This window comes from Lonchura striata, chromosome 6, assembly GCF_050655825.1.
Source record: "Lonchura striata isolate lonStrDom1 chromosome 6, ASM5065582v1, whole genome shotgun sequence".
NCBI lineage: Eukaryota > Metazoa > Chordata > Aves > Passeriformes > Estrildidae > Lonchura > Lonchura striata.
Window position 1 is genome coordinate 36,735,789 of NC_140708.1, and position 51,870 is coordinate 36,787,658.

A 51,870-nucleotide genomic window follows, 5' to 3' on the forward strand; every position below is an offset into this window, starting at 1 on the left:
AAGGAATAATTCCCGTTTATGAACTCTTCTTTCAGGTGAAACTTCATCATGCAGCTAGAGTAAGTAGAATTCCCATAGCAAAAATGGCATTTCTGCCTGTTTGTGAAATTCCCTTCATTTAAAGCAGTAATTTGATGTGGAGAAGAAAGGCAAACAATTACAGCAATCCCTCTCTGTGGTACAAGTACATTCATGCTTTGTCTGACTTCTGCCTGCAAAGACAATATTTACATATGCACACAAATCACATATTAAACTAGTATTTGCTAGGACTGCAAATACTAAAGCTGGACTATTTTGTTTATGTTTTAAAGACCTGATGATCGGGACATGCCAAGGCATTGATAAAATCGATGTCTGCCAGGTGATTTGCAGGGCCCATCTTCAGGAACTTGCTTTCTGAACATCTGCAGGCATGAAGCAATAAGGAAATTTATTTCATTGGCACTTTCCTAATGAAGCCCTGCATCACCCAGCAAGGAATGAAGAGGAGAGCCATGCTGGTACCCAGTGTATTTTCTTCCTGAGGAGCAGGTGAGCTCTGGGAGTGTAGAGAGCAGCACAAAGACTCTGCCTGCCTTCAGCAGCAAGCTGCACGCTGAGATGCCAATGAAGAAGATTATCATGGTACACATGCTGCCATTTAATTATGCCCTTTCCTGTAAAGAGCCTGGCTTTAATTAAATGGCTAAACAAAGTGAGAACTTTTCTCCAAGCCATTTTGAAGTGCTCACTTCCTCCTCTGTGTGCTGCGGTTTATTAGATTTGAATGAGTAATGGGGTGGTTTCATTTGTTTAGTAAAATTAAAGTGGTCGGTAACAATTTCCTGTCTGAGCAAACTGTGGGCTGATTAATAATATTTGGGGTGGTGGTGAATAGGGGTTTTTTTGCAGCACACAGGTTGTGCTGCCTAGATGCTGCTGCTGCTGCTGCTGCTGCTGCTGCTGCTGCTTGGGGGTTTCCAGAGCTGCTGCTGCTTCAGCAGGCTCAGCCTCAGCTCTCACTCAGACAAAAGCTGTGCTTCCAGGGCTGGAAAGTGCCCTCAGAACTGAGCACCAAGGCAGTGTGGAGGAGATTTTGAAGCAGAATTGATCTTCCTTCTCACCCAGACATTTAATAATTTGCGTTTGCAGGGCCAAGCCTGGGTGGGTGGGGTGTGAGCGCTGGAACCACAAGTGAGAGGTACAGCTTTGGAGAGGGCTTCTCATTTGGGATGCCAGAGAAGGGTTTGCCTGCTCCTCTCCAGCCTGTTTTCCACTGCTGCTGCAGGGATGGCCACCCCTACACGGGATCTCTTTCACAGCAACACATCCTGCTTGAACCTGCATCAAGCAATTTCACAGAACTCCATGATTCTGGGTCAAAATTCCAGAGCATGCCATTCATTTGAACCAACAGCAAAAACGGGAGGGAAATCAAATGTGTGGTGCAAACCTTGACCTGAGACTCAGTATTTTCACTTCTCCTGAAAATCTCAGAGAACTTTATCTCTGTTTGTACTTTAAAAAGGCTGCACATAACCAGGGGCTACAGTCTCCCAGCCTGAATTGCAATTACCAGTTGACACAAGGAATATCTGGCCATTGGTTTTCCCACACACATCACAGGTTTTTGCTTTAATTTTATTAGTTGTCTCTTCAGGGAGAATCAGACACACAGATGGGTGCTGACCAGCTCACCCAAAATCCAGTGACACAGTCCTCCTGCAGTAGGCATTTGGGAAAGGATGAGCTCAACCACAGTTATTCCTGCTATGTCTGGATGCTGATGTGGTATTTCTGGTAAGTAAATGCTTACTGCTCATAAAACATCTTGGACTCTGATATGACATATCAGGAAAAAAAAAAATTAGGCATAGTCCATGAATTTTAAAATGTGGTGACAGACACAGAGACAGCAAACCAGGCTTGTTGCAACACCTATTGAGTCTGTGACAAAAATGCTGTCTCCAATTATTGCTCTGCAGCTGATGAGAAAAATAATGCCTTTGCCATCAGTAGGCAAATACAAGGGCCTGTCAGCACATAAGACTTCAAAACCCTACATCAACATCCAGCAGCTTGTTTAAAGAGCTGATTCAACAGGCTGCTGACATGGGGTTGCTAGACTTCTTCAGCCTCTACCCATTGATCTTCATGTTCACACATGAGTATTAACTCAGTTTGCACTTTCTGGAAGCTGCAGAGTGTTTCAAGGGTCGCAGGCAGCTAGAGAGTTCATTAGCAGAGATTCTGTAAATAAAATCTTCGTACGTCAGTGCCAGTCCCTCCTATAAGTGATGCCCGAGCATGTACAGCCTCCACAAGAATTGTTCCAGCCAAGGTTTAGTTCTGAGCTGCTGGAGTTCCCTTGGCTTTTCTTGGTTGGTGTTGAAAGGAGAGGCTTAGCACCTCAAGGGAAATGTTGGTGGCACGTGGACTCAATCCATCACAGAAAATGCTCATTGTTATCTCAGCATCCTAGCTCACTGTCGCAGGGTTTTCAGCCTAGAGAACAAAGAGTAAAATCACTTCTGTGAAGGGAAAAGCACATGTTAAGTTGATCTATCTAAAAAAAAAAAACCAAAACCTTTAAAAAGAAGCATAGTTCTTTCCTTAATCACACTTCCTAATGCAGATAACACCGAGCCTTTGCACAGAAAGGAAGTCAGAGAAATGACGCCGTTCCACATGAACAAGCAGGTTGCGTGGGCATAGCCAAAATCAGAAATTACACTAATAAATAATGTCTCTTCTCTGACAACCCAAAGTGCTCTGCAAATGTTATTTCAGTGAAGCAACACGGAGGGGCAAATATCTCGCAGTTTTAGGGCTCAAGGTTCAGAAAAACAATGCAATTGTGTCTCGCTGGAGGTGAGACACAAGGCCAAGGAAGAGCAAGAACGACACGCCTGTGTTGTGACTTGTAGACCTGTGGTTTAACCACCAGACAAGAAAGGGCTTATAAAAATTAACAGTATTAGAAAAGATTATGCTCCCCAGCAAAATACCAAGTTCCTGTGAAGACCTGTGAATCGCCTGCACAGCTTTTGCAAGAAATTATTTAAGAGGCTATGTCTGTGGTTCTGTGTGTCGGGACTTTTGAATAGTTACACAGGAGTGTCTTTTCACCTCGTCTGCAAAGCTTAGATTTCAGGTAGAGATAAAAACTGTCTGCTTCACAGCAGGAAAACAAAGTGCTTAGAGCTACCCCTTCCTCATTTAAAAGGAAAATTTTTTTTGCTAAAAGTTCACAGCCATGAAATTGCAGATGTTTCTGCTTAGCCAGAAGTCATCTGAGAATCTTGAATTACTAAAGATCAGATTGACTCCTCCAATATGGATCCTGGTTCAGGTCTGGGTGTAGGTGGTGAAACATGGCTAGCACTCCGTCCCAGTCACGCCACATATGCTCTTCTTCTTCCTTGAGTCAGTTCTGGCTTTTCCTCCCTCAATGAAGTGATTTTAGCACCTGGTGGAGGTCGTGAAATGGGACCAGGACTTATGCATTTAGCCCATTAATCATGTTTGTCACAGAATGAAAATGAGCAACTGCAGCCTCTCCTCCTGTCATGCTCATTGGAAGGGTAAATTCAATCAGCAGCTCATTTCCCTTACCTGCAAGTTCTTGCTGAAAATTGGCAATTTCCACTGTATAATGGTCTGGGCTTAAATGGCAAAACCTGGCTCTAGACTATAGGAAGAGAAAGTTTGGGGGTGTTCACCTTTCAAATTTCCTGCAGATCTACATATGTTTTCTAATTTCTGTTTGATTGAATAATGTTTCCCGAGTGGGTTCTAATTTTACATGAACCATGAATGAGCTTATTTTAGATCAGTTGTGCAAATGGTTTTTTTTTTTAAATCCTTCTGGGTTTACACACTATTCTGTGCCCCTTCTGACCCTTTCTGACCCTATGTTCCTTTGTCCTGCCCCACTTCTGCACTTTAAATTTCAGTGCAGAACTCTTGGCAGCCTCTGGACCCTGTGGGCCTGACTTCTTCTGCAGCCACCCATGCAGCTCCAGAGGGGACAAAACACTGCCTGATTCAAGGCAAGGGATCTTGTTTAATGCCATCACATCCACAATTTGAGTGTAAACAGCTCTTTCCAGGATGACTCTATTTCAACATTTCTGTGTTTTCTGAAACATTGTGCAACAAGGTGATACACAGAGAGGCAGGCTCAGGCCAGAACTGATGCAGCAGAGCTGTCCTGTACTTGGGTTATGATTAATTCTGCCTTTCATCACATGAAACGTTGGCTATCAATCTCCTTCCCCTCTTCTTCTACTTCAATAGCAGCAGAGACACTACCTCAGATATATTATGGTGCCATAAAAGAGGCTGATTATTTATTTAGAAGAAATGAAATATGGTTTAATGGAGCATGTGTTGGGCTCCAGGCCAGTGAATGGGTTCTGGTCTTCTGGGCTTCAGTGCAGATGCTCAGGGTTTTCAAAGCAAACCAGGGTCAACTCATGAGCCCTTTAAAAGCTCATCTTGGCTCCTCCCCAGCTGCTCTGCTGGTTGAATTGCAGCCCTTTGCCTGACTCTCCCACCACTTGAGACAGGAGAAAAATGGTCTCCAGCTCTTGATGAGCTCCTCAGCCCTGCTGGGCTCTAAACACGAGGCTCTCAAACCTCCCCTGCAGCCAGGAGAAGCCTTGCCCATGGGAGCCCGAGCTGCCGTCCAAGAAAGTGTTTCCCACACACTTGTGAGCACCCCAGGGGCACTGATGGATACGTCAGAGTCATGTTTGATTGACCTTGCCCAAAATCTGGGCAGTGCAGCACCACCCCCGTGCTGCCCATGGCCCAGGTTCCCGGCACAGGTTTTGCTCAGCGCCGGGCACGGCTCCCACCCACATGGATTGGGATGTCTCAAGGGAACGATGCCTAAAACTCCAGGTTCTCATGTCTCTCCAAGCTCTCACTGCACTCTCCAGCAATTCCTCCAGCACGGGGATGGTGCCCTGGTCAGAGATGAAAAGGAGCATGTATCAAAATGAAACCACGCTGCTGGGGAATAAAGTCACGTAGCTATGGGAAAAACATGTGTCTGCGAAGACTTCCCTTGACTTCAGCACACACATTCTGCTCGTTATAAACTGTCTTTTTATATAACTTGACCCAACAACATCTGCAAAATTCTTGCCTTTTTGAAAGAGCTATGAATAGGTCACTGTTTGTTTCTGATTAAGCCTGATTCATTTATCATTCTGGTCAGCCTTTCATTCCTGTAAATACGTTTATTCTCTAGTTTCTCAGTATGTAAAATACATGTTTCATATAATTCTGAGGTCAGGAGCCAGTCTGCCAATGACCATGTGCACACTTTTACAGCATAAAGTTTATTTTTTTTGCTTGCTAAAAAAAAGTCAGTATGCTTGCACTAAATCATAATTTTGAAAGGAAATTTATGGTAATCATTTCTGTAAAAGCTTTAGGTAATGGTTGGTTGAGTGTTTAAATGTAAACTGTTCCTAGGGATAATTCAATGAAAGCTCTGTTCAATTAGTTGCACAATTATAGCAGTGATATACTACAGGAAGCACAAAACATTTAGGGATAGCCATTAGTAGATAAACTGCACAGGTAATAAGCTCCCAAGTTCACAAACATTGATTTTCACGTCTTCTTACACAGAAGTCAATTTTAAAGCAGAGTTCAGGCTAAAGTACATTTTGTCAGAATTCAGAGCCTGCTGGCTAATTAAAACCAAATCTGAAAAAACCCAAGAAACCCAAGGATTGTGTCTGCCCATGTGATAAAAATCAGGGGGGGTAGGGAAGGAGGGACGTGTGTGGGGACACTGGTGGGGAGGACACGTGGTCCTTGGCTGCCTTCCTGCCCACTGGGCAGCTGACCCCCAGCCCTGGCTTGCCCCAGGGGACGGCCAGGAGGACGTGGGAAGGAGCTGGGAGCCCCACAGGGGGTGGGAATAAGGGCCAGACACAGCTCTGTAAGGCTGATTACTTGGCTGTGCAGAGAACAGCTTGGCTTCCCACAAGATTTCCACTCGAGGCATTGACTTTGTGGTTTCTGCGTATTTCCCAAGCTATTTTGGTTTCCTGCACCAGGTTAGCCCAAGGGATGTCCCAGGAAATGAGATGCAGGTTGACCCTGCATGAGGATGAGACAGGAGCTGCTCCAAGGGCTCAGGGGACTCGTTCATCCCCAGCTCCAGGGGGTTTCAGCTTGTGCCCATTGCACAGCTCTCTGCTCAAGCCGCTGTGAAACCAAGTGACCACATCACTTCTCCAACCACTGCTGGACTCATTTGGGCTTGACAATGGAGTTGAAAAATGAGTTGCCTTTTCTGTGCACAGCTGTGCTCTGATCTCGGTATGATTTCATCTGTATTTCTAGAAATCTAGACGTTTCCAGAAATATCTGACTGAGTAATCTCTTCGTGGCTCTTCAGCAACCCCAGCGGCTCCTACCACTCAGCTTGTTTGTTAAAATTAGCAAAACATTACATAAAGGCTAAGACAGCCCTCAGCGTGGTGTTGTGTTAAGTGAGTTCAGCTAAAGAGTGTTTTAACCAACACAAACTAAACTGACCTTCCAAGAACAGGCCGTGGGCAAGGCTGGGAAGCTGCAAGAAACATGAGGTAGCTGCTGGGAGAATGCAGACAGATGTCGGAAACATTTCTCCATCTGCAAACAAACAAACAGCCCGACACCCAAATCGGGCCAGTCTGGTGGAAAATATCAAAGTCATGACCTTCATCAGATGAAAGAAAACAGATTACACAGCAGCAGCAGCAGCAGCAGCAGCAGCAGCTCTCACCATTTTCCGTATCTCTGGCTGCGTCGCGCTGGCTCCGCGGCTTCTCCAGGGCAGATGAACCCAAGTGACCACTTTAGGTTCCACTGAAGTTTTTCATTTCACAATCACCATCTGAAAGAGGCCAACCTAGTCTCTGTTTTTGTTTTCTTCCTGGTAATCTCTGTTTTTATGTCTACTCCATAATTTCCTTTCTTGTTTTGTTTTGTTTTGTTTTGTTTTGTTTTTCCTTCTCCTTTCTCCTCCTTTCCTCTCCAACTTTAACATTTTCATCCCATTTTCCTCTGTTCAACTCTTTAACTCCCTTAGAGCTCTACATTTGTACTCCTTAAAACTAAGTCCTTATTCCACCACTGTTATTTACAGTACATTTGTTGAAGCAGCTGAGTTCAATATGCCAATTCTCATTCACTGTATCATATTCCCCAGCTACAAACATGGCCTATTGCAAACATTAAAAAACCCTCTCATATGTATTTTAAGTCTTTCAGCCCTTCACATGGCTGAATTAACTTATTAGACAAATGATAACAAGACCAGATGCAATTTCCCAGCCTTACCTTTAGTTCTGCTGAGGAACAGCCCCACCAGGATAAAGCCCCATTTATTTCAGCCAGGTGTAGACTGTGAGTGTCTTATTGTTTTGGCCAGACCTTTGAATAAATAATCATCTAGGATAGCATACTTCCAATTTTGATTTCAGATACCTCACTCCCTTCCATGAGATGGTGTACAGAGCTGAGCTGCAGGAGAGGGACGTTTTCAAATTTAGCAAACAGGAATAATTTTTGCACATCTATGTTTGGTGTGTCTGGATGAATTCTGGTGTTTTCACAAAGCTGGTGTGTTTGTGAACAAGAGTGCAGCCGGGGCACCTCTGTTTGCCTACTTTACATACCCAAAATCATGTTGTAGCTCTTGGAATCCTATCATAGCTCCTCCACAGACTCTCACTATGGCTCCAGACCATCCTGGACCACTGCTGCTCAGACAGTGGGGGAGATTCTCCAGTGGGAAAGTCTCACTGTCATCAACTGGGGATTTCAATCCCCTTTCTCCAGCTGCCCCCTGGGATAACACCACCTCAAATTCACCCCCTACCACCCTGTGCTGTCCACAGGCTAAAAAAAAACCCTGAATCCCAACCTCAGCAAGTCCTGCTGACCCCGTTTACCCGCAGCGACGCAAACACGGAGCAGAGCGGAGGTGGAACACCGAGCTCTGCGTTAAGCAAGAGCCTTGTGGGACCCTGCAAAGGAAGATTTGTGTGTGTGCTGCTCGTCCTGGCGTGCCTGTGCACGTTGTGCTGCATTCCCCAGAGCAGCTGGGCTCCAGGGAGCCCTGTGGGAAGCTGCCTGCTCCGTTCCTTCCTTTGATAAAGCGGTGGTTGAGTCCACCTAGGAGAGCGCAGCTTTTGCCCTCTTTGTTTTGGCAAGGCGGCTCTGCAAAAGTCAATTGAGTTCCCTGCTTTGTAAGCTGGGATGATTTTAACATCTCCTCCTGCTTTTTGAAGTTAGTTGGGACAATTAAAGTTGTGGAGAGGCTATAAGTAGCAAAAGGCAAATTTTGGGCTGCAGGCAGTCTGCATGTGCCCAGTGAATGAAGTGAAGCTAAAGGAGGACAAGCTGCTGGGGTTATAACAGCTAAGGAGAGGCAAACACAGATTCTTCTTTTGTAGGGAAAGTAAAGAGGTGCAATTCTGCCTCCTTGGACTTGAACTCACTCAGGTAAGGTGGAGCAGGGGGACAGAAAGTCTGACACCCTGCTGCATCTGTATGGGTGGTGTAGGAGATTTATGCACACTGATCATCACCCCAGCCTGAGGCCAGCCTGGCCAGGGTCACCCCAACACAGACACCCCTGTACAGACCCCCTGTGCAGACATCTCACCCAGAGAAAACCTCCAGGGATGCAGCTGCACTTACCCTCAAGTTCAAACCTTGCTGCAAAGGCAAAAGCCTTGGGGAAATTTAGAGGATATTTTTTTTTTGTTTGCTTAGCTTGTGGGAGTTTAATGTTTAATCATTGCAGAGGAGTGAGTGGGTTACTCATAGAATTGTTAGCCATGATTTCTGCCTTTTTTTCTTTTTGTCCTTTGTTCTTCCTTATTGTGGCTCTCACATTTTGTTGACTGAATTGGCTTCCTATCACGGCCCATTGGTCCTTGATTTGTCAAACTGCAATTTTATAGCACTCACAGGAGCCTCTTCATTTAAAGAACCCCAATTAAGGACACAGGAGTCAGGAGCTGCTTGGATGGCTCCATAACCCCACAGGAGGAGGATGCTTCCCCAGCAGACAGGCACTGGTCCAGGGGGTACCACCACTCTTGCAGATCCAGGAGCCACCTCCTGCTCCCATCCCTCAACCAGGAGAAGCAGTGCTGAAATTCTAGAAATTACAGTTCCTGATTTCTCAAAGGAAAAAGGTGCAAAAGGAAAAAAAAAACTATTGCTTAACTCCAAACTCCAAAAAAAGGGAATGCTTTGCTGTTAAGATTTTGGGATTATTTTTATCCAAAATCTGTATCCTAAAAATAAAACCAAATATATCCTTAAAACTGTAAAACAATGTATGGACCCAGAGATAAACTTGTACCTACATGAGGGAATCCTGCAGGGCTCTTCTCTAAAGGGAAAGTTTGTGCCCAGCACAGCTTGGGGCTTTCCCCAGCAAAGGTTCTCCTCTGTTCTCTCCCAGCCACAAAAAAACAGCTGCTCTGTTTTGTCCTTGTTTTGGCCACTCTTTTTTCCCTTAGAAATGTCAGATCTGGCTGTGGTTTGCCACTGCAAACCACCCTGATATGCTTTTAATGGAGAGGGACAAATTTATTTGATTATTGTGATTACTCTTGCTGATTAATAATTAATTAAAACAGGACCATGAGATACTTCTATTGAGTTTGTATTGCTTTTAACAAAACTGAAGGATGCTTTTAACAAAACTGTAACTCAATTAATCCCCGTAAAAAGGAAGCTATGCCTCTTAATTGCCATAAAATATTTATTTCATTTTTTAACACTGAATCAGCTCTATGTCTGTCCTTTCTAAACTTAATTAATCCTTGTGTTAGTGGTCCATAAGACATTATTTAACATCTGAAGAGGTATTTTTCCTAGAAGTTAAGTTGCTCCCAGTCAGGCACATGCCACTTCTAAAGGTTTCTAAGGTGTGATGAACCTACAGAATGATCTAAAGCAAAAGTCAGTTCTGTAGGATTTTTTTCCCAAGACAAAGCAGGATTGACAGAAGCAGTAATCTTTTCATCATTAATATCAGAATTGCACTAAAAAAGAAAAATGATGCATTTCATAGCTTAGCTATCTACAGAATAATAACAAAAAATCCTGAAATGCCACACACACCTTCCAGAAATGTTGTCCTTCCAGGTATCAGGAGAAACAGAAATCCAACCCCCTTACCATGGAATTGTATAGCTATAATATATATCTCTACCTTGGAAACACAGAGCCACCAGGCTGACACAGATAAATGTTATGGCTGGATGAGCACAGGAGCTGGATGGCAAAGGCAGCATTTGGCAGGAGAACAGCTGCCAACATCTGTCCCCCCTGGGATGACAGATGGCCGGAGCAGACGCCAGTGCCAGAGCAGAGGTGCAGCTGACCTGGCAGTGCTGCTGTTTGCACAACCCCTCCAGCTACTGCCACAACCTGTGGAGCTGGTTTTAGCAGGAGTGGAAAACTCTGTGGAGAGCAAGGAAACGCTGAAAAGCCAGACAAGCTGGAGCAATATCTGGAGCAGCGCTGCTGGGCGCATTGACAGTGAAATAATTGTCAGCAGCAGCTCAATTTCAGCCGTGTTCAGCCCTCAGTGTACTCCTTGATGGCAGCAGGGTTTGGAAAAAGGGGTCCAGAGGAAAGTTGTTGTCTCTTAAAGCATCCTTGGGGACAAAAAGGAGAGGCCAGGATTGCCTTCATGCCCTGGCTGTGCCCCAGGCACAGAGGCTGCTATCTCCATGGAAAATCCTGTTCCCCATCTCAGCTGGTTCTGGCTCCAGGTTTGTCCCCATCAGTGACAAATCCAGGCTGAATTCTGGATAGGAACTGCTGGCAGAAGGGGATTTTGTAGATCATGTCATAACTGCATCTATTACCATAAGAACATGCTAAGAGAGCCTTATTCTTACACTGACTTTAAAAAGTATAAATACAATATAAATACAAGAGAGAATGTAATAAAGACAAAAGTTTTAAAATTGGTATGACCCAATTTGGGTAGTTTTTGATGACAAAATATTCACAACTGATTTACAAGCTGTAACCCACTGTGTTATGTGCACCATGTGCAAAGGCTGTGGCTTCCCACCCTAAAAATCAGAACAGCTGGAAGTTACAAACACTGAAATTTGGTCGAGTGTAGAATCAGATTCTGAGCAGTTTTAATTCCAAATGGTCAGTTTTAATCTTTCCTCCAACATATAGAAAAAGGAACCTTTAGTGAAGGCAGCAGAATTTTTGGGATGGAACAAAGGGAAGTATAAAAGCAAATCATGCTGGGAGTTCCTGGGAGCTCTTCAGAAACCATGAGATAGGAAAAATGGGGACTGCCCAAAAAGGGTGACAGGCATTTCACCCAAGAAACAGGAATTATTAGGGCTGAAATGAGCGCAGTTTTTTTGATCAGAAACCAATCTAAGAGATTATAAAATAATTTCTCTGAAGGAGATATAGAACAGCACTCAAGGAACAGCCTGGGAAGGGGACACCAACAAGATAAAAAGCCATCTGGGAATGTCTCCAGAGCCTCATAGTTTCACATATTTCCTAAATCTAAACATTCAAAGGTTTTTTCATTCCTTCTAGATACTCTGAAATGATAACAAATATTTATATTTTCCTTTTTAAATGTAGGCATAGAGTTGGGGTTTGGTTTTGGTTTTTTGGGGGGGGGGTTTTTGGTTTTTTTGCTATCTTCTTCAAGCTGTGTAATGTGATATGGTGGACTTTATAGAGATATCCTTATCTTCTAAATAAATCTTTATTAATAGCTTACTTTATTTTATAAGCTTAAAAGCTACAATGCTTGCTGTTAAACAGAGCGTCCATACACTCCAGCTCTTGAACATTTTTTTAATGTCTGTGTGTGACACAATCACATGCCAGTGGATGAGCCAAGGTGTTTTCTCTGGAGCTCATGCCAATTTTGGGCTTGAACACCACCTCTGTGCCAACTCAGAGTTCCAGGTGTTACCTGAACTGGCACAGCAGCTGCCAGGGCAAGAGTGGGCTGGGAAAAATGTTAACCCCATGTGAAATGATCAGCTGAGGTTGTGTTGGTGCTGTCCCGTGTGCCACAGGGCTGTGGCAGTTTTTGCCTTGCACTGAGTCCCTGTAATTCCTCCTGTGGTGTAAAACAGCACATTTCAGACACTGCTCTTGGATCCCCACCTGCAGAGTTCTCCTGTGAAAAACCCTGGTCTAGGCTGCCTGTGTGAGCATCCCCATGGGGGACATCCATGGGGGGGACCAGAGAGGGGTTGAGGGCTGGTGGCACCAGCAGTGGGACTGGCACCACCTGGGACACTGCTGTGACCAGATGGAGAAACCCACCAAGGGATTCCCCAGCCTGGGCAATGCCAGCTGAGGCACGAGGGTGTGCCAAGGGCAGGGCATTGCCACTCACTTTGGGATCTTGCTATAAGTGAATAAAACTTCCCTTCCTTTCACTCTGTCGTGGTTTAACCCCAGCCACCAACCAAGCCCCACTCAGCCCCACCAGAGAGACAGGGGAGGGAATCCAAAGGGTAAAAGTTTAATTTATTTAATCTGTTTGATTTAGTGCGTGACTTCGGGCTCCATCTGTTCTGGTGGTCACTGAGGACAGGAGAGGCTGGAGGGAGTTCCTGTGCCCCAAAGTCAGCTCAGGTCAGGTCGCTGCTGCCCTGCAACTGCTTCTTGTAGGGCTTCTCTTCCCCTGGTTCAGCTTGTTCTTGCTATGGTAATTCCTGTGAAATACAACTCAAATCATGGCTTATAACAATTTAAAAGGCACATCCTCCCTTTGAGGATTGGGACTTGCAGCAAAGTATGATGTTATAGCTCCTGGTAAAAGCACAAATGAGAGCAGCTTCCACCCCCAGCTTTACTCTGCACTGTACTGGCTAATATAAATGTAAATTACCTCTGTAAAACAGTGCATAGTGAAATATTTAACAAGTAAAACACACTAAATAGTGAGCCTCTGCCTCCCATCCTGCCCCATGGCAGCAGCAAGGCACTGTCCTGACCTGACTGCAGCAGCAGGGTGAGCTGGAAGCCCCCCGGGCACTTTGCATACATTTCAGTGCAGAATACGCCCTTTTCTGAAGAAGATTAAGCTCTCATCTTTTAAGCTTTGAAATGAAATGAAAGCATTTCAATCTTTTTATTGCAGGGACACTGTATTTTAAAGACAATTCACTTTATTTTTTAATATGGAATGGTTTTAGGTTAGAATAGACAAAAGGGGGGAAAAGGACTTTTTTGGTTTTTTGCTAATAAATTTTATGTCTAGAAAGATGGAAGCAAAATAAAAATTCATGGTTTGGTAGAAAATGAGGAATCACCATATGTATTTTAGAATAATGCAATGCACATAGGAATGAGGAAAACAACTGCACCATAAAAATAGTAAACTCCTAACAAACTCAAAGTGTTTAAATATGGCTTTCAGGGAAACAGAGTATTTAAAAGGCTGGGAAATTACTTCATCACTGTAGCACTGTGTATCAGTGCTTATCCACAGCAGCTATATAAGGATGCTTTTCTACTTTAACATAAAATTAATAACAAGACCCAGCAACTGGCAGCTGAAGCTGAACCTCCACGTGAGATTAAATTTCCAAGCTCTGTCAAAATCATTTCATCAGAAGAGATGAAGTTTTAACTTTAAAATTCGTATTGCAAATATGCTGTAAAGCAGCTTTTAAATGAAACTATCTGCTCATACGTGCAGGGATTTTAAAGCTGCTGCTCCTTTCCTTCACGAGGAGGGTTTGTCTGTGTTGTCTCAAGGTGCCCATCAGATGCAGAGCTCTGCTGAAAGGCACTGACTGGAGGGAAACCTTCAGCAGTGCTTCAGCTGCTCACCTGCAGGGTGCACAGGGTGTTTGTCCCTCATTGTCAGAATCTGTGTTATTGATGATCCTGAGATTGTAGAAAGTCTCTGTCTTTCTGCTCTCCTGCCAAAGCAGAAGCCATAATTGGTCTGTGCTGGTTTCCAGGTTGTTTATTCTGTTTATCTCTCACATGTTCTGCTGCCCTGCCCAGCTCTGTCCTGCAGGGCAGCGTGTGGGGCTCTGCCCTCAGTGGGATGTGACAAACATTAAATACCAGAAACTCCCTGGGCTGGATTGACAATAGCGTGCCAATATCTGTCACCTACGTTGGACAGTGTGTCCCCAGCCTGAACCAACAGAAAAATGCCAACACCACAGTGAGACATGGAGGGCAGGAAGAAGGAGAAAAAGGACAAGGCACACCCAATTTCCTCCATCTTGTCCCCTTTGGACCCCTCATCCAGAATCCTAAAATTTTACTTTTGCACCCGTGCCACACTTAATTATTACTTATATCAATCACTCAGAGCTTGTAATCCATCCTGTAGGATAGAAAACTCTTTTCCATGGCCAGAGATCACAGCCAGTGTCTCTGGGGGCTCTGTCCAGGGGGGTTCCTGACCCCTGCCAGGGTCCCAGGGCAGCCAGGGCAGCCAGAGGGAAGCTCTGGATTCCCACACCTCATTACCTGTTAGGCTCACTCAGGAATCAGTGTCACCTTCTCCAGCAGCTGCCTTCAACAAGGGGTTACTCCTGAGGTGGACAGGACAACATCATTTCTCAGAGATTGCCTTGCTCACGTGTTTCAGAACTGGAAACCCTGAAACAGCAAGGGTTGTTCTTCCCCAGGTCACACTGGCTGCAGCCTTGGAGAATTTTTGGTCTCTCTCTCTCTGTTATGGCAAATAATTTAATTAGGTAATAAATACTACCTAATTAGCCCCATGCCACTGCAGTAAACTCAGACATTCATCCTCTGGGATGGAGTTTAGTGACTGAAAAGCTTTCCTTGGATGCTAACACTGAAGGTGTCAGCAGAGTAACGACCTTGCCTGGTCACAGCATCTATGAAAAGCAGTCCCATTGAGGTCAGCAACACCCCTCTTAAAATAGTGCACAGGAGGCATACTGCATGTGGATGGAATTTGCAATATTGAACCCATAAAAACAGAATATAGTGACAGCATTTTGCTCTGCACTCAGTAATTTACTGGCCAGGCTTTTTTCCTGTTTTCCACGGCAACATAACTGTTAGTTTTCACAAAACCGTTTTGTCCCAGGCCGAATTAATTTCTTTAGAGCCATGAAGCGAGGTTTTGTTCATAGCTCTTTATTTCTGCATATCTATAAACTTGCTGAACTTCCTCTGCTGGGTAAAATTATCCATCATGAAAATATAATTAGAAAGTTGTATTTCGGAATTTTTGGATGTTTCTGCTTCTTTGCCAAGACATGCAAGTTGTGTGTTTATATTTACAAGATATGCATGTGATTTGCATATTTCTGTTTGTGTGTTTGCGTTTATATGGATAGATACATGCTGCTCCTCTGGTACTACTGTCCCTCTGGGAGTTTCTACACCTTGTGAAATAAACACTTGTTCTTAATGGTGCATATTGCTGCAGGTCACTCACCAAATGCTATTTATTATAATCTGCATTCTGAGTAACTGAAATGCCAGCAGGAATTGATGTGCAAACCCTCCTACCTATTTCAGTGACAAGAATCACAAGCAGGCTCTGAGTAAAGGACTGGCACAGCAGAGTTCTGCCAACATTTTTTTGCCAGCCATGAAGACTTTTGTGGGGATACCTGCCAGTGTTTGAAAACTATGAATAGAGACAACTGGAGAGGAAATAAGTGTCTGTCTCATACTTCTGCTGGAATATACTGGGCTCTGAACCAATTTCTGCTCTGAAGTCAAGTGGAATTGCATGGAGAAGAAGCCAGTGCAGATCTTGTGCTTGAATATTTTTAGACAGGGGGTAAAATATAGATTCTGTCCTTTGCAATCTCTGTGTGCCTGCTTTGCAGTGCAGAATGGGAAAGTCCCTGGGCCACCCAGTCACTTCACACCCAAAGTTTACCTGTTTGGCATCACAATCACTTTCAGCTGTTGCATTTGCACATCCCACAGAGAGGAATACTGAAAATATGGAATTGTTTGGAAGCCAGGGAGCTCAGCTGAGCTTTCAGTAGCCTCTGTACCACTAGAGTTCATAACACTAGAACTATGAGAAGCTTTCTACTCAAAGCAAATTTTGCTTTAAGTTGGGGCATTAATGATAACTGCATTTATGTCTTGGACATCAAAGATTCACAAAACTGCATAATTTGGCTCTCCAGATGTGAATTTCATGAAAATACTTGTGTGAACAGCACAGCCGACAGAATGCAGCTATTTTAAAGTATTTGTGTCTCAGTTTAAGTAAAAATAGTTCTTTATATACCTGATTGTCTCCTCCTGTATACCAAATTGGGAGAATTAGGCCATCCTCAAAGCAAAGCTGCAGTAATGTTCCATGATAGAAACTATGGTAAAGCATAATATGAGGTTTGCTACCAAACTCCAATAAAATAAACTCCTTCTTTTAAATGTAACCATCTTTTTAGCCTTTCCTGAGTCCTACTGTCAGAATATATGGTTATTCAAACCTTGTGTGGGAGGCTGGAGAAAATATTTGCAAGTTAAGGCATATCAGACTGCAGGCTGCTGTAGCTTTCATCTGTTGTGAAATGGCTTTTGACTACATGGATTTTTGAATGCAGAAGGGGTGTACAATTTTGTAAAAGGCTCTTCCATGTGCATTGTGATGGCAGGATGCATCCTGCAGTCCCATCAAGGATGAGAAAAGTCACTTTGGAACTCTAGTGGGGGAGAGACGTGGTGCCACCCACTGCTAATTGTCTTGTATGATCTCCAGTAAAACACTTTTAAGTGAAAAACGGCCCAAAAAATGTAGGAATAATTGTGAATGAAGTCCAAACTGAAACGCTTCTGGCTGGTGCAGCTGCAGAGTGTGTGACCTCTCCGGGGTTTGATAGGGAAAAGTTGCCATGGGAATGGTGAGGCATTGTTTGCGGCTGACTTCAGCTTTTATTGTTGTGCTCTGATTACAGCTTTTGTCTCACTGTGAAGTAGGGTTGTTACATGCCAGCTTGAAACAAAGATGCATTTACAGGCAGCGGCAGAGTTCAAATGATTTCCATAATTAGAGATATCACTGCTTTAAGCGAGGAGAAAAAAATGTCTGTGTTGCTATTTCAGAAAACACAAAGTTTTTTAGTATAAATTTAATATTTGCTTAGAAAATAAGTAACTTCCTGGTAAAACTGGTTAAACATCACTTTGGGGAGTTGTCATTTGCCGCTAGGACCGATGGCAAAAGGCTGTGAGGCAGCACCTGAGCCTCCAGGTGAAGATAGTTCAGCTGTGGGATACACAGACCTGGAGCTTTTTGCCACGTTAGCAAAGTATACACAGACATATATCAACATTTACTGCATCCTTAAAGCTTGTTAGCTCCTTGGGTAAGGGAAGCCAACTGTGCTATGTGTTCTAGGGGTGCTGCTGACTCCCATTCAATTTGCATCAGCCAGGACGCCCCGGTCCTGTTCCAGGGCGTTGCTCTCCAGTGACATTCCAGAATCTGTCCAGACATCCAGGGCTGATCTATCCCAGGTGCAGAATCTGGCAATTGGCCTGCTCAATGTCATGTGGGCGGTGAATGGCGGTTCACAGAATCACAGATCACAAATCAGTTTGGGTTGGAAGGGACTCAAAGCCCACGAGTTTCCACCCTCTGCCATGGCAGGGACACCTTCCACCATCCCAGGCTGCTCCAAGCCCCGTCCACCCTGGCCTTGGATGCTTCCAAGGATGGGGCAGCACAGCTTGTCTGGGCCAGGGCCTCCTCGCCCTCGTAGGGAAGAATTTCTGCACAATTTGCAACATTTCCCTCCCCGCTGCGGCCTCTCCATCAAATACGCGATTAAAACCCCACGGCCTGGACTACAATTCCCACCATGCCCCGCGCCTCGCCCCTGCCGCCACGCCGCACTACATGTCCCAGCAGGCCGCGGGGCGGCGCGGGCTGGGCGCGGCGGCGCATGCGCAGTGCGGGCGGCGGCGGCGCGGACGGAGGCGGCGGGAGCTGCCCGTTCCCGGTGCGGGAGCGGGGCCGGGAGCGCGCCCGGGAGCGCCCGGCTCTCCTCACGGGGCTCCCGCACTGCCGCCACTCCAGTAAGTGCCGCGGCCCGGGCGGGGCTGGGCCCGCCCCGGGTGATGCCCTTCCTTCCGCGCCTGCCCGGTGTGTGGCCGCGCAGGGCACCGTCCCGCTCCGTCTCCCTCCTTTTTTTCCTTTCCGCTTTCCCTGGAAGGCGCTCGGCGGCGCGGGGGCTCTGCCCGCGGGGCCGGCGCGGTGCGGGTGGCGCGGGCAGGGCGCTGTCACGGCCCCGGAGGTAAGAGCAGAGGTGATCTCACCGCTCGTCACGGCGGGCGCTGGGCGAGCACCGGGCAGGAGCCGCGATGGTACCGGGCAGGAGCGATGGTACCGGGCAGGAGCCGCGGCGGTACCGGGGAGGAGCGGCGGTACCGGGCAGGAGCGATGGTACCGGGCTGGAGCCGCGGTGGTACTGGGCAGGAGCGGCGGTACCGGGCTGGAGCCGCGGCGGTACCAGGCAGGAGCGGCGGTACCGGGCAGGAGCGATGGTACCGGGCAGGAGCGATGGTACCGGGCTGGAGCCGCGGCGGTACCGGGCAGGAGCGGCGGTACCGGGCAGGAGCGATGGTACCGGGCAGGAGCGATGGTACCGGGCTGGAGCCGCGGCGGTACCAGGCAGGAGCGGCGGTACCGGGCAGGAGCGATGGTACCGGGCAGGAGCGATGGTACCGGGCTGGAGCCGCGGCGGTACCAGGCAGGAGCGGCGGTACCGGGCAGGAGCCGCGGTGGTACCGGGGAGGAGCGATGGTACCGGGCAGGAGCGGCGGTACCGGGCTGGAGCCGCGGTGGTACTGGGCAGGAGCGGCGGTACCGGGCAGGAGCGATGGTACCGGGCTGGAGCCGCGGCGGTACCAGGCAGGAGCGGCGGTACCGGGCAGGAGCCGCGGTGGTACCGGGGAGGAGCGATGGTACCGGGCAGGAGCGGCGGTACCGGGCAGGAGGGATGGTACCGGGCAGGAGTGATGGTATCGGGCAGAGCCCGCAGCGATGGTACCGGGCAGGAGCCGCGGCGGTACCGGGCAGGAGCCGTAGTACCGGGCAGGATCGGTGGTACCGGGCACAGCCCGCAGCGATGGTACCGGGCAGGAGCGATGGTACCGGGCAGGATCGGTGGTACCGGGCACAGCCCGCTGCTGCGATGGTAGCGGGCACGATCAGTGGTACCGGGCAGAGCCCGCAGCGATGGTACCGGGCAGGATCAGTAGTACCGGGCACAGCCCGCAGTGATGATACCGGGCAGGATCGGTGGTACCGGGCACAGCCCGCAGCGATGGTACCGGGCAGGATCGGTGGTACCGGGCAGGATCGGTGGTACCGTGCAGGATCGGTGGTACCGGGCTGGATCGGTGGTACCGTGCAGGATCGGTGGTACCGGGCAGGATCGGTGTACCGGGCAGAGCCCGCAGCGATGGTACCGGGAAGGATCGGTGGTAGCGGGCTGGATCGGTGGTAGCGGGCTGGATCGGTGGTACCGTGCAGGATCGGTGGTACCGGGCTGGATCGGTGTACCGGGCAGAGCCCGCTGCTGCGGGGGTGCCTCAGCGCTCCCCGGGCCGCCTCCTGGGCTCGCTGCCTTTGGGGTCCCCGTCCCAAGGCAGCGAGCAGCGCCGGGCTGGTTTTCAGCTTTGGAGAGGGATGTGCACCCTCCGAGCCCTGCTCTGGGTTAGCTGTAACCGGGGCTGGTTATTTACTGAGCTAAAGTGTCTTTAAATGGGTAACTTGGCTATAAATGAATGTTAAACTGTAACCACTGTTGTTTTATGCGCGGTTTTTATCACCTGTAAAATTCCACATAGGCATTTGACATGCTGATGGACTTAACATGGACTTAAATTCTGTAGGTGTTGTGTGGACTTAAATTCTGTATGTGTTGTGCAGCTCCCTTGGGAGGAACTAATGCTTGACCTTCATAAAAAGCATTGTGTTGTTGCATCAAATGTTTGCAAAGTAACATCAAGAGGATAGCAGTTTTCTCTTTGGTGGGCTGCTGCTTTGAGGCCTTCTGTAAGAAAAATGACTTATTTTCACTAAGCAATGTATTGTGTTTATAATCAAGCAGAAGGAACAGTCTTCGAGTTATTTGTTACACTGAGCAACTGAATTGCACATCAGCAGAGTGCTGTTACCTGAGTAAAGCTGAGAGGTAGAATCTTTTAAATTTTTTTTTTTATATTCTTAAGACCTCCATCTCTCCATGCTTCACCTTCTTCCCAGAGTACTTCTAAAGAGACTACTAGGCACAAAGCAAGCTGAACAGCATCAGCTTCTTTGATGCCTTCTGACAAACTCCTTGCTTTCCTGACAGCGGTTGTAATGTCTGTAAAGATAAATTTTCTCTTCTTACCCAGTCCCATACATGACCCTGCAGGACAGAGCTGTGTTTGCTCCTACCATTTTGGGGCCTACTATGTGTGAGGAGTGGCTTCTCACCATTGAAACCAAATCAACAGGATTTTTTGGGTTTTGTGTTTTGGTTTGGGGTTTTTTTTGTGTTTGAGCTGCATTCATTTTGATGCAGCACAGACACAATCCTAACTGAGCTGGAAGTGTGTGTGGTAACTGAATTAGGGTTAGGGTTACTCTGAGTTATGTTAGGTTACATGAGTTACTCTGCCTTATGGAACAGTGAACTTGCATTTTAGGTCCATTCAGTCTTGTTTCCTCCTACATGTTATTTTTAGTTGAGAGAGTCACAGCAGTTACAATGCATGAAGCTGTCAGGTTTGTGAAGCACACAAGTGTAGAAGTGCAGTTTTCCCCTTTGTCACATGGGGAAGTGTTAAAAGTGGGCTGAAATTTCTTTGTGGTAGGGAGAGATGCTGGGTCTGGCTGATATTTGGAGGAGAGTCTTTTAATTCAGGGATAGATAAGCACTGATGCAGAAAGTGATAATTCAAGAAATAATATGTGGGCATCACTGAGTGCTACACTGCTGGAGTCAGCTTTGCATAAAACACAAACCTTTGTGTGACTCACTGAGTTCTCTCTGCACTTATCAAACGTTGTGATTTGATTTTTGTGAGTGTACAAGATTTAATTCCAAGTTCATGAATCCTAAAGGCATCTATTTTCTTGAGCTATTTCTCTGCTTTAAAACTGCATTTGGCCTCATGTTCCATTGCATAGCTCTGCATTTTAAGGGTGAAATTAAAGCAGAAGATGCACAATGGGTCACTGGCAGGTGTAGTGTAAGTGCTGAGATCTTTCAGGGGAGCAGATGCTTTCATACAAATTAGAGAAGAAGCAAAGAAGAATCATTTTATAAAGAAAATAGCATCTTCATGCTTTCTCTCCTCCTCCTTCTTTCTTCCTGTATTTATTTTTCCTCAGGAGTAGTAGCTGAGTGACAGAAGACAGACACACACATGAGGAATACAGAAGGCATATGCATGAGGAAGAAACCTGAATGCAGGAAAAGCCATTTTTTTCCAGGTAGCTGGGGCTTGTTCCAGAAGGCAGCAGAGTTATCTCAGCTCAAATAAAGGCTGACGGCATGTCAGAGAGTTGGTGTAGAAGAGAGGAAGTGCACAAGTCAGTTTTTATTGACTGTAACAGATTAGAAAGAACTTGAGGACATTACTGAAATGAGAACAGGTCTCTGCTTGTAACACAGTCTCCAGTGCAGTGTTGGATGTAGCCCAAACTGCCAGGCCTGCAAAATTCATAATCTATTTTAGTAGATTTAGAATTCCATCGATGTCTTTATTACTGACTGTTCCTGGTTATTTAAGCTGACAGTTATCATAGTAAATGCAGTTCCTCCAAAGTGCAGCAAACCAGCAGTGTTGGGGAGTACATATTCCAATGAGAATTTTCCTTGCATGCTCTGCTGTGCTTTTGGATGTATCCAGCTCTGCATCAGTGTTTAGACAAACAAGAGCTTGTGATATGAGAGCATGTATCTGTCTTGCAAGATGGGTTTTGGCAGGTTTGGTTTTTTTTTCACTGATAATTATGAACAATAGGAACAGTCTTAGAAAATACTTACTGGGGTTTGCAGCCAAGTGAACCTTTGTACAGTTGTATAATTGAATTAAAATACAGGATAGTAAGTTATTTTAGTGCCAAAATGGGAATTTAGGTAACTGGCTTTAGCATAAAACATTTTTACAGCATGGAACAAGTGCTTAAGAATTCATGAGGAAATTATATAAAGAAACACAAAAGTCAGTACACATATTCTTTTGGTTTTGAAACTAAATGCAATGGGACTAAATGCAAATGGCTAGAAGCATTGCTGTCAATGATATATAAAATTATATAAGAAACCTAAATATAATCCTAGTGAGTTTATTTGATGTATGAAAATAATTAACTGCTTTAAAAAAGTCACCTGCTGAAGAGTGACAAGAGTGGTTCAGGTTTTGAAGTTATACTTCAATGCAGAGAATCACTGAAATGAATGGGAATGGGGGGATATGGCTGAGCTGCTTCAAATTATTTTTCTGCTCTTACACTGATCTTTCAAATTAGGACTTTGAAAATATATAGGTCTAAGGTCATCTTGATGCATGCTGTACCCCAACTGTGAGAAGTATTTAGGTATGTGTTGGTATAGGGCTCAGTTCTATAAATAACGCTTTCCTCTCAGTGCTAGGTAAAGCAGCAGGGTTTTGTTGCTGTTGAGGAAGGAAGCTGGTTCATTGTCTCAGCACTAAGCAGCATTTTCTCCCTCCAGGGACTTGCAGAAGCATCTAGAATGTGTAGGTGTTTCTTTAATCTTGGAGAAGGAACTTATTAAGCTTTCTGGTGCAGAACTGTATGAGCCACTTACTCTTAACAGATGTTATCTGCACAAGTAGGGAGTTGCACGTCTGGTAGACATTTGTGGCATTCAACAGTTTAAACAGTTTTCAGGTTTGAACATATGCCTTTGCCTTAAAATCTGAATAGTTTCAGGTATTTTATGTAGAAGAAAGGTGGTTCAATAGTGAGGTTGCTGCTCTGGGACTTGGGAAACAGGTTCAGCTCACTGTGTTGCCAAAAAGCTTCCTGTGTGGCCTGGGACAAGCTGCTGTGTGTCCCTCCCTTCTCATGCAGAGAGTGCTGAGCAGCAGCTCTGCATCACAGCAGTGGTCAGGCTATGGCAGGCTGGATGTGGCCAGGGGAGGTGCTGCTGGGAGGGAGAGGCTGAAGACACTGCCCAAGTTAAAAAACTAGGGGAAACCTCCAGGCAGGAGGAAGAAAACCAGAAAAATACAGTGGAAAAAAGGTTTTGACTGGAAATCTCTGGTGTCACTTAGAGAAAGCAAGTCCTTAAAACTTTAAGGAGCATTGCGTGGCCTTGTTTGTTTAACAGAATTTTAAAACAATGCTTAAAATAGCCACACAAACATGTAAATCTTTTATGTTATGGCTCTGCCACACAGGTAGCAAAGCTCTCTCTGTTCCTTTGTTGGCTGTTTTCTTGTTTGGAAGATGCTTTTAATTTTAGCTAACTGTTGCATCCAGATGTTTTGGATATCAATGTAGCTCATTTGTTCTGCTGGTATGGTAAGCAGAATCTCTTAAATTTGACCTGATTTACTAACTTTTCATATGAAAGTGGTTGAGCTTTTCTACATCTCCACTCCCCCAAAGAAAAAAAGAATTTGCAGCCACTTCTAATGAGCAGTGTCTTTAGTAGTGTCATAGAATTAAAAATATTTTGGATTTAAAAATATTTCTGTTGAAAATAGGGCACTGTCATTGCTATAAATTGAAAATATAGACTAGACAGCAATTACCAAGCTCTGCAAACATGTTTTCATTGTTGAGAGTCAACACTCCCAGGAACAGTCTCTGTATACTGACAGATAGGTGATAAATTAATTCATTTAATATGTAATTTTTTTATGTGTATGCTTTCCCTGGGTGCTTTGGTACCCACCACATTTACATCCCATGTCCAAGAAAATGTGTTGGAACTTGTTTCAGACTATTGACTTAATTAAGCGTTCTCCTGTTAAGCACTAAAACAGTTACATGCCAGGTTTGTTGTAAGAGTCTTAAAACTGCACTTCAAAAGATGTTGTTCAATATGTTGGTTAACTCTTTAGGGAGGCTGAAAATGACAAAGGGGAACTTAGGCTGGGCTAATAATTCAACTGGCAAGTTATTCTTATATCTGGTAGACCATGCCTGATTGTACAGCAGTGCTGGAAGGTTGGGTAACTTGAAGGATGTAAAAAGTGTGTCTGCTGATTCAGGACTTTGGGGTTTGATTTTTTTATCATTAACCTTTTTCTTGTGTTTCTTCCTTAAATCAAGTTCACTGTAGATGCTGTAATTTATTTCTGCTGTCTTCCTACTTCGTGCTGGTGCCCTGATTTTTGGGTGGAGGGGCATGATTCTTTCAGGAAGTCCATTTGCTGCCTTTTTGTGGGAGGCAGCAGTACAGGTACAGCTGATGGTACATCCAGGATTTCCAGGCTTGCTGGATGTACACAGGACTTGGGATTCTTCTGGAGTGTTTCTGCCTCACTGTCTGACCTTATTGTAGGTCAGACAGCAATCCCACAAAATGCCAGGAGCCTGCCTGGTACTTTTGGGATTATTCTGTGGGTGGAGGGGTGTTATTGTCCCTACACACCATAAGTGAGGTTTTGAGAAGCACCTTTGTCAGTGCAGAGCAGCAGCTGGGCAGTAACTGGTATTTGTGTCAACCCACAAATGAGGAGGAAGGTGAGGCAGAGAGCCACAACCAGGCATGGGCTGTACCTGCTGTGAGGACAATTCCCTGTGCTCATGGCTTGGGTCCAAGGCTGCTGGAAATGAATTCTGTGAGAATTTACAGTGAGTGATGTGCTTTGAGTGAAGTGGCACTGTGCCACAAAACCTGGCACTGCAGAGCAGATAAACTTTGTGGGGTTTATCTGTGTGTCGGGTGAAACTTCTTTTAAATATGCCAGAGTGGGGTTTGATTTTCTTAATTTAAGGTGTATAAAAATGGAGAGGGGGAGGGTAATATCCCAAAAACTTTGCCATTTGATGGGAGCTTAATTTTCCCCTCCTACCTTGGCAAACAGGAGCTGTGTATCTGTAAATGCACATTGGGTGGCTTACATGAGACAGGCAAAGCCCTGCTCTGCCTAAGGAGCTTTCACTACACTTGTACTGACTGAAGAGCTCTGAGATTAATCCTAATCTCTGGAAATCCTGTGTAGTTCTGATATAACTGACAAGTAAAATGTATTCTGGAGGAAGTATCAAATCTATGCAGTAGAGGGAATTTTGACCCACATAGTGGATTATACAATGAAATGTACATGGTCTATACTGTAAATATTAAAATAAATGAGGTGAATATTGAAAAGCAATGATTTTTTCCTTTCCAAAGTTTTAATGTAGGTGAACCGTTGCATTTTTCTTTATTTTGCATTGAATTTGCTTAATTAGATCTACAAAATCAAAATTGGTAATCAGTTACTCACTTTGTGTGCTTTGATTTCATTAAATCCTTTTATATCTGTAAAAGAGTTCAAATCAAATATTCACCTGATAATGTTCTTTTCATTATTTGATATTGAAATTAGCTGAAAAATCAGTTATTTACAGCCCTTTTTTTAACAGCATAAGATTATTTTGTGAAAACTGAAGATATTGCTGATTTCCTAAGCAGCTGGCCTTTCCATTTCTTACGTATTTCCCAGGAAGAAGGTCTTTGTTTATTTGTACTGCTGAGTTTATACCAGGATTCCGAATGAAAATCAGCAAGACTGGCTCAAAAATGGCAAACTTCATTATTCAAACAGCCTCACCTTCTTTTTGTATTTAAAGTCAAATAAGCTTCACCAGAATTTGTAGTTTGAGTCAGGTGGGAATTTGAAATAGCTGGGAGTGTGTGGAGTTAAAGTGCTTGGAGTGGTTGGCCTGGATGAAACAGTTATTAGTTGATTATTGAAATTAAACAGGTGACTGACTAGTAATAATAAGTAATCCTAGTAAGTAATGTGGTTATTTCCTGCTAAATTTTTAATTTGTTTTGTTTGTCATGAATGGACACTTTCTATAGACTAAGCATGTAAACATCTTTAAGAACAAGGACCTCATTTGTCATAGCTGGAGTTTTGTAGGTGGCACTTAAAATTTTGGAAAGGCCGATTAAAAAAATTTAAAAAAATTTAAATATGAATCAACTCTGAACTTGCATTTTTAAGGATTTTAACTAGTATATAACAAATTATTTAGCATTTTAAAACTTTTTTTGAGGCTTGTGTGAGATATAAGTCAAAGTGAATTGGAGTAACTCTATTTTGTTTTCTTTTACTGTATTTATCTTTGGTTATGTCTCATTTTGAGTAACTATATTATTCAGAGGCTTAAAATAAAGTGATGAAAATTTCATCTGACTGTTGTAAAGACTTGGTGTTATTGAACATATTCATCTCATTTTGAGTAACTATGCAGAGGCTTAAAATAAAGTGATGAAAATTACATCTGACTGCTGTAAAGACTTGGTGTTATTGAACATATTCTGTCACTGTCTTTCAGCTTTCTTATTTTACTTCATTGCCTTGTAAGCTGGTTATCACTCATAAGTTATTAATGGATTAATTTCAAGAGTGTTTTTTTATAATGGCCTTGTTGCACAGGATGCTTCCCTTTATTTGTGTTAGCTCAGTGCATTTAGAGGGACAATTAAAATAATTATTTTAAGCTGGGCAAAAACCATTAATAGGTGAGGTTGTTTTTTTTGTTGTTTTGACTGAAAAGATTAGTGGTAGAGAGGACTTTTGCATCCTGTGCAGTGCATTTCCTCATTCCATCATATCCCAAAGCCTTTGGCTGCTATTGCAAATACCGTAAAATGGAAGAAAATAGTTCGGTTCAGAACAGGAAAAATCACTTAGAGAAATTTCTGCAGAAATTTTTGAGGAAGTACCAGTCTGCTCCATCGTGGAACTTGTAGATCAGTACTTGAAGTAGGCCAGGGGATGATGGGTTCAGATAACTCATTTTCCATAGAACTCCAGATTTCCCTTGGAACATACTGATTTTTTTTTTTTTCCCGGAGATGAAAGTAACATTACAGGATAGTATTGAATAAAATTAATCATTTGTCTTGCTGAGGTGCACTGGAAGAGATGGGAGTGGTTGGCTTGGCCTGATTTAACCAGAGTGTTCCTGGAAAACAGCAGATCAGCATTTCGAGCACAGAATCACAGCTGGGTAAGACTGGAGCTCAAGATAAAGCTGCTGATTTTGTTAGATGATTCAGCACTGCAACCATGACTTTTCTATTTTGTGGTCTGTTTGGAAGTTGGATTAAGTGCTGGGGGAGGGATGTATCTTTTGACATTCCTCCTAATTTGGTCAGGGATAGGAGAGGTCAATGCCTCTTATGCTATAGGTTTTTTAATTTGGAAAATCGATTTCTGCTTAGGATTTTTTTTCCAGTTGAATACTGGAATACTGGCCTTTTTGCAGCTGGTTTTTCTTTGTATTTGACTACTTTTGAATGGGAATCTGAATTTAGGGGGCAGTGTATCCTGGAGACTTCCATATCTCATTTTTAGATGTAGTTAAAAAGTTGATTATGGTGTCATAGGCTGCTGGCAAATCAGTCATGTCTTCCCTGTTAACAGAAGTGTCCAATGTCTGCTGTACCCTCCAGCACAAAAATGAGGCAGTGGAGGATCTCTAGGAAATTGAAAAGCTGGGCTTGTAATTTTAAATCTCTAAATTCTGAATTATCTTTTGTTGTCAAAAGAATTGCAGCCAAGTCACCTCTCCAGCTCCTGGATTAGTTGTTTGTGGGGGGTTTTTTTTGTTATGTTTTGGTAGTTTGGAAGTTGTATGAAAGGTGAGCAGGGATTTACAGTATTGTCTTATACTGTAAGTTATCTCTCTGGTGGGCTGCATCTGCTGGGAGATTTTCAAGGAAATAAAAAGAGGTTTGAACTACTGTCTCTGGAAGATTTATGTGACTTGTTTTCAGAGGCTGCTCTGAGCTGCTTGTCTTAGGGGTGGAATTTGCCCTTCCCTGCTCCCTTTCCTTGTCCTGGATGTGCACAAGAAGCTTTCACTGCAGTGTTCTTCAGGGGATAAGCAGGACAGGCTGAACTCATCCCTTGCCCTCGGGAGGCAGTAAATGGTCAGTAAAAGAGATGAGCAGCTGATTTACAGCAGGAACCTGAGAGTGATTGCCTAAGCAAAAGGCAGGAGCCCTCACTAATTAAGCTGTCCCTGGAACTGCAGGAAAGACTGGAGATCGCTGGGGATGCTGCTCTGCCTTCCCTTTGTGCTGCTGTAAACAGCAGAGCTTAAAAAGGGAGCTGGGGAGGAGGGGTGGGCATGACTCATGGCATCATTTTATATTTATCAAGTGGAGGTGTATGAATGTTGTTCTTCATTTCATAGGGATGAGTAAGTAGGTAATGGATGTTTCTGAATCTTCTTAGCTGATAGAAAAAGAACCCCATAGTCATCTCCTAGGGTGAGTTAAATCCAAAGTTCCAGATGTTAAAGAGCAGGATGTAGAAGTGTTCCTCTAAATTAAAGAAATAAAAGTAACAAAATACACCTGAAGCTTGGGGAAAAGATATGTAAAATAAAGAGATATTAAGTGCCTTTCTTGTGTTTCTTAATTAAACTCTCCTGTCATAGTGCAAAGCCTATTGCATGGTCTTTATGAAGACAAAATTCCACTTGCTTTAGTCAGCCAGTGATCCATGGTTTGAACCTACCTGTGGAAATCAAATCAAGGAGAGATTGGGCCACAGAAATGTTATCTGGCACCTCACTTCAGTCTTGTCTAGACTTTGTACTTGAAGATACGAAGGCTGCAACCAGTCTGTAATGGAGGTGAACTCAAGAACAGGTGCTGGTGGGAAGCTAAAAATAGGAATTAATGTGGGAGAGTTTGAGCTGTATGTTATAAATGGTGCAGAGGAGATGCTCGTGTGCCTCTGCAGGTCCTGCTTGTGCAGTCATGCATTTACAGTGAGACTGGGGAAGGTGATCTGGGATTTTTATTTATATTTATAGAGGTGCCCAGGAGGCCAGGCAGCCCTCAGTGTGGGATATAAATGTTGGGGAATGTCACTGTGTGCTGTACCTCAGAGGAAAAGAGCGGGGAGAGGGGAAATCTGAGAGAAGCTGGGCTGGTGAGGTATGGACCTCCTAAATTAGTACTCTGCTGCTGGAAAGAGGCATGTAAGGCTTCAAAAATAAGTGACACCTCCTCTTTGCATTATAACACAGCCCTCCAGGAAAGAATTTTAAGGAGCTGGGATTTCTTACAGAGTGTTACTATACACCACAAAATGGATTTTCAAGAACATCTTTGTTTCTGAAGGATTGTGGCAAGAACCAGGAGGAAATGGGCCACAGAGATGTTTTTCCTGGAGTAGCACAATGTCATTGACGCACATCTCCACTGCAGGGAGGGGAAGGCAAATAAAATGAAGTTGTATGTGATCTGTAACAGGTTTGATACCTTCAGCCTTCCTAAAAACTCATAATCTTTTTATAATGCTTCATTCTAGAAGAGTTAATTGTTCTGTGCTGCAGAAAATAACTAAGGGTGAATGTAATAATGCTGTAAAATGTACAGACTTGGAGATTTTTGTTTCGTAATTGCTTCAAATAATTTAATGAAAAATCTCATCTATGCAAGACGTGACCTGTGTTCTGAGGATGTTTTTAAGTTGAAGTGCTGATGAATTCTTTGGCTAGTGGTCTTCCAGCCGGATTTCCTATGCTGAGAAATTGGAGTTCTGCAATTCCTTGTATGAATCATGGCAATTCCATCAATGCTTTTTGGCTCTGTTTAGAGTTGTCGGGAAGGGGATCACGGTGCTGGCTTTGTCATGTGTGCAGTCCCTTTAGGAACTGGAAGAAAGGCACAAATTGATTTTTTTTTTTTTAATGTGCATTGCAAATTGTGGTTTATTAATGAAGGTTGAATAGAATTGCTATTAATTTACAGGGGAATCTTGCCAGGATGTAGTGGGTGGAAGCAGACTTTTAAAAATGGAAAACAGTTATATGATACTGTGTTAGCTTTCAATTTATTATAAAGAGTTTTTTATTGTCTCTTATTTTTTAAGACCATCAGCCTTGTAGAGGTCTGTAATCCCATCAGAGTTTATTAACTAATTTGAAGAAAACAGCAATTATACAATTTACATTTTTACATTAGTGTTACTTTATGCTGCATATTCTTTAGAGCATAGAGTAGGTGCAAATAGTATCATTTTTATAGGCTTGAAATTAGCTTGCAGTACTTTGAAAAAGAAAATCTTTATTAATTTATGTTTGGGGTTTTTTTATTTCTGTGAGAATTGGTTTACTGACAGATAAGAAAAAGCTTCTGAGTTTTGTCTTTTGCCCTGGAAAAAAAAAAATTCAAGTATTGGAGTAGTTTAGCTTTAGCTAATTGTATGTTCATAATGGAGCATTATGAGCATCCTCCTTTCATTTTCCTTGAAAGGTTTTCTGAAACATAGATTCTCTTATGGGGGGAAAATGCTTTGAAAATTCAGTTGGTTTTATTCAAGGATTCTTAATCAATCCAGATCTTGTTTCAAAAACAAGTTTTCCTTGTTTCGTTTTCTTCACATCTGCGGAGAACACAGCTTTAAGTCTGCTCAGACAGGAAACCAGCCACCAATATTTGCTTTTTTTTAGGCACAGGGCTTTTCTGGGCTTCATAAACTGTTCATGTGAAGCCTGCAGGGTGTTCTGGCTGGATGATTTTGTTGAGGGACTGCCTGGCACAAATTAAGGCAATACTGATAAATGGTAATTTTTATATTCATTTAAATGCAAACAAGGTGTGATGCCAAGTTCTGCCAGATTAGTGGTGTAATTTAGAGAACAGCTACCCTTGAGCTTACCCTCAGATGTGTTTATAGGGTGATGTTGCTTCAGTGTGAAGTGATCCCAAGAGCCTCAATTGAATTACTGATGAATGTTTGTTAAAATAATGATATTGTCCTGAGTGCTCAAGTGTTTATTTTTGTGGTCCTTAGAAATATAACTTTCTTACAGAACTTGACTTAGATCTGTGATATTTAAATTGTGAGGAACACACCAAGAAAATTGAATTACCTTAGTAAATTTTCTTACTTTACTGAAGAATAAACCTTTGCATATTTCAACCATTGTTGCTTGTTTAGTGATTTTAAAAGCTGTTTCTCAAAGTGATCGAGTCAAAGATTTGCTTGTGTTCTAATGAGTCATAAAATGACAGCTGTAAATGCAATTATACATATATATGTTTGTATGTTACAGGTTTGATTTCCAACCCCCCCCAAAAAAAAAAAAAAAAAAAAGTGGATATCTGAGTCCCTAAAATAAATACTAATTCTCTCCCCAAAGTAACACTTGAAAAACAGTCTCATGTTTTGGTGTGGTATATCAGTATATAATTACAAATAATTATCAGATGTCTGTCTCATTGTATGTGTATTCAAATGTATTTAAATTGAGTAACCTTAAAAAAGTATTAAAGGTAAAGAAATACTAAAATGAAACTCCATACTACACAGTTAAAGCTGGAAAAGTTGGAAAATTATGAAAAATGTGAAGTGCTTCAACCTTCTATGTCTTACATTAGTATTTTTAGATCTGTGCTATTTCTGAATTTTGTAACAAAATGTGAAGACTGAATAATTTCTTTCCTGCCCTGGGAAAGATTGGCATAAAGCTGATTTTTATCATTTTTATATGAGTATGGAAATTTATCTTTGGTCTTACAAGGCTGGCTCTTAAAGTAAAACGACTGTCCCATAAAATAAAAGGAAGCAAAACTCGTGATGCAAAAGGCAGATCCATATAAGGTGAATGGTAAAATGGTAATAGGTGGGCACAATGCAGCTTTTAATTTAATTTTTTAAAGCAAAACAAACTAAAAAAGCAAAAAAAAAGACCCCAACTTCCCCGCCCCAAACAAAAGCCAAAATAAAAGCCTGGTGCACTCAGTCCTCAGTACCATGAGAAGAGGGTGTGTACATACAGCTTCATTTTTCCTATTTAATGTATAAGAATGAAAAGATGTCTTCTTAGGCACAGCAAGACATGAAGTGCTTTTAGTAGGAGAGAAGAAAAATGAGAACAATGTTTCTAAAAGCTTTTTTATTGCATTTGCATAAGCTAGATATGAAAAATTGCATTAGGCAGTGGAGCTCCTGACAAAGATTCTTTCTTGGCCATGAGAGGCAATGTCAAAGGAGGAAGTGTAACCCCACTGCTGTCTCAATTTTCTGCATGTTGTGAAGGAGAAACCTTTATTTTTCAGTGATCTTGTCAAAATCTTGATGCTCATCTGCTGCTTACCGCTTGTAACTTTACACTTAGGCTGTTGGATCTGTTAAATACATGCTGCAAAGTATGAAAGTCCTGTCTAAAAATTCAGTGGTGGAGGTGTGGGGAGCAGCTACGCTTCACTTACCCTTCCGTAGAAACTTCTTGAAGCTACTGATTGAAACTGCTCAAAATGTCATGTACAGAACAGTCTTAAAATTAGCAACAAGGGACTTTGCTTACCTCCTGTGCTTTTTTTTGTTGTGCAGTGTGATGTCCAGGGTCAGAAATGCCTTATGTGGATCGCCAGAATCGCATCTGTGGTTTCTTGGACATTGAGGAAAATGAGAATAGTGGGAAATTCCTGCGGAGGTACTTCATCCTGGACACGCAGGAGGACAGCCTGGTGTGGTACATGGATAACCCACAGGTGAGCTCTTCCTGGCAGGAGTTTCCTGGTTTGTCTCAATTTTGGATTTTCTAACGAATTAACAAAAAAAAAATGGGGTTTAGTATTATGGACTTGGAAGCTGGGGGAAAAAATCATTGTGTAAACGAAATAATTGTAAATCAGTTTAATATAACCAGATGAGCCAAATCATACACCCCAGTGTTTAATTCACCTTTAACCTTACGTGGCAATGTGTGTTTTTCCTTGTGTTACACATTGCTTTCCCTCAACAGAATCAGTCATTGAAAAGCAATTTGTAGTGAACCCTGCAATTGCAGTGCATGAATGGTGATGAGAGAGGACAGCTTGTATCCATTGGGATGGGGAGCAGCCTTTAGATAAAACTACTTTTACAATGTGCCTGCATCCCTGTGTTTCCTAGCAGAGGGAAGAACAGATAATTGCTCAAAGTTTGGGCACAGAGGCAGTGAGAGCACAGGATCCAGGTCAGCTGACAGCTGCCTGCCAGAAGAATGTCCATGTACCCTTCTGCCAGGAGCAGCAGAGTTAAAAACCATGAGTCTGCTGTTCAAAGGAACCAGCAAAAACAAAATGTAAATGAAGTGCAGCTCGATGGATGTGACTTGTGACTGAAGCATTTAGCAGCTCTCACTGAGGAGAAAAAGAATTTCTGCAAGCAACACAGACTTCAAACATTTGGTCTCGCTGAGTGAAAAGAAGCAATTCGGGGCATGTGGACAAAATCTTGAAGTGCTGTAGAAATTGTAATTCCTCAGAAGTTTTAAGACTTAATGATATTTGCAGTGCACACCCAGGCCTAGGTTAGGCCTTTTATTTTACATGGACAAATGAAAGGGTTTCTTGCAAGAGGCAAATTGAAACTTCTTGATTTTCTTCCTCTGCTGTAAGTTTGAAGAGCTGCAGAGTTCTTGTAACTATGTGAAGGCCTTGCTAAATCCCTGAAGTGATTGGAAAATATGTGAGGTGGCCTTTGAAGTATCTGACATAATAGATGAATGTCACTACTTGTCCCTTCCTCCTGCCCTGGTCAAAGTACATGAGACTCCAACATCTGTTAAGGACAAAGTATTCTTTCCGGATTTCCTGGATGCAGACCCACAAGAATCCTTTTTCCTCTAGTAAAATACATAAACCTCTGAAACAATTACTATTTGTATTGTTTCTAGCAGTCTTTCTGTTTTTAGTTAACAGATGTGTGTATAATAAACAAGTAGTTTAGATCCTGTTTCAAGCATACATTGTGCATTGTCTATAAAAATATGTAGGATTTTCTTTTTGTTTGTAGAATTACTTGTTTTTTATGCATAAACACTGACTGTGGTGTGAGAATAAACTAGTTTCACTTTGTAACATATGTGATTTGTTTCAGAATCTTCCCTCTGGATCTCCACCTGTTGGGTGCATTAAACTTACCTATATTTCAAAGGTAAGATAATTATTATGTGAGACACTCATTAAATTCTTGGTGGTAACTACCAAGGGCCTCAACTTCAGACAAATTTAAATGCCACTTACTCCTTTTGCTTCTGTGATACTCCTGAATTAGAGAAGTGTTACAACACTTCAATAGGTTCAGGTTAGAATAAGAACAGATTAATTGCTGTGTTGTCTAAGTTTATTTAGTGATTTCAGACAGCAGCTCTTTGTGCTTATAAAATTGACATTTCAGTTCTTTATGAGTATTTGAATTCCCATTAGTCTTGGAGAAAAGACAGGCCATTTACAAAGGGGAAGATGTCTTTGGGTGTGATACCTTGCAAGTAATAATGACTTGTAATAGACAGGATAGAAAAATTTCTAAAAAATATTAGTTCTTTACATTGTGTACGTAGTTCTAAATATGTCTGAAAGGGAACTGTGAACTCAGAAAGTTTCTGTGGTTAAATTTGTAGAAGATACTGCATTAACAAATAAATGGAGAAAAATACTTGACCTTTTCTTGTCTTTCTGTTAATTTCTTGTACTTCCTTTGCATTTTTGTTGTCAATACTGCATCTTCCCACCTTCCTTGTTTGCCTTTCATTTTTGTTCGTTTTTAGTTCTCTTTATCATTATGCCTAACCACCTTGCTGTGCTGCTAATATTTGAATTTACCCCCTTGAAAGCAAATAAAACTTGTGATATCTGATGTGTATTTTGTGACATTTATAATCTTAATTTCCCTTCTAGGTTAGCGATGCAACTAAGCTGAGGCCAAAGGCAGAGTTCTGTTTTGGTAAGTTTGGCATGTGCTGTGTGCATCAAGTGCCTTCTTCAGACTTTTGGAACAAGGATAATGCTCTGCAGTTCTGGTACCAGCTGCAGCTGGTAGTGTTTAAAAAACAGCTTGTGTTCACTTTCTGCTTTAGTATGATGGAAATGTTGGCTTCCTCATAAGGTGTTTTTGTGTTTTTCCATATTGCAGCTTAATGAGGAGTAGGTGAGAGGTTTTTTTAGATGTCTGAAATTTTTGAGGCATTAATGAGTAATGACAGTTGTTTTCAAAAACGTAGCCTGCCTGTCAGATGGGAAGACAAGAAGTTTAACTATTGAAATCTGTTTTACTGGTGAAAGAGTTGATTTAATTGATCTAAAAATACGGTCAGCCAATGCTCTTATGTCAAATTTCAGCTTCTGTTGCTGCACAAAAAAAAATTCTTGGAGTGCCTTCTAGGTTTCAATCTGTTTAAAATTTCCTGAAGCTTTAGATAATCCTAAAGCTCCTCCTGGTTTTAGGCAAGTACCTGGTGTGTCAGTTCAGTGCCATCTACAGATGCCTCTGCACATCTGTGGAGGCTTTGTCCTCAGCAGCTGTGAAGCTTCTCCTGTCAATGGGCCAGCTCTAAAATACCTTCATGATCCAAGATGCTGGCTTCAGTATCTCTCATTTATTAGAGAGTTTTCATGCTTTGTAGAGGAAAAATATAAATTTATTGTCTTTATATTCAGATGGTTGTAATGACAGTAAAACCTATTTCAAGAATAAGCCATTATTTTTTTGCAGATACACTGAAATGTGTTTGCCCTTTTTGGATAAAGGATGCCAGGGGTTGGGAGGTAGAGATATAAACTCATTAAAATAAGTTTCTCTGCCAAGTCACTAAAGTAAAATAAAATTTGTGTTGTAGCTGTCTTAAAGTTGATTGGTCCTGTGCATCGTATACTTAGTAATTAATACTGATTTTCCCAGCAATTAAAAAAAAAATTAAAGGTAAATCAATGACCATAGTCATGTTCGTAATGTTACAAAAGATAACAGATTCTGGGCAGAGGATTAAAAGGAGGAATTGTAGAAGTCCCCAGGTATAAAACTTGTTGCTTGGGGAAATTTAGAAAGAGGAAATGGAACTTTAGAATATTTTGATAAAATTCAAGATTTCATTTCTAGGTCAGAAAAATCATTTTTCGAAGTTTGTGCCATGCCATTTAAGTGGAGAGTTAAATTACTATTTTTTAGAATAAAGCTTAAATTACTCTTTTTTAGAATAAAGCAATCAAGTGAATTTATGTGTCTTAAGATGACTTTCTGAAAGGAAACACAGCAGAGCATTTAATACTTTAAATGGAATTTTCATCTGAAATCAAATCTTTTCATAATGATATTAAGTTTGCTCTTAAATTTCAGTGTTGCTGACTTTTCCATAATGGTTTTTAACAGTTATGAATGCAGGGATGAGAAAATACTTTCTACAAGCCAATGATCAGCAGGACCTAGTTGAATGGGTAAATGTTCTGAACAAAGCTACCAAAATCACAGTAAGTGGTTGAGTTGATATTTAGCAGTGCTTTCAAATATGACTGTCTCTATGTGCTTAAATGTAACCTTTGCCTCCAGTTTCTATCACCACAAACAAGTCTTGGCTTGACTTTGCAGTACTGTAGAGAACTCCCCCTAAGTTTGAGTTTAATTTTGGAAATTGGACACAAGATGATCTTTTTAATTACAACTTAGGATTTTTCCTAATAATTAAAAATTAACTGTGCATACTTAATTTTATTTGAAATACCCAGAAGACACTAGCAAGCAATGAAAAGATACACATACTTTTACCTGCTGTCAAAAGTTGATATTTCTTAAAGTATCACTAAAATATTGATCAATCTCCAAAGGCTCTCTCCTGATTTTGAATGACATCCATGTGAAGAAACATTGATGGTTCTTCTGGTAAATGTTAAATTACTTTTCTGGGTTGTACCAGGACAAGTTATCTCGTGATAGAAACCCCCACGTGTTATCTCAGTCTTTTCAGGAGGCAGAAGTTATGGTTTTGTTTTCTCCAGTTTAGGGGAAGTGATGACAGTGAACACTTCTGAGAGCACACCCCCAACAAAGAAAGGGTTCTGAGCATGGGTGCATACTTTTGTGTTTGTTGTCATTGACTTTCTTATTTTTGGTTACATGAGTTCTTTGCATTGTTTTAATATAGCCCATTCTTTGGAGTTACAAAAATGCTACTGCTAATAATAAATTTTAAAAAACCAGAAGCACAAAGCTTTCTCACTTGTGTTTTTCATCAGGAGGATGCATGACAAGCAGGCTGGAGCTGTTCCCAGTTGAAGAAATTAAGTGAATAAATAAATAAATAAATGCATCAATTTAGAGTGAATAATGTTTATCATCTGTTTATCTTGCATTTTAAATGGCTGGTGAAATCATTAGTATTTTGTCTTTGAAGGAACAAGCCTTTGAACCGTTCATCTCTTCACAGCTCAAGTACAATATTAAGTACGGCCAATTATTGAATCAAATAATTAAGATCACTCAATTATTAATTTTAATATGAGCATTACTTGCTGCAAATTGCAATCCTCCAAGATTCATTGCATGTTTTAGTCCTCTTGAGTGCTGATAATGTCAGAATGACTGTGAACCTTTGCAGCTTAGCACGCTGTGTACCCGTTCTGAGTGCTGTTTGAAAATGCCTTTGTGTGAGGAGGTGGTTGTGGGCTTGGTCTGCAGCATTTTCAGTATTTTCAGAGTTTGTGACAGCTGAAGCTCTTGCCCACAAAGCTGTAGCTACAAGCCACTGCTCTTGATAGGCTGAGGCTCATGAGTGGCTTGTCCTTCAGTGCTGGACTTGGCTGGGGATGGAGTCCCTGGCAGAGGAGTGACCAGCAGGACACTGTCCTAGGCTGACATCTGCTCTCAGCACTGTCTGTACTTCTCTGCAGGCTGCATTTCATAAAATAAGCACTCCTAGGCACAGGAACTTGAATCACAGACTATAAAGAAGCTTTGGTTTCTTGTCTAGATCAGTTCAGTTCCAAGTTTTGGATGTGTCACAAGTTGTGTGTCCTTCTTTCTGAAGGAGTTTGGATGTCTTCTGTAAATACCCAGTAGGTTGCTGGGTGGGGTATTTGGGTGTGAGACTTGATCTCTTCTTGTTGAAGTCACTTCAGATTTGCTATATTAAAGGTGAAGGAGATTAGAAATGAAAAAGGTCTTGTAGTCAGTCCATTTCTTAGGTTAAAGAAATTTACTCAGAAAACTGAGACAACTTTTTAGATCAAAACACTTACAGGGAAATCAAATTTTTGTGGAGTTTTGATGGCCTTAATTCCACATTTGAGAGAATTATCTAATAGCTACTGATAGGTAGGCAGGGTCATTTTGGACAGAATTTAGCAATATATGTATGATTAATGGGGGCAGTGACATAATCTTCATGCCAAGTACATGTGAGGACAAATGTCACTCTGGTCATACACCCTCTGTGACCAAAGTCCCAGTGTTTATGGCCTTGCTGTGCTGGCTCTGCAGGCACTGGGGCGTCTCCACTTTCTTACTAAAACTGAAAGCAGCTGAAAAATAAAGAACCAGTTCTATAAATCAGCAGCACGTTGTGAAAATTAAGTGAAGTACTTCATGGCAAAGCTTGCAACTGATTTCATCCACTGAAATGTCTTTATTGGCACCACTTTCCTCTTGAGCACTAAAGCATAGTCATTACAACAAATTTTTGTGTGAGCCACTTTTAGCCTTTTACACTTAGTGACCATTCGTTGAATCCTGCTGAAAATACCTCAGAATTCTTGAGTAATGCTCAGGTTTTTTGTTTTTTTTTTTTTCATGAAACTGATGTCAATTTTCACATTCCAACTGCAGGTACCAAAGCAGTCTGATCCTCTCTGCCAAGTGGATAATGCAAATCGTCAAGCTGAAAGCCCAGGTGGAAAGAAGCAAGTCTCTTACAGGACAGAAATTGTTGGTGGTGTTCCCATCATTACACCCACCCAGGTAATGCCCTCCACATGAGTGGGTTATTATTTAACACACAAAACTGTACTTTTATATGCATCTTTGTATTCATACTGAGTGGGGGTTCTGAGGATTTTATTCCCTTTATACAAGATTGTAAAGAATTCCTTGAATACTAATTTATTTTTTTTTGCTCACACATACCTGTTAATATAATAGTTATATTTTTGTCTGTGTGAAATTAATTGTTGGTTTTCACAGTGATGAAGTTCTGCCCCTTTAACAGAAAAAAGGGGGAAAAAGTTGTAAGGAAAAGTGGGAAGAAAAGTTTGAGAGGCTGGACAAGCTTATGGAAGTAGAATCTGTGCAGTGCTAAAGATAGACCTGAATCTGTTGATGGAAGATTAATATCATGTAAATGACATGTATACTAGCAAAATGCTTTAAAAAGTTGGTGAATTCTGATGTCCTGTAGTCCTAGAAATAACTTCTTGTTTGCTGTAGCCACCTCTAGTGTTTTGCCACTTTTTTTTACTGAGTGTTTGTCAATATTATTTGAAAGTACTCAGCACATTCTTGGTTTAATTTCTAAGAGCAGCTTACAAGGACTCAGCCCTTGGGGAATCTCAGTTGTCTCTGGAAATCAGTTAAAATATTTTGTTACTTCAAATTGGAAATTAGATTTGTGAATATGGGATGATAAAGTTTTTTCTTATTGTAACTACTATAGCTATTCCTTGACTTTTAGAAAAATAAAAACTTAAGAGTAGTCTGAAGTCTCCTGTGTTTTTTCTAGAAAGAAGAAGTCAGTGAGGGCAGTGAAGGGGCTGACAGGAATTATTTGAAACGGTCACAAAGTCACCTCCCTTATTTTGCTGCTAAGCATCCCCCAGATAATGCCATTATCAAAGCTGGTTACTGTGTCAAACAAGGAGCAGTGGTAAGTATTATTAAAAACAAAATTCACAGTGATTTTATTACTACTGACACTAATAAGGATTAACTGAAGATAAAATTTATCCTCCAGTAGCACTTAATTTTTATCTGTGTTACTTCTTTTCATGACTTTCTTTAGTGTTGTGTTGTTGAAGATGCTTTAGGGAGGCAAAGTGTGTGCCCAGACTTCCATGTGATGGTTAATGCATGCAGCTGGGAATTCTCCTGCTCTACATCCTGTACAGATCCTTATTTTGCTTATTAAAGACAGAACTTCAGTGCTTGCTTTTTAAATCAGTCAAATGTCAGAAAGAGCTGATTTTTCAGTTCAGAGGAAGAATTGTACATCTTATCAGACTGATTAACACAAGTGGAGCTATTCATGTGATGCCTTGCTAGAAGAAGGAACAGATAGTTCAGATTAAGCAAGATACACATCTTTGAGTTCTCAGACTCTTTTTATCTTGGATTATAAAGCTTTTTTTTGTGACATCCCTTTTTTAGTTAAAAATAAACTAGAAACCTGTGATGTACTGTCTTCTAATTTTTCCAATAGGATAGTTCTGCTGCTGAGTTTCTACAGTTTTAATAAATCTTAGAAAATGGTAGCTTAAAGAATTTTTAATTTTTTCAGTTTTCAAAAAATTGTGCAAAGTATGCATAATTACCTTGGGGACACTAAAGATGCAAAATTTGTAATTATAATAAACTGCAATGAAGACATTCCTCTGAATTAAGACTTATGAATAAAAAGGAATTGCAGAGTATCATATACTATAAATAAAGGCTAGAATGGTAAATATAATTCAATATATTCATAATTCATGACATGTAACTATCTTTTATTTTATATATATGACATATAATTTTTTTTTTCCCTTAACAGATGAAGAACTGGAAGAGAAGATACTTTCAATTAGATGAAAACACAATAGGATATTTCAAATCTGAACTGGTACGTTTCCAGTTCTGTGTTATTTTCCAGTGACGGTTGCAAGGAATATGCTTGTATTTGAGAAATGTGCTTTGCTGCTCCTGCAGCTCTTGAGTCAGTAGTGTAATAACTTTTCATGATTTGGAAGAACAAAAAATTTAATGGGGCAGCTGGTTCAATCTGTTTGGGAACCTGCCTGTAGGGCACTGAAGAACAGTAATAAAATCTACTCTACAGTCACCCTGATTCTTGTATTAGTACTTTGTCATTTTACATTCTCGTATAATTAATTCTGTTGTTGTAATAGCTGATCATTGTGGTAAAGACAAAACTGTAGTCTTGCAATTCTTCATTTAAAGTTAGAATTATGCTTTATCATCCAGATGATGAGATCTTCTCCCACACATTTGTTTCACCAGGGCAGCCAAGATGGACAAAAAACTCTTGATTTTCTCTTCAACAGCAACATTTGCAGAGTTTCTTTTACTTTCATGACCTTTCTTCTTCCCTTGTCACCCTTAAATTTTTGGCTGATTTTGACCAGATGTTAAGTGCCTTCAGGCTTCATTTGAAATTTAAATGTCTGGTTCTGAAGATTAAGTAAAATGTGGGATTCTTTTCTTGAGAAAACAGACTAAATGTAAGAAAATCTGTACCTATGGAATGAAACTTGAGTTGTAGAGTATTATAAATTAAGGAGAATTGAGTTACAGGCCAAACACAAGATGTAAGATGTCAAGAGCCCAAATTTCAGGCTGTTTCTGAAGTTGACTTTGATTTCATTTCTAATGAGGGGATCTGCAACAGTAGCAGGGGTTTGATCTTGCATCATTATCTTTGTTAAGCTGTCAGCAGAACAATTCTGACTCATTGCCTATAAGAAACCCTCTATTTTTATTTCAAAAACAAACCTGAGTTCAGATTGCTCACAAACAAGTTCTAACCCAGTGAGGAATTGTACTGTGGGGGAGTGTAATAGGAGGATGGTAGAAATCCTCTCACTTTTAGTGTTTCATCATGTTCCTTGAACCTGTGCCACTCCACAGGAGCACAGTGGAATACAGGCAATATGAGACTCAGAAAATGATCATTTCTGAGCTGGGCTTTTCCCTCCAAGAGGTGTCTGTACACCAGAGATGTTCTTCACAGTTGATGTATTACTTTGAAAGTGCATTTTAATAGATGATTGAATCTAAGAACAGCAGAGAAAAGATACAAGGAGCACAATAACTGAAAACATTGGGTTTTAAACTTTCTACATTTGATCCGCTAAAGAGCAAAATGATCTAATGAAAACTGCTCTTGGAGGATGATTACATTTGGGTGACATTTGCTGCTTGCTCAGCATAAATTTCCTAAGTATCAGTTTCAGAAATGGTAGGGGAAGTCATTCCAGAGCTGAAAGCTTTTGTTTTATCTGGAAGTTGTAGCCAATTGAAGTAATCCATTGTAACTTGGCTTAAAGAAAACACAGTAGGAAGTAAAATAAGTTGTAGTTTGTAGTTTACTGCAACAACCACTGGAATAGTTTGTGTGACATTATGTTATCATGGGAAAAGTGAATGTGTTTCTGTTTGAATGTTCTCACTTTTTTCTTGTGGTGTGAAACTTTAACTCTTATTTTTGTTATAGTAACAGAATTTCTGAATGCTTTGAAAGTACTTGTTCTTTTACAGTGTTAAAGACTGGTTTCTTTGTAGTACTTTTAATTGTATTTAGTGTAGGATACAGTTAATCTTACTTAAAGCCACGTCATGCAGTCCAATTAACATAACATCTTCTGTGGTAGCATTTCATAGCAGATTCATGTAATCAAAATTTCAATGAAATGAGCTAGTTGTTAGATCCACTGTACTAAAACATGTTTCTTTTTTCAGGAAAAGGAACCTCTCAGGGTTATACCACTTAAGGAGGTCCATAAAGTTCAGGAATGCAAGCAGAGGTGAGGAGGGAAGCACTGATGTCATTACATGGAATGGAATTCCCTGCTTGGTCATGGCCAGGCTGCTCCTTGGAGAGCTGTTCAATAACTTCACTTGATGTGTGCATGTGGGGTGTTCTTTCTTTATGGGACAGCACGCTGTTTTGTGCATTAAATGGGTTTTGAGGTTCTGTATGGCTTTGAGGTTCTGTGTGGTTTAGACTTGCAAATTTGGACAAGGGCAGAACAAGGGGATATCAAGGAATCAGGAGTTAGAGATGTGTGGGTGCTGTCTGATCTGAGGCAGCAATTTCAGGAGTCTCTATTCTGTTTACACAATCTCTAAACCTTTAGAGGACATTAACTCAGGTTAGATGGATGAATCTGGCTGAGAACACTCTTCACCCTGCTGTTTCCCTCCTACCAAATGGCAATATACTAAACAATAATTGCTTTTGTAGCACTTGAGAGATACTGATTTTTCTATTTTTTCTTTAGCATACTACTTAGAGAAATTTGACTAGAATGATAAATATTTTTAATCTTCACATATGATTTAGAATGTTCCAATTAAAAATGTATGATAAATATTTTTAGACTTGATGTTATATGATTTTAAATGTTCCAATTAAAAATACATGTAGTAGCACATGTGCCACTGGTAAACTAAAGAGTCTTAGGGCTAAAATTAGTAAAAAAACAATAGTAGAGTGATAAAGAAATGCAAAAGTCAGACAGCAAATGCTCTGATTCTCTTCCAGTTCTACAGTCATGTTAATATACAGTGGGAAAGTTGTACTTGCTTTTGAAGTATTTTTGTATTTCATTTGCAGTGATATAATGATGAGAGACAATCTCTTTGAAATTGTAACAACATCTCGAACCTTTTATGTGCAGGTAATTTCTTTTTTTTAAACTTCGGGCAAACCAGAGTTAAATACACTTTAAAAGTGAAATAGCAGCACTCCTTCACTTTGACCATGGCATGATTTCAGGGGGAATGTGATCTTGAGGACATTTTATTTATTGCTTTATACAGGTGTATACATTTCAAGTATTTCAGAGTAAGAAATGTCTGGGTTAAGAAATAAAGCCTGCCTGTAAGAAATAAGGTCGCCCGTGTTTTGGCAGCACAGTGAGCAGCAGGGGGAGGTTGTGGCTGCAGGTGTGGGGCAGTGGGCAGGCTGAGGGCTGCTGCTGACCGTGCTGCTGATGTTGCTGCAGGCAGACAGCCCCGAGGACATGCACAGCTGGATCAAGGCCATTTCTGGGGCCATCGTAGCACAGCGGGGACCCGGCAGATCCGCGGCTTCCGTACGTCACCCTGCGCCTCGGAGGGGCTGCCAGTGCCTCCTGCCCACTCCTGGTTTTCCTTTACCTTTCCTCTCTCCTGTCCTGTACCAACGTGGCCTCTTTGCATGAACTTTCAAACATCAAATAAATACTTTGTGTTTTTAATGGAGCACTTTTTTAGTCCTACCTGTGACTTGCTGTGCATTGTTTGTCTCGAACACGTAGATAATGCAGTGCTAACCTGGAGAAGTCCAGTATGATCTGTCACTATTACTAGTTTGGGAGTTAAAGTAGAACTTTCTAATTCCTGTGAGATGTTTCTGCTAATTGCTGTGTTTTGCAATCAAATGACAATACCCTAATTTCTTTGTAACAACTCTCACTGCTAAATTGTCATTCTCTGTTGCTGATAGTTTATTGTATATGCAGATACAGATGAAAATTTAAACTAAGAGATCTGTGCTCACATGAATTAGTTCTTGCTGTTGGAAATGCAGTGAGAACAGCATCTTGCAGTACTGAACTGGGGCACTGTGACAAGTGTTAATATTTCTGGAGCCACGTGGATGCCAGCATTTCACGCCTACTAGCATTTAAACTGTGTTAGTTGTGTAGCACAAAGGTTATTAACTTGTGGAAAGTAGTGGAGTTACTCTGGTGTCACAGTGTCTCCAAGTATGCCCAGATGTTGTACCAGGAATACTTCACAGTTCAGGTACTGCATGCTGTGTTTTTCATTTTCTGTCTCTGGGATGTTTTGTAATAACCTGGATATATCATTACCCCCATAATCTGAAATCTAATAATTCAAACCTGGCTTTTGACTACAGATTTGCATTACTACCAATGTTTCTCGTAACTCAGCCTAAGCTTTCAACCAATTTTTGGTAGCTGCTTCATGCTTTTAAGTAAAACTTCCTGATATAAACTTTCTCTTTGTGGGGGCAATGAAAACACGAAGGTAACTCTTCTTTTCTGTATGCTTTTTTTCCTGGTTTTTTTTTTTTTTTTTCGTGTGGGGCTAACTGAGCAATGTAGCTATGACTGTCTGCATCACTTCTTGTTCCCTCTGTTGTCTCTCTCCCCAGTCCAGGTGACTCTAATCTTAGCTTTGCACTGTGTTCCAGATGCGGCAGGCCAGAAGGCTGTCGAATCCTTGTATACAGAGGTATACATCAAGAACTGGTGAATGCAGCACGTATGTGGGCTCTCATGGAAACTTGCCTTCTTAACAGAGGGCTAAGACTAGACACTAATTTGCACTATAAAACAAACTAAAAAATAATGCTACCTGTTGTCATTACCATTACTTAAAACTAACTCATCAATAATATCATTCGCTCACAGGTTTGCACTGTTTTTTCATGCTTTCAAAATGATTGGAAATGAAAAACACCAAAACCACTGCTTATACATCAAAGCACAGTAAATATTTTAACACAAGTGATGTTACTTTAATAGGAAAGTACTAAAGCTAATTTGCATGAGAGTTCATATTTCCATTTTACTTTACATTTGTTTTGAAACTGCGCAGGAGCGAGATGAAATGGAAGCTGCCCACAAACTGATACAGATGAGTGCACACAGACCATGCACGTTGTAACTCTAGGATTTGGAAGGGTCTATAATAGCCTGATCTGCATGGCTTATGAGACCTCTGCATGAAATGATTAGTTCAAACATAGAAGCATTAAATCATAATGTATAATCAATACCCTGTTCAAAGCAGGGCACCTCAGGAGGGTGCAGCAGCACAGTCTCTGAACTCTGAAATTACAGCCAGTGTGGGTAGTAAAATCTGAGTATCCTTCAGGACAGCAAAGCAAAAATTCAAGAGATCTTGTCCTAATATCCCCTTTGTCCTATTTGGTGAAGTAAAATGATTAAAAATAAAAACAGTAGGTAAATCAGTGAATCATAAGTTCTTCTAAAGCAAACTTTTTTTCTTAAGTGGAGTATCAAGTCAGATATGAAATAAGGCAGTGTAAATTATATGAAATACTTTAGTGAAGTTAACACCAAACTCAAGTCCAAAAAGAAAAGTTGCACAAGTTCATCCAATAATGTTAAGCTCATTTATAAAAAGAAATATGGTAGTACTTGGCAGAATCCATTTTGATTAAAATTATTAATTCATATGTCATGAGAATACCATAACATTTTAAAATAAACTTGAAAAACTACAGTGGAAAAAAATAAGTATTTAATTTAGGATTTATATTTGCATCTTGGACACACATCTGTGATGGGTTTGGGGTTTTTTTTTTTTTTTTTTTTTTCTCCTAACAAATGTGCTTGAGAAATGCCTTGATTTGTGTGTGCACATGGGCTGGCAGATCCCTTTAGTTCCTGGACTAACACTGGTGATGGCAGAACTGGCAGCAGCTGCAGCTCCTAATGCACACACAGTTCACTGCAACATTACACAGCATTTGGATCAGAGCATTTCAAACCCTGCACTGCTCAGGGATTTGAGACATCCTGACAGAACTGATGGATGCAATGCAGAGCCCAGGGAACTTCTTGTTCCTCTTCAGGTCAGGCTATCCCAGGACATCCAAGTGGCATTCCATGCCTGTTCTTCAGACTACTAAATCATTCCTGGGTAGTCTGGGGACTTGTTTTTGTCAGTAAGTAAATGGTGGAAGATATTTTGGTAGTTATGTAAAAGTCAGCAGAATAATGATAATAAATACAAAACAATAACTTGCATGGAAGGAGTAGCTTAAGTATCAGTTTCTTTTCTAGGTCATTAACTTTGTCTATTTTTATACAGTCTTGATAGCTTAAAATCTTTTTTTGGTCCTTGGAAGAAATTGGGAAGATTTGGTGCTCCAAGAACAGGGAACAGTAAAATGTGCATTTACTTCAGGATCCAGGATATTATTTATATTAATAGGTCTGAATACATTTTTCTTTTGGAAAGATGTGACTTTCAATGGCCTTTAAAGTGTGCATCTTCAAGAAGTTATTTAACATCTTAGTAAAATGAGGAACTTCAATTTGCTGGACTAAAGTCTGCAGAGCTGCTGTGCTTGATTTAAGAATTTAATTTTGTGAAGTGCAGCAGCTGATGTTGCTGTGAGCTCACACTCGGTAAAGCAGTGCCTCAGAAAGCACCTGCCTCCTGCTGCCGTGGCTGAAGCTTCGCTTTGTGTATTTTCTGTCTCGATTATTTTTTTTTGTTTGTTTGTTTGTTTTGTTGGCGAGTCTGAAATCTGAAACTGCGTCTTTCCAAGGCGCCTTCAGCCACTCCATCTGACGCATTCCCTTCTTTTTCCAGGAGCATCCCGAGCCTCCTGCCGAACCCGGCCATGCTGTCCGTCCTGCCGGCCCAGCCGCCGCCAGCTCACATTCCACAGCCCCTCACAGCAGCCCTCTGGTCCCAGCCCCTCACCCCAAACCCCCTGCCTTGGAGAAGCGAGGATTTCACGAGTCTTTTACCAAGGCCAAGCCAAGGAGCTACAAGATCCAGGCTGTCGCTGCAAGAGAATCAACTTCCAAAGTGACTGACCGGGGTCCCTGGGAACCCCGGAGCAAAAATGGCACTCAGGAACAGGATCCTGGCCTGGTGGATCTGGATGATGCAAGCCTTCCAGTCAGTGATGTGTAGGCATGGAAGCGTTTGGAGAATGATCCGTTTGTTCGGTCCTTTAATTTCCTCGCTCGGACTTTGAACCAAAGAAAATTCCAGGAAATGAGAACAAAAAAAAAAAACAAAACAAAAAAATACAAACCGGAGCACTGCTGTTATATATATGTGTGTGTGTGTTCCTGTGCACACATGGGTATATATAATGTGTTTGTGTGTTGCCTTTCAGCTGAGGGTCGGACATGGACCTTAGGCATTTTCTCAGAGCCTGATAGTAAATCACTTACTAGGGAGGGGCCAAACTGCACAGTTTAGGAAAAAAAAAATACCCAAAACACATTAAACAAAAAAAAAAAAGTACTTCTGCAAGTAAGCAAGGTACCAGCAACTTCTAATTCCTAATCTGGCAGGTTTACTAAATTTGCAACTAATGCTGTATTTTGGAGAACTTGTTGCCAACAAATGTGATTGTTTAATTTCATCTTAAACAACAGTAAGATTTTAGCCATGTATGAGAATCTTTTCTCTCTGTAACTTTCAGATACCAGGAAATGCACAAAATGTTTCTTCTGTTCTTTAAGATCAACAGTGTCAACTGATTTGTTATCAGAACAAGAATTCTGAACTCCCTTGGAATTCTAGTTATGGTGCTGTAAAATTTCCACTAAAATAATATTTTGAATAGTCAGCCTATTTTTGATGCACTCCTAAAGGTGGGTTATAACTTTTTGCACATTTGGATTTCCATGGACTGCATGTATTGGTGTTTTGGAGGGGGGAGAAGAGAATTTGGACTTTGGAATTTGGACACTTTAGATATTTTTAACTAAGTAGGGTTTATGTTGTGCTATATTAGGCTTTGCAGCAATTATGTTTTCTTGAATGTTTAAATGTATTGTTTGGTTACTGTTTTGAGAACGATTTCCTTCCCAGTGCTTTGTGAGCAGTTCTTGTTTCTGTATTGATCAGTGGAAGAGCTCCTTTAGTTGTGTTGTTATTGGTACTGAATGTTCCTAGTCCTGCAATCGTGGCCTATAACTTTTGGTGCACTAAGAATCTGAAGTGCCTGTGTTTTCTCTCACTTTGTTGAAACACTTTTGGGTTAGTGATGTACACAGACTATTCTTACTGGGTTTGAGCGTTGGCTTGGAGTTGCTCTGGATAACATAGTTTGAAACAGCTCTTTAAAACAAGATTCATGCCAGGGGTACCAGTGTTCTGGTGTTGCACCCACTGCTGTGCAATATGTGTTCTTAAAAAGTGAGTGTTTTGTTGTTTGTGTACATTGTGTTATGGGGCATCGGTGATGCCAGCGAGGAGAACCTTTACATTTCAAGTATTGGATTAGGTGGTGTGTACTTTTCATCATTTTTGGAAAAAAAAACATTTGCTTTAATCCCAACCCCACAAATATCTCATGCTGCTGCTTACTGTGATCCTGACTGTCCAGCTTTGTGAGACTTCTGTGTCTGCTGGAACCTAAGATACATATCAGGCAAGTCCATCTTCTCTCCAACTTCCAAACTGACTTCTTGAGAGATATGGATGGCTTTACCACAGCAATTTGTTGATCCCAGGACAGAATAATTGGTGTCATACAAGAATGGAATATACTGAATTTCAAAACTTTAAATTATATCAGCACCTTCTTTTGGTTTTGGTTTGTTTCTTTCTTTTTTTTTTTTTTTTTTTTATCCATAAGCTAACTAACCACTGTCTTAAGGCAGTGGTGTCTGTAAATTACTGGTTTTGTTTGACTTTAGATATATGTGAAAACTAGCACAAAATTGGAAATTACTGTAAATGTCTGTACTAGTATTGTAGGTTTTAATTTCTATAAAAATAAACCATTCGCTCTTTAAAAGCTTATTTTTTCACAAGTACATTCTGTGTGGAAGACACTTTGCATTGCAATATTTTTACTGTAGTCTAACATCTGAAATCACTTGCTCTGGTACAGCTTTCACACTGCATGGTCATTTTATTGTATTTTAGTATTGGCAATTTTACACATTGGGTGGAAGTAAAGCAGCTCCATTATGGGACTTAGAAAAAGAGGGAAAAAGAGAAAAATGAAAAAAGAAATGAACTACTGTTGTAGTTCAGTAGCATAGGGAAATATTTGTGGTTGGTCACTGTCAGGGTCTCCTATTTATCAGTACTTTTATAAATCTATGAAAATTGTTAAATTATTTTAGAAACAGTGCTGTAAATATGTCACATTTAAATTGTCAATAAATCAGTTTGGGTAACTTAAAATAATATCTGGCTGAGTTTCTTTGCACCATGGCAAATATTTGATCAGAGCAATATATTCTTTTTCAGCTTGTAAGAAATCAGAATCTCCTTTATTCAGCCATAACATCTCTAATTCTTCAAATCTAATCAGGTTGTGTAGCCTAAGAATGAAATTGGACAGACTGAGCTGATTTCCTTGTGCTAATCTCAGTTTCTTCTGTGGAAGTTTTACATGTTATGCAAGGGATATTGGTAAAAAAAAAAAAAAAAAAAAAAAAACAAAACAAACATTGTACCATGGATTTCTCTGTCTCAGAAATGTTTTCCTGAAATCCAGACTGGCCACAATTACCCAGATTCCACTGCCCCCACCTGGCTGTGCTCTCTGCCCCTTCACTGCAGAGGAAATCCAATTATTCTGTATGGCCACAGATTTAAACTCAGTGTGTTAGAATAAAATATTGACAGAAAATGGAACTGCTGACTGCAGTGCACATTCCTGGGGCAGCTGCTGAGGGGTGATGTGTTAGGATACAGTTTAATAAAGTGGAATATTCCTTAACCTCGTGGAATATCAGCATGTCAGCACCACCTAGGGGTCACTCTCCAGCTTTAAAAATCAGTCAAGTCTAGTACTAATTTGCTTTTAAAGTGTATTTCATACTTAAAAACTGATCCGGAGACTCCAGTTTTTAAGTCACTAGACTGTTCCAGGCTGGGTTTTTTTTGATTTTTTGGTTTTTTTTGGTGGTGGTGGTGGTTTTATTTTTGGTCTTCTTTTTAGGCTATTTTTTTTTTAGGTTTTACAGTAAGTATTATAATGAATGGAGGAATTACAGAGTGCACCTAATACAGACACTCTGAAGGTGTGGAACAGAAATCCTACTGTCATTTTAGCAATTCCATTTGAAATAGAGGTGAGAGAAGAGAGGGAAGAAATGAAAGAAGGGGAAATATTGGATAGGGAATTTCAGTCTAAAAGCTGAAATTAAGGCTGTGAAACCTCTGTGCCATGTGTAGTTTTACCTTTTAACAGTTTGTTTAATGTCTTAATAGTCACCTGAACTTTGTAGAACAGCCCACAAATTATTTGATGCTGCAAGCCAGTGAGCTCACTGCTGAAGTGAAGTAAAATAATGAAATACTGAAGGCAGCTCTCGGGAGAACTGAAACCTGAATCCTGCCCTGGGACTTGTCTGCCTGGGTTTTTCACTTGAAAACCACGGAGGAAAAGAAACTGGCGCTCATTTCTGAAGGCACTGCTAATGGCCCGGTAGCTGTTGAACGCTGCCCTTCAAAGTGTCGCCTTTGACACTGTAATTAGGGATTTGCATTTCAAACGAGTGGAATTTTGCATATCGGCAGGCACGGTGAACGCATCTTGCAAGAATTTCAACCACTCTGTTCTGATGGCAGCCGGGCACACCTGAGTCACCTCTGCTCTCGAGGGATTGTGATAAAAAACATCCCGGGGGAAGATGTGCCATGGGTGGGAATGCAGAGCATCCCTCTGGCTGCCCTGGGACCCTGGCAGGGGACAGGAACCCCCTGGACAGAGCCCCCAGAGACACTGGCTGTGATCTCTGTCCATGGAAAAGAGTTTTCCATCTTACAGGATGAATTACCAGCTCTGAGTGTTTGATATCAGTAATAATTCAGTGTGGCACGGGTGCAAAAGTAAAATTTTAGGATTCTAGATGAGGGGTCCAAAGGGGACAAGATGGAGGAAATTGGGTGTGTCTTGTCCTTTTTCTCCTTCTTCATGCCCTCCATGTCTCACTGTGGTGTTGGCATTTTTCTGTTGGTTCAGGCTGGGGACACACTGTCCAACGTAGGTGACAGATATTGGCACGTTCTTGTAAATGCAGCCCAGGGAGTTTCTGGTATTTAATGTTTGTCACATCCCACTGAGGGCAGAGCCCCACACGCTGCCCTGCAGGACAGAGCTGGGCAGGGCAGCAGAACATGTGAGAGATCAACAGAATAAACAACCTGGAAACCAGCACAGACCAATTATGGCTTCTTTCTACAATCTCGGGATCATCAATAGCTCAGGTTCTG

At 41.5% G+C, this 51,870-nt stretch overlaps 1 protein-coding gene across 7 annotated transcripts; it reads left to right on the forward strand.

The window, feature by feature from the left end:
* The first annotated feature begins 17,948 nt into the window (after positions 1-17,948).
* Positions 17,949-49,833, forward strand: PLEKHA1 (pleckstrin homology domain containing A1). Of its 7 annotated transcripts, none has more exons than XM_085582917.1 (13): positions 17,949-18,293; positions 32,554-32,714; positions 34,087-34,143; positions 34,887-34,932; positions 36,355-36,452; positions 38,803-38,934; positions 39,692-39,835; positions 40,718-40,786; positions 42,643-42,707; positions 43,520-43,583; positions 43,911-44,000; positions 45,107-45,177; positions 47,263-49,833. In XM_085582917.1, the coding sequence occupies exons 2-13, from the start codon at positions 32,574-32,576 to the stop codon at positions 47,486-47,488; spliced, it is 1,203 nt and encodes a 400-aa protein (XP_085439043.1). In that variant the 5' UTR covers positions 17,949-18,293; positions 32,554-32,573; the 3' UTR covers positions 47,489-49,833. The 7 variants fall into 7 exon arrangements, with proteins under 7 accessions (XP_085439043.1, XP_085439044.1, XP_021409295.1 ...); XM_085582918.1 differs by having other exon boundaries at positions 45,107-45,147; XM_021553620.4 differs by having other exon boundaries at positions 17,949-18,075.
* The last annotated feature ends 2,037 nt before the right edge of the window (positions 49,834-51,870 follow it).

What these genes read in the sequence shown, in the direction of transcription:
- PLEKHA1 (XM_077784733.2), top strand. Translation starts at nt 32,574, where the DNA reads ATGCCTTATGTGGATCGCCAGAATCGCATCTGTGGTTTCTTGGACATT. An exon ending in ACAAAGCTACCAAAATCACA is followed by an intron (nt 36,453 to 38,802) that starts GTAAGTGGTTGA and finishes TTCCAACTGCAG; the next exon opens with GTACCAAAGCAGTCTGATCC. An exon ending in CTCGAACCTTTTATGTGCAG is followed by an intron (nt 43,584 to 43,910) that starts GTAATTTCTTTT and finishes ATGTTGCTGCAG; the next exon opens with GCAGACAGCCCCGAGGACAT.